This window comes from Equus caballus, chromosome 25, assembly GCF_041296265.1.
Source record: "Equus caballus isolate H_3958 breed thoroughbred chromosome 25, TB-T2T, whole genome shotgun sequence".
Taxonomy (NCBI): domain Eukaryota; kingdom Metazoa; phylum Chordata; class Mammalia; order Perissodactyla; family Equidae; genus Equus; species Equus caballus.
Window position 1 is genome coordinate 11956402 of NC_091708.1, and position 72089 is coordinate 12028490.

Genomic DNA, 72089 nt, shown 5'->3' on the forward strand with positions numbered 1-72089 from the left:
TCTGAAGTCACCTTGAGCAAGTTTGCCTTTTTCTTACATGGCAAAACCTTCAGATATCTGGAGACAGATATCTTCTCATGTCCTGTCTTCTTGTGCCAGACCTTTGCTTCTCCAGGACCATGACCTCCATCTTCTCAGCCATTTCTTACAAGACATGACTCCTGGAATCACCCTTTCAATTTAGTTTTATGGCAGATATTTTGTCCCAGTCTGAAGGCAGGAATGAATGAACCCACTTCAACCATGGGCAGGGCCTAATTTCAGGTGTTGTCTGGGCTCCAAAATGATGAAAATAAGACTTTACAAATTGTATTATTAAGTTCTCCTGCAATTAAACCTCTTACAAAATAAAATAGTGCCCGTTTAACTGTGGGGGATACATTCCAAGTTCCCCAGTAGATGCCTGAGATGGCAGATAGTACCGAGCCCTGTGTTTACTATGTTTTTCCTGTGCACACATACCTACGATAAAGTTTAATTTGTAAATTAGGTACAGTAAGAGATTAACAACAATAGCTAATAATAAAAAGGAACAATTATAGCAACATACTGTAACAAAAATTACTGTAGATCTTAGCAACCTGAGCATATGATTCTTTTTCTTTCCTTATTAAGTGGAGAGCTTTCACCTTTTCACTTAAAGGAAGCACTTTATGGCTTCTCTTTGGTGTATCCAAATTTCCAGCATCACTCCTCTTGTGCTTTGGGGCCATTATTAAGTAAGATAAGGGTGACTTGAACACAAGCACTGCGATACTGCAACAGTTGATCTGATAACGGAGATGGCTACTAAGTGACTACTGAGGCGGTGGGTGGTGGTGGCACATATAGCGTGGACATTTTGGCAAAGGGATGATTCACATCCAGGGCGGGTTGGCATGGGATTTCATCACAATGCTGCAATTTAAAACAAATTGTTTATTTCTGGAATTTTCCATTTAACATTTGTTAACCATAGTTGATCATGGGTAACTGAAACAATGGAAAGCAAAACTGCAGATAAGGGAGGACTATTGTAGATGGGGAAACAAGAGAGACACATGAAAAGTAAAACAGCCCAAAAGCTGCCACTTGATATTCACAAATTATTACCTCCCCTGTGTTTTGTACATCAACAGCCCCTGGCAGAGTGGAGGTTTGCCTTTTGGTTGAAGCCCAGGCTCTGCTTCCCTGCTTCCCTAGGGAGTTGGACATCCAGGTCCTGTGCTTCTATTTCTCTTCCCAAAGTTGGATCTCTCCGATTGAAATACTATTCACACACCTGTACTATGGGGCTCGCACTCTCTACCCTGCAGAGTCAGTGGGAGCTTTTCCAGAAGATGCAGCCTCCAGCCCAAGGCCTCACATTTGCCTGCTCTCCCATTAAGCACTCCACTCACCCTTGGGTCCAGCCTATCTTTCTGCATCTGGATCCCCTGAGTACCTCTGCCTTCACATATTTTATGAATATATACACCCACTCATGCAACCACCACATAGATCAAGATATAGACTATTGATAGGTGCCTAGAAGGACCCTTTGTACCTCCTTCCAGTCGATATCTACCCTCAACACCAACCACTATTCGGGTTTGTTTTGCCGGTGTTTGAACTTCAGAGAGTGGAGTTGTCCTGTACGTACTCTTTTGTGTCTGGCTTCTTCCCTTCACCATTATGTCAGAGTGATTCATCCACGTTTGTGCAGCATGTTTTGTCCTTTTCCACTGTTGTATCCATTGTGATGGAGGATTCCAATGTCATTTCAATTTGAGTCCAATGTGTGGCCAAGATTGAGAACCACGGCTCTAGAGTCAGAAAAAACAGGGTTGAAATCCTACCTTCAAAACTACTTGACTTGAAAATGTTCCTGAAATGTCCACCATCAGGTGGCCTTTGGGATCCACTAGTCATTTGGCCTCCCTCAGTTACCACAGGACTCACTTGGCATCAGATTAACTCACAAGGGTCCAAGGTAAGAAACAGCATGCCAGAAGGACAGCATCTGGTCCTTCTGTTCTGCAGGAATTCTTGTAGGAGTTCAGTGATTACTCTTCTCTGGCCCCCGGGTGACAGCTCAGGTACAGGGAGACAAGATCACATCAGTGAATGTGATGACAACTTTAGTTTAGAAATGCCCTGTCACAAAGAGGAATCAATACGTTACATCTCATAGGCATAGTTTGCAGGTTCCCTGTGAGAGATGAGCCTAGTTACAAGAGTCACTGTGCTCAGGGAGGCCCAAAGCCATGGCTTCCCACCAGGGGCTTACACATCCCAGCCCAGGTGCACTTTACCCATCAGGGGTTATTTTTACCATAAGCAATGCTGCCTAATACCTAGCTGACGCTGCACCTTTATATTAGACTACCGGGGGACAAGGCTGTAAAGTTAACCAAATTTGTCCTCAGAGAAGGAGAAAGGGAAAACTCTTTATTCACACTCCCTCAGCTGACGCACCGACCTTTACAGAGTAGTTAACCAAGAGGATTAGGCCTGAAAACGTCCCTGTTCCTTGAGTCAAAAACAATATTTGGTAAATGAAGATGCTTGATAAATGTTTTTCAATGAGCAAATTAATGACAAATAGTAACATTAAAAGGTTGCATTAACTAAAACAAAAGAAAACTGCTGGGAGCCGTGGCTACATCATTTGATCGGCTGTTTGACAGGGTCCAGCCGATTAACGCCGAGGGGTGCAGGGCCGCCCCTTGGTGAAGAATAACCGGCCAGCCCCTCACACAGTTCTGAAACCTGTGCTGCTTCTATTTGCCCTTCATTCCTCTTCCTATCTTAACCTCGTTTTCACTCCTTTGGGTGGCTGCTTGGGAGGCACTACCTCCCGGGAAAATTAGATATAGTAAGAGAATGTGACCACCTGCAGGTAACTTTCAAGATATTTTTCAGTTAATTAATGGAGGAGCACACAGTCCCATGTGAGACAATCAGAAAGGAATCCTGCCCAGATAAGATGTCGAATTAGGTTTATGGCCTCTATCTGGTTAATGTTTCCTTCTCCCTCCAGTTCTTTGTCTAAATATACATACGCATCGTCCTTCTAAGTTTGTTGGTTAATTGGTTGATCAAGAAGTATCTATATATTATTCTTGACCTTCTGCTTTCTGTTAAAATGTTATAGAGGTTTTCTCCTAAAAGCAATAAATAATAAATAATTGGTGAGTAGAAGGGCCGAGGGGTGCAAGAATGCCCCTCGGTGAAGGATGGCCGGCCAACACCCCCGATATTTTCTGAATTATATGCATGCTTTCTATCAAGGTTATGTGTATACTTATTTCTCTTTTTTATTCTTGAAGATATATAGTTTAGTTTAGCTTTTCAGCCCTTTACTTTACTAACAATATGATACTTTCTCCGGCAGTGTACTTAAGGGACCGTTAGCTCTACAATCTAAAAGACAAAGGAATGCTTCCACCCCCTAAAGGGCGCGAAAAAGTAAAGATGTTTAACTGCCCGCTGAGAATGCAGATAGCCCTGGGGATAAGACACCCTGGAGTCACCTTTTGTTCCCATTAACCATCTACACTAATGACGTAAAATATTGAGGGAGGCAGGGATGGCTCCACCAGGATGTAACCAGACAGACTGCTGTCCTGTCCGGAGGCCTGGACCTTCTCTCTTTGATTTAACTTTACCGTGAATTACAACAGATGCCTAGGTACCTATCTCCTTTAGCTTAGAGACAACAAACACTAGTTAATTGCGGAGAAGACGATCATTAACCTTATGCTCTATAGAATGGAATGCTAATAAATATTCTTGTGCTCGTTTCTTACTTCCTTATCTCTCTGAGAATATTTGTAAAACTATTTCTGTACTAATCCTGAAAAATATATAAACGACACTTGTGCACAGTAAAGTCGGACTTGCTAACACCAACCCAAGTCTCACATCCCCTTTATTTTCCCCCTCCCTCATCGCGCCGACGCCGTCCATCCCTCAGGAACCTGGACTCCGCCGGGGCGGGACCCCGGCAGAAAACCACTTGATTACTCTATTACCTTGGACAAGTCAATTTCTCGAAATCCCTGACGCCTCTTTTGTAAAATGGGAATAATGATAATTCACATCTCATTGGGATTGTTGTAAGGATTAAATGAGGTAATGTAGGTAAAAGATATTACAAAAAGCCGTACATAAACTCTATTATTATAGATGGAGAGAGGAGGCTTAGAGAGAGAAAAGGATTTGCACCAGGTCACATATGGTGGCAGAGCTGTCCAGGTCTCTTGAGTCCCAGCCCAGTGGCTGTCCCCAGTACCATGTGACCTCTTCACACAAGTTGTCTTACCCAGTTAATGGTTAGGAAATCAGAAATTTCAGACCAATCAAGATTTTCGTCCAGGAGAGAAAACTATTGCGAAGGTCCACGTTGCACTATAGACCCCTCACCCGTCCTTCACAGGACACAGTCCATTCAGGTGCACTTCTCCTAGTAGTAAGGGTGAGATCAAAGTTTTCCTCAAGGGCATAAGAAAAAGTGAAACACACATTCTCAGCTTGCTGCTGATTGGCAAATGGAGGGCAAACAGAACCTCTGAGCATTTATTCTTGAAGACTCTGGTTCTGCAGGAAGGGGAATGTGAAAAGCAACATGATCAGAATGTAATGAAAGAACGAATCTCCATCGGAGTCAGATACCATTGTTTAAAAAAATAGTGCCATGGGCACAAGTCACAAAACCAGAGGCTTCCCCCAGTGTTCTTTGACTCCATCTTTTTAAGCTGTTAAAAACACCCTTAAAATAAACCCACCACCTGGGAGGACAAGAAAAGGGTTACTGTTCTTTCCACCACCACCTGCAGGGCTCGCTCTGCTTTAGGCCTCCTTGAGCCACACTCCCCCGACTCCAGCCTGTTCTTCACAACATGTCAGGGTGGGGTTGCTTATAGTCTCTCTCGCCAACTTAGCAAAATTCAGTTACAATTAAAATTTGGAGTGAACTGAGGAGAGACTACAGAGATAGTAGTTTGCTTCACAATGCATTTTATTCTCGTATTTTCACTTTTGCTAATAATAGTTTCTGACATTGTGCTGGGCCTATTTGTGTTTATCAGTGTGAGTTTGGATTGGGTCAGTTTGTGAGTAGGGTCAGGGCTCAGCCTACATCTAGGATGAGAGTTCACTCTGCTACTGGGATCATGGCTTAGACTGTGGTTGGGCTCAGGGTTCACCTTGTAGCTGTGATTAGGGCTCAGTCTGTGGTGGGCTATGAGTATGGTCTGTGACTAGGGTAGAGACCTGTCTGTGATTGGCATTAGGGCCTATGCTGTGATGGAATCAATCTCAGCCTGTAACAGAGATTTGTTCATGGTGAGCACTAGGATTCCATCGGGGCCTCAGGAGAGGGCTGTATTCCAGGAAAGAAGGGCAGGAAGCATTGGTCAGGAGTCCTACATCCTAAGAGTCCTTTGAGTGGCTGTCAGGCCAGAGGACTGAGCAGATGGGAAACTAGAGATCAAAGTGGTGGGGCTCAAGACAGAGTTGGTAACCCCCATCAAAATGGCTTAAATTACAAGGACTGGCAATATCAAGCATGAGTGAGGATGTGGAGCACCTGGAACTTTCTTCTATTGCGGGTAGGAGTATAAATTGTACATCGACACTGGACAACTGCTTGGCAGTCTATATAAAGCTAAGTATATGTATACCCTACAGTTCAGCATTTCTGCTCCTGGAATAAACAAACAATGGCTACACACAGCACAGGTGAATCCCATGAAACAGTGTTAAGAAAAGAACCCAGACACCAAAGAGTAGATACTTTATGATTCCACTTATGTGAAGTTTGAAAACAGGCAAAATTCATCTATGATGATAGAAGTCAGAGTAATGGTTACATTTACAGGGTGCTATGGCCTGGAGGGGGCATGAAGGAGCCTTCTCGAAAAATGGTATACCCTACATTTTGATCTGGATGGTGGTTACACACGTGAACGTATATAAAAATTCATTGAGATGAACACAATATTTGTACACTTCACCACGTGTAAGTTATATCTCAATGAGAAAAAAGAAAGTAGGTGAAAAAATATAGAAGCATGGTTGGCTAAAGACTGGTTGGGGAGTTAATTCCACAGTCGTGACTTTTCTGCCGTGACAGTTGTGATGTTTGGCCATGGCTTGTTGAGCCTGGTTCGGGGGGGGTGGATGACTAGGAGTCAGGAGTCCTGAGTCTGGATCTCAGCCCTCTGCTTAGCATGTAATCCAGTGGGAAGCACTAGTGTGTTGTGATCAGTGAAGAGGCGAGTTACAAATTATTCATTGGTGATTATAAATCACTGAAGCTTTTAATAATTTTCTCTTAATCCATTTGAATTCATAATACACGCATTTGGTTAAAAACAAATTAAATCTTATGCAAGAGTATACAGTCCATTTTCCCCCATCCCTGACTCCAAACACCAGTCCACCAGTCTCCCTCTTGAGAGGCAACCACTGTCATCAGCTTCCTAAATATCCTTCCAGAGATAGTCTGTACATATTCATGAAGGACTTCCCTGAAGAAAATCAGAGCAGACTCAAGGTATGCCTATAATAGTGTTGCTTGCGTACTGAACGCTTTCTTTTATTTTCAGAATGGAACTTTTCATTATAAAAATAATACATGCTTATTTAAAAATTGCATAAAGTAAAAGTGAAAGTTCCCTCCACCCACTCTACCACCGCTCGCTCCTCAGTTCCAGAGTTAACCACGGTTAAGTCTCCTCTGTGGCCTCTCTGACGACTTCATACCTGTGTAAACACACACAGAATACTACTATAAATAGCCAATTTGCAATCTGATTTTTTTCATAACAATACATCAGAGATATCATTCCACATCAATTACGTATAGCTCTAAACACCCTTCTTAATGGCTGCTTAGCATCAAATACTCTTCAGTGGGAGAGAAAGGGATGAAGATATGGCAGGAGTTCCACACGGGAGTGTGTCCCCTGAAAGCGTCATCTATCATATGCATCTCAGAAGAAAAAAATGTTGAAAATAGCTGATTTAACCCATCTGGGTCTCAGTTTCTAATCTGCAAAATGGAGGTAATCATGAGAGCCCTGACTCCCTCCCAAGATTACGTAGATCACCTCACAAGGACACACAGAGAGGAGGAGAGCAGGTGACAGAGTACTTAGCAAACAGGTGCTGCGCAAACGTGAGACACTGTTGTTCCTGGAGGGGAGAAGGGCGGCAGTAGTTCCAGGGTCTGGGGTCTAACAACCGGCACTAATCATAACTGCTTTTCCTGCCCTTCCTGGCTGAATGAGCTGTCCCTCTTTGCATAATAATTGTGAGCATTTGTTGAGTTCTTCCTTTGCCAGGCATTCTTCTAAGATATGTATAAACAAACCTGCATTGAATCCCTCTGACAACCCCATGAGACAGGCACTCTTACTATCCCCATTTGACTGCTGAGGCAACTGAGGCAGACATCGTCGGCACGCGGTGGTCTTCCTTCTGAACTACACCAAACTCTGAGCTGTTCACATTGGAGGCTTTTGCCATGCTTCAGCTCCAGGGTTGGCCTGTTACTTAAACTGATGGTTGGGGTGTATGCATTAGAGAAAGAAGTGGCTCATCCTACTGGTACCAAAAAATAAAGAGCAACCGATGACAAAACCCCTGAGTCTCACAGGTAGTCACACTGCTCTGAGACCCTTCGTGACCCTCCTCTGCCAACTAAAAGCCTAGCTCCTCAGCCTGGTGGTCCAGGCCTTCCTTAGTCTGATCAAATAACCTTTACTGGCCTTTGTGTTATACCACAGGAACTTCTAAAACCATTTTCTCCATCATTTCATACCTGTCTGGGAGCCTGTCATGGTTTGAATTGTGTCCCCTGAAAAAAAGAGTTCTGTTGAAGTCCTAACACCAGATCCTTCAGAGTGTGACATTGCTTGGAAGTAGAGTGGGTACAGATGTAATCAGTTGTGATGAACTCACACTGGAGTAGGGTGGGCCCGGACTCCTATGACTGGTGTCCTTATGGGAAGATGGCCACAGGAAGAGACCCACAGGGAAAGCACCATGTGACCATGAAGGTAGAGACTGCAGTTACGCAGCTGCAAGCCAACGAAGGCCAACGATTGCCATAAGCCCTCAGGAGCCAGGAAGAGGAAGGAAGGATTCCCCTACGGGTTTGGAGGAAGTGTGGTCCTGCCGACACCTTGATTTGGGACCTCTCCTCTCCAGAACTGTGAGACAACACATTTCTGTTATTTTAAGCCACCCAGTTTGTAGTGCTTTGTTACCACAGCCCCAGGACACTAATACGGAGCCTCAGTCATTTAACTCCAGCTCTGCACACCTAGCCCAAGATGCATCAGGCCTTCCTCCCCCATCCCGTTCCTGTTCTCTTAGCTGGCCCAAGCATCCTAGGCAGTTTGCTTGTACAACACTCAAACAGTCACACCCATGACACGCCCAGCAGACAGCACACCAGCAGTCTGTTTACTTCTCCACACGCCCTGTGCTGGGTGGCCAGGTCCCCTGCCCCTGCCTCTTCCCAGCTCAGGGCCAGCCCGGCCCCTCTGAGGAGACAGTAGAGTGAAGCCCCCTTCTGGGTTGCCTAGGCTACAGTGCCATCTGAGTGCCCTTGAGCCAAGCAGCTGTGGCTGCAGGGAAGGGAAAGACCAAGGGAAGGGGGAGGAAAGGAGGGGGGTAGGGGAAAGACCCAAGGAGAGTCCTTAAAAGTGGCTTTAGGGGCCAGCCCTAGAGGCATAGTGGTTAAGTTTGCACACTCTGCTTCAGCAGCCTGGGGTTTGCAGGTTTGGAACCCTGGGCACGGACCTATGTGCTGCTCATCAAGCCATGCTGTGGTGATGTCCCACATACAAAAAATAGAGGAAGATTGTCACAGATGTTAGCTTAGCGACAATCTTCCTCAGGTGGAAAAGAGGAAAATTGGCAACAGATGTTAGCTCAGGGGCAGTCTTCCTTACCCAAGGGGAAAAAAAAAGTGGTTCTAGTACAAAACCAGAAGGTGCAGTTAAAACTGCAGCCTCACCATAACAAGCATTATAAAGCAACATCGCCATCTTGCCACCACATGGAATCCCATATGAAGCCAACATGGTGGTGAGCACAGCTGAGAGATGGAGGAAGACTGGGAGCTGATGACATCGTTGGAGCCCCCAAATTGAGCCGTGCCAGATCCACTCCAGAATTTGGGTTATAGAAGCCAATAAATTCTATGTTTCTTAAAGTGGTTTATGTTACTTCCAATTCAAAATATTCAATAAAAGATACATTAGAAACTCTTTTAACTGATTAATCAGATTAACCAATGTGTTCCATTCTGTATGTAAAATATACTACCAATTTATGCCTCTGTATACTGAACACTCACAGTTAATAGGCTGCTTTCGCTGGTACTTTGTCCCCAAACATGTTTATGTCAGTTGTATTTATCACTGCAATTATATTTTTAATTAAACATTAAGTAAACTGCAGAAACACAAGTACAAAAGGAAAGATAGTTCCTGGCTCTATGAAAACTAAGTTAAATGCTTTCAAAAGACTTGATTAAAAAAATTGCTTTTGGGATAGATATGTACGCATACATAGTTAAAATGCAACAATAAAAACAGGGATGGGTTTTACACTCAGCTTTGGAAGGGTCTTTAGGTTCTTTTTATCCTCTGAAGAAGCCAGTGCTGGAGACAGTGGATGATGCATACTGGGTGAGAAGGAGACTATTAATTGTCTCATAAGAAGGCTTGCAGCTTCCACCTGGGACATCTCGAACGTCTGCTCTGGGGAAGCTGGGCACCAGGTAAGATGTTTGTCTATCCCAAGACTACCACGCTGCTACGAAGCCCAACCTAGCCACACTGTGAGAGAGAGTCACCCTGCTAACCCCCAGCTATTCCAGCCATCTCAGCTTAGGTTCCAGAAAGCGAGGGAGGAAGCCATCTTGGATCTCTAGCCCAATGGAGCTTTCAGATGCCTCCAGCCCTAGCCACCATCTGACTGCAACCTTATAAGAGATTCTGAGTGGGAACCACCCACCTGAGCTCAGTCTACCCACAGAACCATGAGAAATAATAAGAAATTATTGTTTTCAGCCACTTAATATTAATTTTTTAATATTAATAATTTAATAATTAATATTAATTTAGCTTGGTTTGTTGTGCAGCAATGAATAACCAGTCTTTTGTGGATGAAAGAAGAGAGTTACAAGAAAAGGGAGGTGGCCCCTAATGTCAAATATCATAAAGAGATCATGGAGGGTGAGAAAAGGCCACTGTACTTAGCAATTGCAAAGTCACCATTGTCCCTCCAGCACTGCAGTTTTAATAGAATGGTGGCAGCAGAAGGCACATTGGAAGTGTTCTTGGGGCAAGTGAGTGGTAGGAAATAGATACAATGGTAGACTGGTATTTTCTCTTCCTTTCTTTTTTAATAGTTTAACATTTGCTGATGAACCTTGCCTGAATCAATTATGTTATTGGAGATTGCAAAATGGTGACTTCCTAATTCTATCAGTCTTTCTATGTTAATTAGCTGACATTCTTCTGTAAAGAAGAGTTTTCACTCATCAATTGGAGATGAACCTAATTTCTTCCTAAAATGGCAGGTTAAATGCTTCGTTCTTTCTAATCACTAATTTCCTGACAAAGGAGTTAATGTCACAGTATTTCCATTGGTAGCAAATAAGTTTTTTTCCTCCCTTTCTTCTCCCTTTCTCTCTTCAAGCATCATTATGGACTCATGTATCACATTTGTTCAATGTGTTACAATCAATTATAGGCTAAATTACTCTTTAAAAAAGGAACAGAGGATAGGGCTAAGGGTGTGATCATAAAAGGGTGTGATCATAAAATTCCTGGAAGAATATAGTGGTTAAAGAAACACACACATACACCCCCTTATCAGTAACAAAAAATTAAAATTAAAACTATATAGAAGAGAAAAAAACTATAAAATATGCAGTTCTCCTACTGGATATATAACCCAGAGAAATTGTCACATAGGTCCCATAAATTGTGTGTATAAAGATATTCACAGCACCTTTGTTTTTGGTTGTGGGAAGTTGGAGACAATTTGGGTGTCCCTGATTGAAGAAGTCCTTAGGTAAAATGTGGCGGAGTACTAAGCAGTAGTTCAAAGCAATGGGCCAGATCTTAAAAACATGTTGCTGCATGGAAGAAAAAAAAGAAAAAATATATAATTCTAATTATATAAGAAAAAAAATATGTATTTAAAATAGTAATACACATTTAAAATAAACACAAACAAAAGGATATACACTACAGACACTGGAATGATTTCTTATGGTGGGAAACAGGAATGAAATTGGAAAATATGGATAAAAGAGAGTAGTAAATAAATAAAGAAAATCAATCCAGAGGCTTTGCAAGTGAGGAATAGGATGAAGTTAATCCCCCATATTTAAGTAGAAATGAAGAAATGATTAAATAAATAAATTGCTACAATTTTTATGGAAAGTAAAACATTTAAAAACATTGACCTGGCAATTCTAATTTTAGGAATCTAGCCTAAGGAAATAGAAACTCATTAGTGTTACAACAGTGAGAAAAAAGGTCAGTGTGTGTTCTTTTGCCCTTGCCCACACCCCATAATATACATCCCCAGGTGTTTCAGGGAGACCCGAGAGGTGTTTCACAGGTGTTTATGATGTGCTTGAGAACAAGTGTAGTCATGAGGTATTGGTGGTTAAATTCATCACCTCCTGCTCCAGCCCCCTCCATTTGGCATTGCAATTTCCACTGCCTTTGATTGTCATTGAGTTCTACCTCATCTGAAGTCCTTCAGTTGCTAAGGCTGCAGAATATTCTTCTGTGGTGTAGCTGAGACTATCTTGCTCTTGCTTTAGTTTTACATACTATTAGAAGTCTAGTAGGGGGCCAGCCCAATGGCATAATGGTTAAATTTGTGCACTCTGCTTTGGTGGCCGGAGGTTTGTGGGTTCAGATCTACATACCACTCATCAAGCCATGCTGTGGCCACATCCCACATACAAAACAGAGGGAGATTGGCACAGATGTTAGCCTAGGGACAGTCTTCCTCATAAAAAAAAAGTCTATTGTTGTGTAACAATTTTTCAGGAAATAACTCTTTCAATAATTTCTTACAATCTCTCTCCTCTGTCTATCCGCCCCCCCCCCCAAATTTGCAAACCAAGCTGGAAGACAAATGAAAGAAATAGATATGCTGGGTTTGAAAGTGAAATGGGAAATGCAAATCACAACCACAATGAGATATCACTTTACACCCATTAGGAAGGCTAATATACAAGAAAAAAGGAAAATAACAAGTTTTGATAAGAATGTGGAGAATTGGAACACCCTTGTATTGCTGGTAGGAATGTCAAATGGCACAGCCACTATGGAAAACAGTTTGTGGTTACTCAAAAAGTTAAGCATAGGAGGGGAGTGATATCAGCATCATGGTAGAGTGAGGACTGCTGGTGATCTTTCCCCTCCATGATACAATGCAAAGGACAATCATAAACCAACAGAGGACATACACACAACACAAAAGACATCTGAGAGACCCACACAGCCATGCAATGGAGGATGGAGAGGCTGCAGCCCCCCTGGGACGAGGTGGAACAGAGTAAGAGAAAACTTCACTCCCTTCCCAAAAAACTGCGATCCAGGACTGCATGTGGCCTCCAAGAGGGAAGGAAGGGGTGGGAACACCCGTTTGCAGGAACATCGAAGATCCCCAAGGTCCCTTGCAGCCTAGGGGAAAGCCCCCTACTGAGGTGAAATCTATTATGGGGGTGCCTTCACCAGTCAACATCCCAGGAGAGCAGAGTAAGCCTGTGAGAGCACAGAAGAAAGACCCTTCCCCCCAACCCGCCCAGCGCAGGCTCCAGCACCTGGGATCCCAGCAGAATGGAGACAGCTCAGAATATGCAGCTCTTGACCCCCACTCAGTGGCAACAGGTAGTAATACCAGGTGATCAATAATACCAGGATGTGGAAGAACAGAGTGACGCCCTCTAGCAGTATCAAAAATTATATTAAATTGGGGCTGGCCCGGTGGCATAGCAGCTAAGTTTGCGCACTGCGCTTTGGCAGCCTGGGGTTCACAAGTTTGGATCCCAGGCATGGACCTATGCACAGCTTATCAAGCCATGCTGTGGCAGGCATCTCACATATAAAGTAGAGGAAGATGGGCACAGATGTTAGCTCAGGGCCAATCTTCCTCAGCAAAAAGAGGAGGATTGGCAGCGGATGTTAGCTCAGGGCTAATCTTCCTCAAAAAAAAAAAAAAAAGGAAAAAAATTATATTAAAACTTCAGACCAGAGAGAAAAATGACAAGTACCCAGAAATCAGTCCTGAAGACACAGAAATATGTAATCTAAATGACAGAAGAATTCAAAATAGCTATCATAAAAAAACTCAACAAGTTAAAAGAGAATGTAGAGAAACAATTCAACAAGCTCAGGAGCTACTTCACAAAAGAGATTGAAAGTATAAAGAGGAGCCAATCAGAAATATTAGAGATCAAAGACACAATGGGTGAGATAAAACAAATTATGGATTTCCTGAATGCTTGAGTGGATATCATAGAGGAGCAAATCAGCATAATCGAGGATAGACACATTGCAATGCTCCAGATAGAGGAGGAGAGAAAACTAAGACTAAGAAGAAATGAAGAAAATCTCTGAGAAAATAGCTGACTCAGTTAGGAAATGTAACATAAGAATTATAGGTAGCTCAGAGGCAGAAGAGATGGAGAATGGAGTAGAAAGCTTGTTCAAAGAAATAATAGCAGAGAACTTCCAAAACCTGGGGAAAGAGATGGAAATCCATGTGAAAGGGACTCTCAGATCTCCTAAATAAGTCAATGTAAAAAGACCCACTACAAGCCATATAGTAGTGAAACTGGCAAAAATGAATGATAAAGAAAAAATACTAAGGGCAGCAAGGCAGAAAAAAATAACCTATAAAGGAACCCCTATCAGGCTTTTAGCAGATTCCTCTGCAGAAACCTTACAGGCCAGGAGAGACTAGAATGACATATTCAAATCTTTGAAGGTCAAAAACTTTCAGCCAAGAATACTCTATCCAGCGAAAATATCTTTCAGATATAGTGGAGAAATAAAAGCTTTCCCAGATAAACAAAAGCTAGGGGAGTTTGTAGCCACGAGGCCTCCATACAAGAAATCCTCAAGAAGGCACTCATACCTGGAAAAAAAAAAAGGAGAAAGGGGTTACAAAGCATGGAGTAAGGAGATACATAGGTAGACAAAAACAGAAAATTGTAGTTATATATCAGAAGAGGTTAGTGAATATTGAAGTATAACATTAAAGATAAAGGGAAGGAGGGGCCAGCTCAGTGGCACAGCAGTTAAGTGCACATGTTCCACTTTGGCAGCCCAGGGTTCGCTGGTTTGGATCCTGGGTGCAGACATGGCACCACTTGACAAGCCATGCTGTGGTAGGCATACCACATATAAAGTAGAGGAAGGTGGGCACGGATGTGAACTCAGGGCCAGTCTTCCTCAGCAAAAAGAGGAGGATTGGCAGATGTTAGCTCAGGCTAATCTTCCTCAAAAAAAAAAAAAAAAGATAAAGGAAAACATGAAAAACAAAGATAATATTGTCATTTTAACCTCAACTCACAACACAAGATGGAATAACATGTGACAAAAACAACATAGGAGGAGAAGAATAAAGGGACTGAATTGGTTTAGTCTAAGGAAATAAGAGGCCGTCAGAAAATGGACTATCTTATACATGAGATTTTGCATACAAACCTCATTGTAACCACTAAACAAAAAAGCAGAACAGAGACACAAATAATAAATAAGGAGATAACAAAGAAACACAACATAAAAAACTACATAACTCACTTGGTAGACCGAAACACACAGGATGAGAAACCAAGGAAATGCAAGAGAACTGGAAAATGAGTGATAAAATGGCAACATTAAGCCCTCATATATCAATAATCACCCTAAATGTAAATGGATTGAATTCTGCAACAAAAAGACACAGAATGGCCAGATCAAGATTAAAGAGCAAGACCCAACAATATGCTGCCTTCAGGAAACACATCTCAGTTCCAATGACAAACACAGGCTCAGAGTGAAGGGGTGGAAGACAATACTCCAAACTAATGGCAAACAAAAAGAAGCAAGTGTCACAATACTTACATCAGACAAAGTAGACTTCAAGATAAGACAGATAAAGAGAAACAGAGAAAGGCAGTACATAGTGATCAAAGGGACACTCCACCAAGAAGACATAACACTTATAAATATCTATGCACCCAACACAGGAGCACCAAAGTTAATAAAACAACTATTAACAAACCTAAAAGGAGATATTAATAATAACACAATAATAGTAGGGGACCTCAATACTCCACTCACATCAATGGATAGATCACCCAGACAGAAAATCAACAAGGAAACAGCGGAATTAAATGAAAAGCTAGACCAGTTGGACTTAACTAGACATATATGGAATACTCCATTCAAAAACAGCAGAATACACATTATTCTCATGTGTGCACAGAACATTCTCAAGGATAGACTATATATTGGGAAACAAGGCAAGCCTCGAAAAATTTAAGAAGATTGAAATAATAACAATTACCTTTCCAATCACAATGCTATGAAGCTAGAAATTAATTACAAGAAAAAAACTGAGAAAGGGACAAGAATGTGGAGACTAAACAACACGCTATTGAATAACCAATGGATCATTGAAGAAATTAAAGGAGAAACTAAAAAACATCTGGAGGGGCCAGCCCCGTGGTGCAGAGGTTAAGTTCGTACATTCTGCTTCAGTGGCCCAGGGTTCACCGGTTTGGATCCCGGGTGTGGACACGGCACTGCTGGGCAAGCCATGCTGTGGTAGGCGTCCCACATATAAAGTAGAGGAAGATGGGTGCGGATGTTAGCTCAGAGCCAGTCTTCCTCAGCAAAAAGAGGAGGATTGATAGCAGATGTTAGCTCGGGGCTAATCTTCCTCAAAAAAAAATCTAGAGACAAATGGAAATGAAAACATACCACACCAACTCATATGGGATGCAGCAAAAGGCTACTAAGATGGAAATTCATTGCAATACAGGCTTACCTTAACAAACAAGAAAAATCCCAAATAAGCAGTCTCAAACTACACCTAACTGTATTAGAAAAAGAAGAACAAAGCCCAAAGTCAGCAGAAGGAGAGAAATAATAAAAGTCAGAGCAGAAATGAATGCAATTGAAACAAGAAAGGCAGTAGAAAGGATCAATGAAACAAAGAGCTGGTTCTTTGAGAAGATAAATAAAATTGACAAACCCCTAGCCAGACTTACAAAGAAAAAAGAGAGAAAGCTCAGATAAATAAAATTATAAATGAAAGAGGAGAAATTATAATGGATACCACAGAAATACAAAGGATTATAAGAGAATACTATGAAAAGCTATATGCCAACAAAATGAACAATCTAGAAGAAATGCATAAATTATTAGACTCTTACAACCTCCCAAAACTAAATCAATAAGAAATAGATAATCTGAATAGACCAATCACAAGTAAAGAGATTGAAACAGTAACCAAAAGTGTCCCCAAAAATAAAAGCTCAGGACCAGATGGCTTCCCTGGGGAATTCTACCAAATTTGTAAAGAGGATTTAAAACCTATCCTTCTCAAGCTATTCCAAAAAACTGGAGAAGACAGAATGCTTCCTAACACATTCTACGAGGCCAACATCACTCTGATACCAAAGCCTGACAAGGACAACACAGAAAAGGAAAATTACAGGCCAACATCACTGATGAACATAGATGTAAAAATCCTCAACAAAATATTGGCAACAATATTTCAAAATACATCAAAACATCAAACAATACATCAAAAAGATCATACATCATGATCAAATGGGATTTCTACCAGGGACACAGGGATGGTTCAACATCCACAAATCAATCAATGTGATACACCACATTAACAAAATGAGGAATAAAAACCACATGATCATCTCAATAGACAAAGAGAAAGCATTTGACAAGATCCAACAGCCACTTACAATAAAAACTCTTAACAAAATGAGAATAGAAGGAAATTACCTCAACATAATAAAGGCCTAAAATGACAAACCCACAGCCAACATCAAACTAAATGGGGAAAAACTGAACACCAACCCTCTGAGAACAGGAACAAGACAAGGGTGCCCACTCTCACCACTCTTATTCAACATAGTACTGGAGGTTTTGACCAGAGCAATTAGGCAAGAAAAAGGAATAAAAGGAATCCAAATAGGGAGGGAAGAAGTGAAACTCTTGCTGTTTGCAGACAACATCATCTTATATACAGAAAACTCTAAAGAATCCATTCAGAAAACTATGAGAAATAATTTACAACTACAATAAGCTTGCAGGGTACAAAATCAACTTACAAAAATTAGTTGCATTTCTATACTCTAATAATGAACTTACAGACAGAGAACTCAAGAATACAATTCCATTTACAATTGCAACAAAAAGAATAAAATATCAGGGAATAAATTTAACCAAGGAAATGAAGGATTTACACAGTGAAAACTGTAAGACATTATTGAAGGAAATAGATGATGACATAAAGAAATGGAAAGAGATTCCATGCACATGGATCGGGGGAATAAAGATAGTTAAAATGTCCATACTACCCAAAACAATCTAAAGATTCAATGCAATCCCAATCAGAAACCCAATGGTATTCTTCATGGAAATATAACAAAGAATTCTAAAATTCATATGGGGCAACCAAGGACCCTGAATCGCCAAAGCAAGCCTGAGAAAAAAGAACAAAGCTGGAGGCGTTACAATCCCTGACTTCAAAAAGTACCACATAGCCATAGTAATCAAAACAGCATCGCACGGGTACAAAAACAGATTCACAGATCAATGGAAAAGAACTGAAAGCCCAGAAATAAAACTGTAGATCTGTGGACAGTTAATCTTCAACAAAGGTGCCAAGAACATACAATGGAGAAAAGATAGTCTCTTCAATAAACAGTCTTGGGAAATCTCGACAACCACTTGCAAAAGAACAAAAGTAGACCATTATCTCATGCCATACACAAAAATAAACTAAAAATGGATCAAAGACTTGAACACAAGTCCTGCAATCATAAAACTCCTGGAAGATAATGTTGGTAGTACACTCTTTGACATCGAACTTAAAAGGATCTTTTCGAATACCACGTCTTCTCAGACAAGGGAAACAAAAGGAAAAATAAACAAGTGGGAGTTCATCAGACTAAAGAGCTTCTTCAAGGCAAAAGAAACTAAGATCAAAACAAAGAGACAACCCACCAACTTCCCTCTTACAATCGCTTTTAATGTATCCCATAGATTTTGGCATGTTGTATTTTCCTTTTCCATTTGTCTCCAGGAATTTTTTGATTTTTCCTTTTATTTCTTCATTGATCCAATCGTTCAGTAGCATTTTGTTTAATCTCCACATTTTTGTGGCTTTTCTGGTTTTCTTCCTGTAGTTGATTTCTAGCTTCATACTTTTGTGGTCAGAAAAGATGCATGACATTATCTTGGTCTTCTTAAATTTATTGAGACTTGTTTTGTGGCCTAATATGTAAATAATCCTGGAGAATGTTCTATGTGCATCCGAAAAGAACGTGTATTCTGTGGTTTTTGGATAGAACGTTCTCTATATATCTACTAAGTCTATCTGGTCTAATGTGTCATTTAAGGCCAGTGTTTCCTTATTGATATTCTGATCTATCAATTGGTGTAAGTGGAGTGTTAAAGTCCCCTACTATTATTGTGTTACTGTCTATTTCTTCTTTTATGTTTGTTAATAACTGCTTTATATATTTAGGTGCCCCTATGTTGGGTGCATAGATATTTACAAGTGTTACATCTTCTTGTTGGATTATTCCCTTTATCATTTTGTAGTGCTCATCTTTGTCTCGTTACAGCTTGTTGCAGCTTTTGTTTTAAAGTCTATTTTGTCTGATATAAGTATTGCTACCCCCACTTTCTTTTCTTTGCCATTTGCATGGAATATATTTTTCCATCCTTTCACTTTGAGTTTGTGAGTGTCTTTAGGTCTGAAGTGTGTCTCTTGTATGCAGCATATATATGGGTCTTGTTTTTTTATCCAATCAGCCACCCTATGCTTTTTGATTGGAGTATTTAGTCCATTGACATTTAAAGTAGCTATTGATAAATATGTATTTATTGCCATTCTGTTACTTTTTTTTTTCTGGGTGTTTTAGTAGTTCTTCTCTCTTCCTGTCTTTTTCTCTTGCTCTCTTCCCTTGTGGTTTGATGGCCATCTTTAGTAATATGTTTGATTGCTTTTGTCTTATTTTTTTTGCTTACTTATTATAGGTTTCTGATTTGTGATTACCATGAGGATCTTATATAATCTATGTATATAACAGTCTACATTGAGTTGATAGACTCTTTAGCTTGACCTCTTTCTGAAAGCTCTACTTTTTCACTCCCCTCCTCCCAAATTTTGTTTTTGAAATCATATATAATCTCTTGTTTTGTGTGTGTCTATCCATTACCCTCTTATCATTGAAATAGGTAATTTTAGTACTTTTGTCTTTTAACCTTCATATTATCTTCACAGGTAGTTGATCTGCTATCTTTACTATATTTTTACCTTTACCAGTGATTTTATTGCCTATTTTTTTGTTTGTTTTTTCCGGATAATTATTTTATCCCTATTTGTGGTAATCACTTTCCCACTTAAATAAGTCCTTTCAGCATTTCTTGTACAACTAGTTTCCTGGTGATAAACTCCTTTAATTTTTGTTTGCTTGGGAAGCTCTTTATCTCTCCTTCCATTCTGAATGACAACCTTGATGGATAGAGTATTCTTGGCTGTAGGTGTTGTCCTTTGAGCACTTTAATATGTCATGTCATTCTCTTCTCACCTGTAGGGTTTTGGCTGAGAAGTCTGCTGATAGCCTTATGGGCTTTCCTTTGTATGTCACTTGTTGCCCTTCTCTTGATGCTTTTAGGAGTCTCTCTTTATCTTTAATTTTGGGCATTTTAATTATAATGTGTCTTGGTGTCAGCCTCTTTGGGCTTATCTTCTTTGGAGCTCTTTGTGTACTTGGATGTCTGCTTCCTTCCTTAGATTAGGAAAATTTTCATCTGTTATTTCTTCAAATAAATTTTCTGCCCCTTTGTCTCTCTCTTCTCTTTCTGGGACACCTAAAATACAAATGTTAGCATGCTTGATATTGTCCCAGAGTTCCCTTAGACTGTTCTCATTCTGTCTAATTCTTTTTTCTTTTTTCTGTTAAGCTTTGGTGATTTGCTCTAGTCTTTCATCTAGCTTGCTGATCCATTCTTCTGTATCCTCTACTCTGCTATGGAGTCCCTCTAGTGAATTTTTCATTTCCAGTATTGTATTCTTCATTTCTCATTGGTTCTTTTTCATATTTTACAGTTCTTTGTTGATGAGCTCACTGTGTACATCCAGTCTTTTCCCAATATCTGTGAGCATCCTTATGATATTTTGTTTGAACTCTTTGTTGGATAGGTCACTTATTTCTGTTTCATTTAGTCCTTTTTCTGGGGTTTTGTCCTGTTCCCTTGCTTGGAATGTATTCCTTTGTCTCCTCATTATGCCTCTTTCTCTATGCTTATTTCTATGTATTAGGTGAGTCAGATATGTCTTCTGAGCTTGGAGAAGTGGCATTATGTAAGAGATGCCTTATGAGGCCCAGCAGTGTGCTTCCCTCTAGTCACCAGTCCAAATGACCAGGAGTAACCCTTTTGTGGGCTACTTGTGTCCTTCTGCTGTGCCAGGGTTGCTCTTAATGCAGGTACCCAGGGAGTCTAGTCTTTCCTTCCCTAGCCAGCTGTTTGTAAATCCACTTTGGGGAGCCTCAGCACGGTTGGCTACAAAGTCTAACAGCACACTCCTGTTGTAGTTTTCCTGTTAATTGGGCGGGTACACAGTGTAGCTGGTTGCTAGGCTCAGGGGCTTACAGTTGCTATAGGGCCTCAGGCCTACAAGGCTGTTGTCAGTTCTCTTAGGAATGCAGCTGAGTGAGGCTGGCACTAGGCATGGGAACACTTAATTGTTTCAGGCTTTGGAAGGTGGAGTTGATCCTTTTTAAAGCTATTTGTGAAGCACAGGTCTTCTGCCGCTGACAAGCCTCACCCCCCACAGGACCACATACACCGTCAACACAGTCCTGGTCTGTGCACACTTCTCAACCCCCTGAAGTGTACCCTGGTGCCTCACTGCAGAGGCCCCCACCTCTCCACCAATGCCCTCAATGGTTCACCTGGTCCTCACACAGGCTCTGCCCCACAGAGTCAGACACACTCACCTGCCTGTAGAGGATCAAGGCATGCAGTCAATGCAGGGGGAAAAGTAGCCTGAATGCTTACTGTTGGGGGGGGGCAGTCCCTAGGGTGAGCTGCCTACCCTGGCTGAACTGGATTAAATCTGGGTCCTAGTGGGTGTGGCAGACCCCTGGGATAACAGGGCAAGGGAAGAACCTCAATGGCATCTGCCGGCCCAGGTCTGTGTCAGCAGCCTGGAGCAGGTCAGAACAACGGCCCCCACCAACGTCTCAGTCTCTAGAGAGGTTCCTCCTCTCACTGAGATGCCCCCAGAGCCCACCAGGTGAGTCTCTTTTCACCAAAGGACTGTCAGCCTTCTCTCTGGTGATTTTAGGTTGCTGAGAACGGTGAGTTTGTACATGGGCCCTTTAAGACCCAGGTCTTTTTGGCTTTCTTGAAATAGCTTTTCTGGGGGTATCCTTGCTGCAGTTAATAGCCAGCAAAGCCAGACAGTAAGATCCTCGTCTCAGTTGTGCTGAGTCTGAAGGATGCTTATAGCAATATCGGGCCCCGCTCTGGACCTCATTCCTCTAGGGAAGGCTGCGTACCTTAGGGTGGCTCCTGCCTGGCCAGCTGAGAAACTCCGCTGCTCCCGAAGGTGGCTTTTTTCCTCTCCAGCAGGAATTTCTGCCTCTCCTGCCTTAGTCAGGACTGTACCTTGTTGTGGGGGTTCTTTTTATTCAGTTTTCAATCCAGGGTAACTTTTCCAAAAACAGCTGTAACCTGGTTGTGTTCGTGGGAGATGAGTTCAGAGTCTGCGTACACCACCATCTTGACAAGATCCTCCAGATTAGTGCCTTTATAAGAAGAGATACCAGAGAGCTTGCTCGCTCTCTCTCCCCACCACGAGAGGTCACAACAAGAAATTGACCATCTACAAGCCAGGAAGAGAGCTCTCACCAGAAAGTGATCATGTTGGCACCTTGATCTTGGACTTCAGGTCTCCAGAACTGTGAGGAAATCAATTTCTGTTGTTTAAGACACCAGCCTATAGTATTTTTTTTATGGCAGCCCAAGTTAAGTCAGTAATTAATGCCACTGAATTTTATACTTGAAAATGATTACAATGATAAAATTGTTATGTGTATTTTACAATTAAAAAAGATAGAAACAGAAAGTGAAATGGGCAATCTGCTACCTTGCCTCTCCTTGTAAATCCCTAGATGCCAGTCTCAGAATGACATTAGAAGCTGTATAGTAGTGACTCTAGTCCAGCTCCCTCAGCCCTCTGCCTTATATGCATGAGGACAGCGAGGTCAGAGAAATGAACTGATCTAACCAGCACCACAGTTCTCCGTTCCTCCTCCCGTATCTCCTGTCTTCAGGAATGGCACTACTGTCACCCAGTTGCCCAAGAAAAAATCTTTGTCATCCTTGATCCTCTCATCTTCCTCAACAGCTAGGTCGTGGTGATTCTACCACCTTAATAGCTTTCTATTCCTACCATCTCTGCCCCAGTTTGTGCCACTTTCATCCCTTGCCAAAGAGCTTTTTAGCCAGCTTTATTGCTTCTCCTCTTGTTCCTCTCCAATCCATTTTCCATGCAGCAGCCAGAGTCTTTCCAAAATCCAATCTGACCATGTCATTCTCTCACTGAACCCTTCAATAGCTCTCTTTAGTTACCTGCTTTAAGTTCAAATGCTTCAACGTAGCATTCGAGACTCTTCATGGTCTTCTGGCCTCCTCTTAACTCTCCACTCGTCACCCAGGCTGCACTCCAGCCCTATTAAACTTGTGGTTTCCTAAACCCATCATGCTCATTTCTCTTCCTGACGATTGCTGGAGGATGGAAATTTCAGAGATGAAGATGACAGCACACATGGACGTGCTCTGTCCTTTCTTTTGCACCCCTTAACTGGCAAGGTGAGGCGGCCCAGGGCACCGCCTGGCCCTCTCGCCTGTTTCTTCTTGGCCTGCAAGGCAGCCTTGGTTACTGGATTAAACAGCTTGCCTACTCCTTTTCTTCTAGGGCTGTTGGGCAAGGCATTTGACCAAATGGGAGTTGTAAGAGCTGCAACTGGGGTTTGGGCTTTGGGGTGAAAGTAGGTCTGACTTGGCTCAAGGCTGCTGAGCCGTGTCAAAGGAGAGAAGAACGCCATAGTTTAGAGGCAGCGTTTCCGGGCATTCTACGGCGGGCGGGCATTGGGACTGAAGCCCCGGGTAGTAATGCCATGTTATCTACCTCCTCTGTGACTGTAAAATCAAGAATGGAATTCAGGCAATACTAGGTCCCTTGGCCAGTTAGAATCTTCACGTCTTCCCAGTCCAGTTTCCCACAACCTGCTCCACCTGGTAAACTGCTGCTCATTCTTCAGTTCCTAACTTCCAAGAGCATATCTCACCATCCTCCGAGGAGGCCGTCGATCCTTTGAAGGCCTGGACTGTGTCTTCATCACTGTGTCCCCAGTGCCTAACATGGCTGATGACCATGTGCGTGAAAGATCACGCCCCTAGTAAGCGTCAGGGTGGAATCGGAAATCTCTGTTGCCAGATTCCTTCACACTTCTCTCTCATGGGACCAGCCCGCCACCGGAGCACTGGGCCTTGTCAACTGGTCGCCGTCTCTGCTCGGTCCCCAGTCGGCGGCTGCATGGGCGGAAAGGCTGAGGATAACCCTTTATGGAAAGGATCGAGTCAGCAGCTCAGCGGCGCCCTCGCCCACATGGCTGCACTTGGCGGCACCCCCAGCACACGGCTGAGCAATTTTGCTCCTCCACGGCTTTGGTACGGGCGTCAGAGAAACAGAGAAAATGGGTTCGGCGACCAGCATCACATCCAAGAGGGGAGGGCGGCCAGGGGGGCCGCGAACCCGCAGACTACTCTCGGGAAAACTGAGCCCAGCTCAGAAGCCGCTCCTCACCTCGCAGCCTCTCCCTCTTCTGAGACGGGCCCGGCGCGGGGCCGGCTTCCTGCCAGTCCTCCAAGGCCAGGGCGTTTAAGCAGGACGGGAAGAGAATCAGAGAAGGGGGCGCGGGGCCAGGGCTGAGCCGGCGGGCCGCGGCTCCTGACCCAGCTCGGGCGGCGCCTCTCCGTCCGCCCGTCTCGGCCTCAGCCGTCCTCTCCGGGCCGGGGCTGACCCATCGCGGAGACGCAGCCTGAGGACGCAGACAGCTTCCTCCTGAGCGTCGGAACGGAGACCGGGAGGCGGCGGCTGCAGCGCGGGCCAGCGGGGGAGCGAGGCCGAGGCGGCGCAGCCGGGCAGCGGGAGGCAGCTCCCGGGCCGAGCCCCGGCGACCCCGCGGGCGCGAACACCGGCGCCCCGGCAGCCGCGAGCGGAGCCCGAGGCGCAGGCGGGCTTGGGTCGCGGGAGGCCTGGCCCCGGAGGCGGACCCGGGGCGGCGCGCCCCCGAGCAGGCCTCTCCAGCCGGCGGCCCTCAGCCTCCCGGCCCGGGCGAGAGGCCGGGCAGAGGCCGCCCCCCGCCGCCACCGCCCCGGAGCCCAGGAGCCCGGCGCCCATTGGCGGCGGCGGAGCGGAGGCCCCGGCCCCGCCCCCGCCCCCTCCGGGAGCCGCCTCCGCCGGCGCCACAGCCGCTGCAGCTTCTGGCCCGGGCCCAGCCAGCGCCCGCCGCGCCAGAGTCGAGGCGCCGCCGGGGCCGCTGCCCGCGGGCCCGCCATGAGCGGAAGCGCTGCCGCCGCGGTCGCCGCCGCCACCGCCTCAGCAGCCGCGGCCGCCGCGCACTTCCATCCCCCGTCGTCGTCTCCTAGGCCGGGCCCTGCCGAGCTCGGGCCCCCGCGCCGCCCGCGCCCCCCGCCGCCGCCCCGGCCCGAGCCCGCCGCCGCCGACCGCCTCAGCCCTCCGGGCCCCGGGCCTCTCCGGGCGGGCGCGCAGGGTGGTGGCGCCTGCGGCCGAGCGCCGGGAGCAGGTACGGGGGCGGGAGCGGGCCGGGCGGGAGGGCCGTGGGGGGCTCGCGCGGGCGGCGGCCAAGGGCGTGCGGTCCAGCCTCGCGGCCCCGCCAAGGGGTGGAGCGCGGGCGGGGTAGCCTCGTCCGGCCCGGAGCCCTGGGAGTCGGGCGTCCCCCCCCGCGAGCTCTCCCGGTCCCCGCTGGGCAGAGGGGGAAACTGAGGCTGCCGCCGGGCAGTGACTTGCCCAAGGTCACAGAGCCGGTGAGAGTCGTAGCCTGGCTGGGACCCGGGCCCCCTGGGCCGGCGCGGGCCCGCGCAGGGCGCCGGGGCGAGGAGGAGCTCCCAGCCCCCGAGAGCCGGGAGGATCGCTCGGGGAGCGGGGGGCGCCGGTCCCGGTCCGGGCACGCCCACCCAGCGCCGTTCGGGCTGGCTTAGGAGGAAGGCTCTCCTGCGGGGCGGGACGGAGGAGCAGGGCCCGCTTTGGGGGTCGGTGGTGCTCTGGGGAGCCGATCCGGGGAGCCGCAGCGGGGAGACTCGTGTAAGGGGTGTGCTCTGGGGGCGAGGGCCTCCTTGGGCGAGTGGGGCAGAGCCGCGGAAACTTCTTACCGCGGGGACCGTTCGGTCTCTGCCAGGCCCCCTTCCCTACCGCTCCGAGGGCTAAAGCATCCCCACTGGGCGCCAGGAGGGAGGCCTGCCTGCCTGTGTGGAGGTCCCCGGGAGGTGTCTTTTCCACGAAAGGGCCCGAGGTCCCTTCATGCCCCAGACAGGAGTGCGCCTGTGGCCCTGGTAAAGACGCTTCTGCCACCGAAGGCCGAATGAGTTTTTTCCGGGTGGTCTGGACCTGGCACACTTGGAGAACCCCCCGAGACAGGACAGCTGTCCCAAGCGAAGGGGGACAAGTCGCCCGCCTGCCTGGCATGTAACGCAGGGCCGCGGACTGCAGGGGATTCCTGTATTTGGGGTGGGTGATGGGAGGGCTGTTTTTACTGTGGATGCATCTTGGAAAGGGAAGGAAGCGAGGACGTGGAGTTGGAGAGGAGAGGGAGAGGGTCCTGTGGAGCTAGGAACCAGAAGCTGTGGACTGGGGAAAAGGGAGAGGCTATCTCGTCATTGAGGGGGAAGGGAGATGAAAGGGTTGCGGTAGGGAGGGGGGACAGCGTCTGGTCTAGAGAAAAAGGTGGGAACGTTTCAGAGGGAGCCCGATGTGATGAGCTTGAGAGGAGTCTGTTAGTGTGCAGAGTATTTAGAAGGTGGAGTAATGGGTATTGCTCTGCAGTCACTTTATTTTCTTTGCGTAAAGACTGTCGTGGTACTTTTATGTCAGTGTTTTAGTTTTCGCACTCCCCATCCCTGTTCTCTCCCCTGTTCTAAGGCCACAGGCCCATAGTATTGTCTTGGAAGTAAGACTTGACAGAAGAGGGAAGGGAAAGACTAATTAGCAAGTGCGTTAATTAGTGTCCTCTGTCCAAGATGATTCCTTGTTTAACTCAGCTGTTTTCTTGGTGCCCTCCTGCACCTCAGCTTTCCAGCTGTGGTGGCTGTTGGCAGGGTACTTGGGGAAGAAGTGCCCTGAATCAGACAAGATGGGTTAGATTTTCCTAAACACCTATTTGACACGTGCATATAAAAGCAGGAGAATTTCCTTGTCGAAGACTTATAATCAGAGAAATGCAAATTGAAACAGCGGTGAGATGCCATTTCACGCCCATGAGATTGGCAAAAATTAAATGCTGCGATAACCAAGTGTTGGTAAGGTTGTGGTTACATACTGCTAGTGGGAATGTAACTGGACCCAGTCACCTTGGAGAGCAGTATAGTGATGTCCAGTTGAAGGAGGGCAAACATACCTATTTACCCCAAATGTCCATTTCCAGGTATACACTCTAAGAAACTGCTGCACACTTGTCCGAGAGAATAAGTACAGGAATGCTCATTGCAGCTTAAATGTCCACCCACCTGGAATACACAGAATGTTAGATAGTCCCCCACAGTTGATGGTCTAGCATTGTGAAAAATAAACTGTAGCCACATGCATTAAAGTGGTTGACTCTTACAAATCTACTGTGGGGTGGGGGAGCAAGGAACAGAAGAATTCTTACAGACTGTTTCCACTTGTGTAAAATCTGCAAACATGCAAAATTATGTTGTTTGTGGCTGTGTACATACGAAGTAATAGTATAGCAACGTGCAGGGGAACGACTAACACCAAATTCAGAGTAGTGATTATCTCTGGGAAGAGGAGATGAGGAATGGGGTTGGACAGGGGTACAGAGGGCTGTAGTTGTATCTGTAATATTCTAGTACTGAAAACCTCTCAATCAGATCATTGCAATTTAAGATTTGCTTATCTTGGGTGTAGGGTACAGAGATAGTCATTATAGTATTTTAAATATTTTTCAGATGTTAGAAGTATTTCTCACATGCAAAAAATTTTTTTGCTTACAGGGCACAGGGCTTTTTTGCCCAGTAACAGGGAACCTCTAGCTACAGGCTCCTGCCCAGCACAGCCTGTTAGGCTGCAGCTGGCGGTCCTCTTCTCATCCTTTCTGACTTGCACAGCCTCGGTTGGTGATGGCTGCCTTTTATTTTGGAATTGCTGATAGGCGTGGAGGATTTCCCAGTTTCTCTGACCATTCTAGTGGACCTAGGTCAGCAGTTTGAGCTTTGTCAAAATATAAGTGCCCCAGGACGTTCTCACTTATCAGATGTATGGAGGGCCCCAGAAATCTGAGTCTTGAAAAGTTCCCCAGTAGATTCGATGCCCACTAAAGTTCGAGAACCGCTGCCTTAGCCTTCTGACGCTGGGCTGTACTCCATTTCAGCTTTGCCCCAGCTAGCCCGCAGGCTGCCTTCTGTTGCCCCTCCTGCATGACTGGGACTAATGTGGACGCATGTGACACTTAGCTCTTCTGTAGTGCATAAAAGAATGATAGGGTTGGAAGCCATGGAACGTTAAGCCCTTTGTGATCCAGGGTATCTATTCCTCTTATTTCTGTGCAGGAAAGGGGCCCACCACCCACGAGGGGAATTGATCAGGCGTTGCAAATTTAACCACGTGTCACTATATGTGGTTTTATGTAACTATGGAATAGGAGCAAAAAGGAGTCTAAGAAAGAAGGAAAACTATCAGATTTGGAGAAAGTAAACCTGCAGAGGTGAGTGTCCACGCCTTCCTCTGCAGATGATAGTGATTGTTTTGGTGTTTCAGCTTATGGCGTGCATTTGAAGTTCAGCTGTTTAGGCCTGTTGTCCAAGATTATGGTCTTTAGGAAACAACCGATTATCCCTCAAGATGTAAGGGTTGCCTTTTTCCAAAATTTGCTAGTTTTCTTCTTCTATTAGACACTTTTTGCTCTAGTCCTAATATGTTTAGGAATGAATTTATATTAGCAAATGCAGGGATTTCTGGTAATGAAATTTGTGCAGTGCCTGTTTATTTGTCCTTGGTGAGGTGGTTCTTTCTGGAAACCTACTCTGGAGGTGCAGTGTTGCCCCAGGTACATTTTTGCAGCGCAGCTGTGGAGGGTTGTATGCATTGGGCCCAGCAGAAGGACACTTGTTTTGGGTGGCAAGTGGGAGTGGAAGTCCATTCTGTGCTCCCCTTACCAAGATGAGCACCTCGTGTGGAACTGTGTCCCTTCAGAGAGGGCACCCCTTTCTCCTTCTCACGGAGGTGCTTTATGGACCAGTGTGGCCCTGCAGCTCCAGAAGTGTTGGTCCAGCTGTAACTAACTGCTGTCCACCCTCATCAGGGGCTCTGCAAAGAGGGCTGCTGGGGTTTGGGCCTGGGGCTGCACATGAGCTTTGCATGCGAAGGGACCTGCCCCTGGCTTTTCATCACCCTGCTCACGTGAACCAAAGAGGTCAGCTGAAAATTGTAAAATTTGTTATGGGGCTGGAGAAATAGGTACAGAAGAAACGATTTAGAAATACCGTTCTGTATGGAAAGACAGAAGGAGAGAGAAATCATTAAAAAGACGAAAGCACTGGTAAGTGGAGGAGGGACAGTGGCTTTGAACCACGTTTGTCTTTGCATTCTTACAGTGCTCACTTTCAGGGAAACACGATGTTATTTTTCTCTTCCTATTTCCCCCTACTAGCATTCTTGAATTTCTTGAGACCTGAGGCTTTTTAGCCAATTTTGAAAATATTTACCCATTTGTGTTTTCCATTAAGTGGTTGTTTACGCTTTCTGCTGTTTCATTTTTTCTTGGAGAGAGAGGGGGTGGGGGCTGAACCAAGGACGAGACTGGACTTCCTACTGCTGTCGGACAGAGTGGCAGCATGGTTTTCAGAACAGTTGTCAGGGCAGAGAGCTGTCCTGTGGGCTCAAGGAAGCGGGACATTTGAAGTGGTTCCTGTTGTCTTTTTAATTATTTTTAAACACGATTGAGAGTGATGGATAGAGAGTTTCCTGGTGCTTTTGCTGCTGTCTTGAAGGAACTTTTTTGAAGGAAATGTGTGCAAATAAAACTAAAAATGTTTAACGCAAGTAGTGTTATGCCCACACAAGGAGGAGAAACAGTCCTCACCTGCAGGCCTTACCCACAGCGGGCAGTTTGGTTTTTCCTGTTCGGCTTTAGTGGATCTTAGTGCTGTGCTAGGGCTGCTCAGAACACTCGCTGGAGTGATGCTGGGCAGGTGGAGGAGGAGAAGGATGGGATTGTTCCAGGGTTTATCAGTAGTTCTCTCGAGTCGCCATGTGGAAAGCCGTTACTGCATTGTCTGCTTTTGTGATAAAGCGTGTGTAGAAATAAGGGAGAGATTGTCACTTTTGAGGTATGCAGTCATCTGACCCTGTTGAAGGAAGAAACGGAGGGAAGAATTGGTAAAAGAGGAAAACTGCATCCCTGGAAGAGAGTAGCTGGCATTCAAGTGGTAGGACATTTTGTAGTGCTTTTGGGATGTCCCCTGAGTTGAAAGTTCCCTGTCCGCGTCCCTTCTGCTCCAGCACGGCTGATTTCAGTGTGTGCAGATGGGGCTCACTGATCTTCGGTTGAAACCTGTTTGATGGTCACAGAGCTAGAAAGTAGCAGTTTTGAAGAGGAGACTGAGGTAGGTGGGTAGGCTGAAAGTAAAACACGTATTCATTTCATCATCGCTTTTGCAAATAGGAGTTGGGACTCTCATAATGAACAAAAATTATTTTTCATTTGGCTTTTAGGCTGTTAAATTTATTTAGAATTTTTTTTTAATTCTTCTCCCCAAAGCCCTCCAGTACATAGGTGTGCATTCTAATTGTGAGTACCTCTTCTGGTTGTGCCATGTGGGACGCCACCTCAGCATGGCCTTGTCCACGATGAGCGGTGCCATGTCCGCACTGGCAAAAACCCTGGGCTGCTGAAGCGGAGTGTGCGAACTTAACTGCAGGCCTTGGGGCCGGCCCCTTGTTTAGAATTTTTAATAAATTTGTCTTCCTGTGTAGGTTTTTGTTGCTGCCTTAGTGCATATTTGAGCACCTGCTGGGGGGCGGGTAATCCCAGTAGAAGGCCGATTCCCTGGGGTGATAGCCTTGACTGTCAGAGACTTCATTCCCTGAGGCCCTGACAGCAGCGCAGAGGGTGTGCTTCAGCCACTGCCTGCTTTTCTCCCTTTCTTCGTGCTTTCCTTCTGCTTTCTGGCCTTCTGGGCTTGGTGGTGATCTGGCCATCTGTTAGGACAGGCCCCGTCCCTTCCTTCCCCCACGGGAAGGGTGCAGAGGCTTCACAGAGCCTTTTGACTGGGCACCCACCAGTAAACCCCTCCAACAGTATTGAGCAGGACCGAGGCCCACCACAGTGCTCCAGCTCCTCTTCCTTCCTTGCTGCCTGTGTTGCCACCGCCCACTCTTTGCTGTGGAGCCTGGAAGGCACCCCCGTCACCCCTCGTCGTACAAAGAGGCTTTGTGCTCTGAGGATGTTCTAAAGGCGGGATCGCTGTAATTATAATTCCCGAAGCACAACCAAGCAATGGGGGCAGGCAGGGTAAAGATGGTATCCCAGGACTTGCTGGTAGGGAGAAGCCAGCGGGATGAGAAATCATCTGGAGACAGTACCAGAATGGATAGTGGAGTGTTGCTGCTCATGCTGATGGGAACGTGTTGAAGTGAATGCATTTCAGGGTTTCAGATTCGAATACTTGCAAGATGCTTAAAGCTTCAGACAGCCGGAACTTTTTTTGTTTGTTTGTTTGTTTTGGTCTAAAATTGTAAATGAAAGTACTTTAGAAGAAGGTATGTAGAAATCTGGGCCTACTTTGCTTTATGTTTATGTTGCCAGAATGATTGATTGCCCAAGAAAGCCAAATACATAACTTGCTTACTGTCCAAAGGGTGCTCTCACTAATGCTTTTTTTTTTAAGTTTCTAAAAGTAGGCACTAACTGACATGTTTGGGAATCTGATTCTCCCCTACCACCGCCAGAAAAAAAGCCCAATAATCTGGAGATATGTGCTTAGGAAACTCTTATATCAACCCTCCTATGTCATGATGTGCTTCCAAGCTCTGTGGGCAATCTTTCGAACACCTTTTTTCTTGCTATGTTAATTATTATATATTGTTCTTATTGGTGTCTCAAACAAACTTTTTTTTTAAAGAAATGCACTGAACAGTTGACTTGAAGGGTTATCTGTAGGATAGTGGACTCTAGTCATTCTTACTCAAGGCGAAGGGAAGGGGTCCTTTTTGTTGTCATTAGCGCTGACTCCTGTGGTGAGTGAAGCAGCCAGGTGGATAGTGTGTAGGTTTCCATGGAAACCCACAGCTCCTGTGAGCTGACCTTTCCTCTAATTACTTGTTGGAGGCAGATCAGGAGTTAGACCTTTATTTTTACTGTCTAGCATGATTTTGTCCTGTTTGAGGAAATCTACCTTTTTTATTGACAAATAAAATTGTATATAAAGTGTGCAACATGATGATTTGATATATGTATACGTTGTGAAATGATTACCATAATCAGATTAGTTAATATATCCATCACCTAACATACTTAGGTTCTTTTTGGTGAGAATGCTTAAGATCTACTCTCTTAGTAAATTTCAAGTATACAATACAGTATTATTCACTGTAGTCACCATGCTGTACATTAGATCCTCAGAACTTATTCATCTTATTACTGAAGGCTGATGCCCTTTGACCAGCATCTCCCCATTTCCCCTACTTTCTAGCCCCTGATATCCACCATTCTCCTCTTTGTTTCTATGAGTTTGACTTTTTAAATTAAAAAAAAATTTTTTTTAGATTCCACATACAACTGAGGTCATATGGTATTTGTCTTTCTCTTTTTGGCTTATTTCACTTAGCATTATGTCCTCCACTTTCATCCATGTGGTCACAAATGGCAGGATTTCCTTCTTGCTCATGGCTGAGTAATATTCCATAGTCTGTATATACCATATCTTCATCCGTCAGACACTTAGCTATTGTGATTAATGCTGCAGGGAACAGGGGAGTCCAAGTATCTTGAGGAAATCTTCCTTAAATTGTTTCCCCACAAGACTACGGGGTAGTCCATTACAAAGATATCGCTCAAATAATCCTTTGAAGAGACCGTACCAATTTGACAGCTAAATTTTATGAGATTTAAAAATACATGGGGATCCATTTTATCTGGTTTTAATGAAAAGTAAGATTAATCCCTACCTCCCACCCCCACTGTTTTGGGCAAGTATATTGATCAGCAGTGACTTATGTTTTAGCTTAATTGTAAACTCTCATTAAGCTACTTCATTTGCTTCATTTATAATATATATTTCCTTCAGGGATTAACCTCTTTCTCTGCTTACTTCACTGCTGTCTGGTGGCCACTAAAAGTAATGATACGACATTTATAGAATGCCTATTGTGTGCCAGGTGCAGTGAGGATCTCAGATGATTCAGATATGCCACAGTACAGTGACAGATTCTGACAGTGTGTTAGCAGAACAAATGCATCTTTGGGTCTGCTAACCCTTAATAAGAGGCAGAGAACATCAGAATTGCGTTGATAGTACTGACCGGCGGAGTCCAGGTTCCTGAGGGATGGACGGCGTCGGCACAATGAGGGGAAAATAAAGGGGGCGTGAGACTTGGGTTGGTGTTAGCAAGTCCGACTTTACTGTGCACAAGTGTCGTTTATATATTTTTCAGGATTAGTACAGAAATAGTTCTACAAATATTCTCAGAGAGATAAGGAAGTAAAAAACGAGCACAAGAATATTTATTAGCATTCCATTCTATATAGCATAAGGTTAATGGTAGTCTTCTCTGCAATTAACTAGTGTTTGTTGTCTCTAAAGGAGATAGGTACCTAGGCGTCTGTTGTAATTCATGGTAAAGTTAAATCAAAGAGAGAAGGTCCAGGCCTCCGGACAGGACAGCAGTCCGTCTGGTTACATCCTGGTGGAGCCATCCCTGCCTCCCTCAATCATTTACACCATTAGTGTAGATGGTTAATGGGAACAAAAGGCGACTCCAGGGTATCTTATCCCCAGGGCTATCTGCATTCTCAGCGGGCAGTTAAACATCTTTACATTTTCGCACCCTTTAGGGGGTGAAAGCATTCCTTTGTCTTTTAGATTGTGGAGCTAACAGTCCCTTAAGCACACTGCCGGAGAAAGTATCATTTTGTTAGTAAAGTAAAGGGCTGAAAAACTAAGCTAAACTGTATATCTTCAAGAATAAAAACCAGAAATAAGTATAGACATAACCTTGCTAGAAAGCATGCATATAATTCAGAAAATATCAGGGGTGTCGGCTGGCCATTCTTCACCGAGGGGCATCCTTGCACCCCTCGGCCCTTCTACTCATCAATTATTTATTATTTATTGCTTTTAGGAGAAAACCTCTATAACATTTTAACAGAAAGCAGAAGGTCAAGAATAATATATAGATACTTCTTGATCATCCAATTAACCAACAAACTTAGAAGGATGATGCATATATATTTAGACAAAGAACTGGAGGGAGAAGGAAACATTAACCAGATAGAGGCCATAAACCTAATTTGACATCTTATCTGGACAGGATTCCTTTCTGCTTGTCTCAAATGGGACTGTGTGCTCCTCCGTTAATTAACTGAAAAATATCTTGAAAGTTACCTGCAGGTGGTCACATTCCCTTACTATATTTAATTTTGGCGGGAGGTAGTGCCTCCCAAGCAGCCACCCAAAGGAGTGAAAACTGGAGGTTAAGAAAGGAAAAGGAATGAAGGGCAATTAGAAGCAGCACAGGTTTCAGAACTATGTGAGGGGCTGGCCGGTTATTCTTCACCAAGGGGCGACCCTGCACCCCTCAGCGTTAATCGGCTGGACCCTGTCAAACAGCCGATCAAATGATGTAGCCACGGCTCCCAGCAGATACGATATAGCCTTGTAATTAATGTTGCTAAAGCACAGATCTAATCAGATCGAAAATTTAAGTGGCTGCCTTCTAAGTAAAAGAACTATTTTTTGGTCTGGCATTCAAGGCCAGCATAATTGGGTCTTCATTATTCCCAATTTCTATGATTCTTCCTCATGAATATTATTCTCCGGGGAAATAGAATGCCCTTTAGTCCATATGTATGTCTCTTTCTCACCTTCGTGCTTTGATTGTTACTTCAGCTCTTGGAATGCCTATCCTCCTTCAGCTTTTCCAAATCGTACTTATTTCTTAATATCTAGAGAATATCGTCACTTACTGTGTGCTTATTACGTGCAAGGCTCTATTCTTTGTGCTTTACCTGGATTAATTCATTTAATTTTCACTACAGTCCTCTGTGGTTGACGCTGTTGTTGTCCTTATTGTGCAGATGAAGAAACTGGAGCACAGAGAGGTTAAATAACTTGCTAGAGATGCTGCAGCTCTTAGGAGTGATCTGGGATGTGAACCCAAGCCGTCTTGTTCCAGCGTCTGTGTTTTCAGTCATGATGCTTTACTGCGTGTCACTGTATAGATAGCCTAAGCAAATTTAGCAGTTTTGGTAACAAAGGATTGAGTATAAGCAAAAGTGATCAGTGTTTTAGCCACTAAAGAGAATTTGAAGTCTTATTTTTACCTTTGCTCCTCCTGAGAAAATATGCTTTTTTTTAATAATTCTGAATTATTGTGTTAGGATTATTTAATTCATTTTTCTTAGTCATTCACGAATTTTTCACGTAAGGAGTAGGAGTACCTGCATTGGAGTGGGTTCACTTTAGATCGGGCATATTTAAATTGCTTCTTAGAAAACCTCCCGTGTTCTATGATTCTAACCTTAGGGTCTTAACTGAGGGCTTATTTGGGCACTTAAGCAGATACAAAACTTCTCAAGGAAAAATTTGGCCCTACTCAGAGGAACTTCTGAATCCCACCTTTTTGTGGCTATGAGTACCCCTCCCCCGGAAAGCAGTGCAAGAATGGATGTTAAACTTCTTTTTAGCCTCTTTAATTTTCAGGATAAACTCTGGCTTGTCACAAGCTAAAGCATAAACATGTCCCTTTATTCAGTAGCGTGGAAGATGAGCATTTCAGGCGCCGGTTGGAGAGCCTGCTGTAGGGCTGATGCCTGAGACAGTGGATTGTTTGAGGATAATGTAGCACAGCGCTTCCCAAATGAGCTACTTCAGAGTTGGTTGGAATGCGTGTTAAAAATTCTCTGTCTTTATGTGGCCTAAAGTTGGAATCTGAGATTGAGTAAATTTTCTCATAAGCTGTTATAGATGGTGTTTCTAAGATTATTTCATCTATATTATGGGCTTAATAGGCATTGATGGGCCATCTATTTCGGAAATGTTCTATAGGAAAATGGAATTCAGAGGTCAAAAGTAGGTACAGTACTTAGAAACGTTTGGAACGTGGCCTGTTTTTGAGTCGAACTCTGCCAAGTCAATCTTTTCCTCCTACTTTGCTTACAGATACCTAGAAAGGAAAAATGAATTCTCCACCTTTCACGTTACTAAGCAATATATGGAATTAATTCATAGAAGGAAGATATTCTTTCTATTCAGGCAGGATAAAAACTGAGTAATCCAGATAATTGAGGAATTTCCATCCATTTACTGGTTTGAGTTTCTTTAAGAACATTAGACTCAGAACACATCTAGAGTTACAGTATGTTTGGGGGCTTTAGTGGAAGAAATTATTCTTGACTTTCCTTGCTGTATATCAGCATGAGTCATGAACTCTTGTGATCTAGTTATCCAATATATCTGTTAAAAACTGTGCTTATATTGTTGAAAAGAGAAATATTCCATGATAGTTTTGAGCTGTAACTTTATTTTTTTAATTAAAAAAAATTTTTTTATTGAGTTAATGATAGGTTACAATCTTGTGAAATTTCAGTTGTACATTAATGTTTGTCATTCGTGTTGTAGGTGGACCACTTCACCCTTTGTGCCCACCCCCAACCCCACCTTTCCCCTGGTATCCACTAAACTGTTCTTAGTCCACATTTTTAAATTCTTTTGAGCTCTAACTTTAAATAGAAGCTACATTGTGTGTTTAAAAAAACAATAAATACACCCAAAAAACCAACATAGGTAACAAGTCAAAAGATTTGCCTTCTTAAAATGAATTTGTGTGCAAGTCATGAAGTTGTTAATTCCTACGTTGACATCAAAACTAAAGTCAGAATTTGATTCTAGAATGTTTAGATAATACCGTATATATTGTGAGTCTAACTTTTGGTAGAACAAATTCTTTGAAAAAATGGACTCTGTCTCAATTGAAATGAGTGATTTAACATAAACAATTCTGTGGGGTAGGGGTAGAAATCAAACTAGTTTTACCATACCCAAATCTTTTTATAAGCACATTCGAGATGTCAACATGTTTGCTTTAGAAATAAAATTGTTTGATAGAATAGTTGTATTATTTTTCCCGATACTCTGTAATGAAAAACCCACGGCCCAAATTTATTTTAAGGCTCGATTAAAAGTCTTTGCTTCTATGGAAGAAAAATTATCAAATTGAAAAGGGGCTTTAGAAATTTTGACTCCGAGATTGCTTTAAGAAGGGAGAAAGGCAAGTCAGATTGGGTCTGGGCCCCACAGAATTGACCCTCCTACTTCCTGGGTTAGGAAAGCTCACAGAGGGGGCTGTGTTGCGCTGGCGGGGCCACAGCCTGGGAGGAACTAGAAATGAAACTGGAAGTGCCTTAAAGAAGCAGATGGCAGTATCAGGCTGCGTGGGGCCGGGTTGAGCAGGGAGAGACTGATTCTCAGCACAAAGCTTACGTGGTTCACCTGGCAGACTTCCTGGGAAGGTCAACATGCTCGTAGTCGACAGACCTGAGACTCAGTGGAGGAAAATGAGAGAAGAGCAAAGCGAGAGGTAGAAGCAGGGGCCTTGGGGTGCAGGATTTCAAAGAAAATTTCTGAGTCCTCAAGGGAGGCTGCGGGAAGTTAAAGGTGGAATTCTGGGGACGTTTTCCCCTCCCCACAAGCTGTGGAAGTTGAGGGTAGATGCACTTGTTAAGGTGAAGGCACCCTTATTAGAACAGAAAAGGTTTATCCCCTTGGTTTGTTTTAGCATGATAGATTTGAAGGCGTGTACCTGAGGGGTACTGTACATATTAAACCAATTTGCTGTTTTTCCTGTTTAACTTGAGGGGTGACTGAGGAGTCTCGAGGATTTGTGAGCTTGTTGTGCAGAAGAAGGAGAATGTCTTTGGGGAGGTTGCCCAGGGGTTTACCGGAGGTGACCCCTTCATTTCCCTGAAGCTCCTCCTGCAAGCCCCATAGCTCACCACCTCCACTCCCCCTAACCCCTGCCACCCCTGCTTTCTGTTCTTGGGGAGGCAGATTTGATTTGAAGGAAACCAGGCTGTCACCTATTCATTTTGGTCAATTTGAATAAATCTGTCTCCATCTCCAAGCACCAATGCCTTAGTGTTTGGTTTGCTGTGCACTGGGCACACGAATTTGAGGTTTCGAGGTTGGATATCAAGATTCCCACTACAATATTGGTGATACAAACAAAGGTTAGATAGTCTTATGTAATTTTATTATGCCTGGGGTTAAAATTGAAATTCAGGTATTTTTTTAAAAAAATGAAAACTTACGAAATAACATTGACACCTAAGAGCAACACATTTCCAGGGTGGTTTAATGGCAGTTATGTGCTGTCTGTCACAAAGAAAGGATGACACTGCTAACATGCTCTGCGTAACTAGGGCATGCAGTGCTGATGTTTTCCCCCTGGGAGTGATAGGTTCAAATTCAGAGAGATTAAAAACTCCTGCTCTTTCTGCTGGCCTCCCCCTTCCCATCCCCAGAAGCCACTCATAGATCCTCTGTGTGCAGGTGGTGGGGGTTATATGGATTGGGGTTGGGTTCATGGCTCTGAGGTGGACCAGCGCTTCTCACACTTTACTTATACATCACTTGGTTCTTGTTAAAATGCAGATTTCCAGCAAGGGCACAGGGGATGGTGAGGTAGTTTTGAGTAGCCAGTGGAGCAGTGGCTCTCCAACTCCAGCCTGCAGAATCTTCACGCGGAGGGCTGGCCAAAAGGGAGTTTACTGGGCCCACCTCCTGAGCTTCTGATTCACCTCACTAGGGTGGGGCCTGATACTCTGCATTTTAAACAAATTCCTGGGAGATGCTCATCTCCCAGCTGGGGAGAGGGGCATATTTTGAGAGCCACTGAGCTAGAGTATAAATAACCTGAGGAGAATCAAACCATCCATCTTGGCTTCTTGAGCACTCTTTTTATAATTCAACTGAAAATAGTGGAAAAACCGTTGCAGAAAGTAATAATCAATACTGTTCATGTTAACCAAATAACACCTCATAAAACAATTCTGCCAGCCTAGTGGTTTAGTGGTTAATGATACTGGTTCAATACAAAGTTGACATAAGGGAAGCCATATTGCAGAAAATAAACCATATTGTAACTTTGAATGACCTCTAATTAACTAACCCAGACATGCTCTTTACAGAGCTTCTATAGCCCCTTCCAGTTGCTATAAGTTGATAACTTTGTTCTTTTGAGTTCCTCAGGAATGTGATGACCCCCAGGCAGAGTCTATGCTGCTAGCCATCATCAATGACAACTGAAAGATCAGGGGATAGGGTGTTGCTCTGGTCTCGGATGCATATCCAGTAAACGAAAAGACTAGAGGCCTCACTGGGATTAGGTCTATTTTTCAGGGACTGTTAAAATTTGGTTGTCTGTACTACTTATCCTTCTGGTCCAATACTTGGTTATAAAATGTACTTTAGATGTTGTTCCAAAACTGTTGTGCAAGGTGCAAAATTCTAATAATGCAAAATGTCAACCTGAAGCCAGGAATGAAGGAATATTTCCAAATGAATACTAAACAGTTTCACTCCTGTAACTCAGATCTATGCCCTAATTCAGCAGAAAGTAGCTAGATGGGTCATTGCCCCGAATGCCTCAAGAATGAATAATGACCAAAGAATAGGGGGGATTGAAATTGGCAAACAGCTAGCCATTGATTAAGTAGCTAGGAGCCAAAAGAGTTTTTTCCTTTTTGCAATTACTGATTATAGCTTTTAGCTGTTTAACCCACCCGATTGTTAACTGTGCTGTTTAGACAATATGCTGTCTGACTCCCACTACGTTCCTATAAATAACATCTCTCCAGAGCCTGGGTCACCATAATAATGGATGTGCAAGCTGTTTTTCAGGAATTAGAACTCCTTGTCCGCTTCAGGCCTCTTGAGACAAACCAGCTCATCAACTGGATCTGTGCAGATGTCCAATAAATGACCTTTTGACGTTGAAAGGCTAAAAAATACACCCTCAGATCGTGCTTAACGCTGCCATTTTGTGAACGTGCATCCTATGAAGAGTCATGAAGTCTGACTACACTTGGCAGATCATCAATTACCTCACCTCTCCTCACCTCCAATCATCCATCTCCACGTTTCAGACTATCTTGCCCCCCTACCCATAAATATCCCTGAGTCCCCATTTTCAGGGAAGTGGATTTGAGACTCATTCTCTCGCTTCCTCGCTTGGCTGCCTTGTGATTAGACCGTCTGTTGCAGTGTTGGTGTCTCAGTGTTTGGCTTTCCCAGCGGTGGGCAGAAACGAACCTGCTGCAGTAACATTAAGGTTCAGTGCTATCACCTCCTGTTGCCCTGGGTTTCTTTCCCACTTAAGAGAACCACAACACCCATCTGGTTGTCATACTGCTGTGGCTGCATGTGGCTGTGATGCTGAAAGCTATGCCACCAGGATTTCAAATACCAGCAGGGTCACCATGGTGGACAGGTTTTAGTGGAGCTTCCAGACTAAGACAGATTAGAAAGAAGGACCTGGCCACCCAGTGCCAAGAAAAGTTGGCCATGAAGACCTTATGAATAGCAGCGGAGGATTATCTGGTTTAGCGCCAAAAGGTGAGAGGATCATGCAAAAGACCGGGCAGGGTTCCGCTCTACTGTCCACAGGGTCGCTAGGAGTCTGAATCCACTTGAGGGCACTAACAACAATATGGCAGGTAGCGTTTATTGAACATTTGCTATGAACCAAACACTGTGCTAACACTCTCTAGTCGTTTTCTCATTTAAACTCTTAACAACCTATGAAGCAGGTACTGTTATTGCTATCTCACACCTGAGGAAACTGAGGTTTAGAGAGTCTGGGCAACGTGTCCAAGTCCACACTTGATGGGGAGAGCTGACCCACTGCAGCCCCCAGTGTTTGACAATTAGAGCCTTGGAAATATGCAGAGGACGTCCCAGTTTGCCTAGGAACTGACGTAATCAGGGCTTTAGAGGCCCTCCCATTGCCACTCACTGGATGCTAACTCTGGTATCCCTGCTCCAGGGAGTGGCTTCTACCTCGCCTCTATTTTTTTTTTGAAGAAGAAGATTAGCCATGAGCTGACATCCGCCACCCATGCTCCTCTTTTTGCTAAGGAAGAGTGGCCCTGAGCTAACATCCGTGCCCATCTTCCTCTATTTTATATGTGGGACGCCTGCCACAGCATGGCTTGCCAAGTGGTGCGTATGGCTGTGCCTGGCATCCGAACCGGCAAACCCTGGGCCACTGAAGCAGAGTGCACAAATTTAACTGCTGTACCACTGGGCAGGCCCCTCTCCCCTATTTTAAAAAAGAGTGGTATCTGTGGCCACAAAGGTCAGAAGCCAAAGAACAGAGCCTTTCTTCTCTGATGGCCAGAACGTTGGCAGAGAAAGGTACTTCCAGGCCTGAGAATCAGAGACTGGGGAAAGCTGAGTAGTGAGGAGCTTCCTGGAAGGGTGGAAAGAGTACTAAGTTCCAGAAGGCTTGGGTTCCAGGCCCTGCTCTACTTCCAACTGGCTATGTGATCTTGGGAAAGTCCCTTCTCTTGTCTCGGCCTCACTTTCCCTCCTGTACAATGGGTGGATTTTTCTGCTAATAATCTCTTTCCTTCCCCCAGCCTCCCCTTATCCCTCCTTGCACCAACCCCCTGCCCAGCCTGGCTCTGATGTTCCAGAAGCAGCCTTGAACTGAGGTTTGAAGGCCCCAGGTGGGAGTTGCCACCCATGTCTGAGTTTTCTCCTGGGCTCTGGGCCCTGTGCCCTAGGTCCTAGGTCCTAGTAGGGTATCTGGCCTTGGCAGGTTGGAGCCATCACAGGGGAGAAAGACCCTGACCCTCTGAGAAAGGTCTCTAGAGGGCCTGCATTGTGATGACCACGTCAACTATGACATCATCCTCTCTCCCACCGTTCACTCTTCCCCAGTCAGCTGCTCTGCAAACAATCATCAGTCTAAATCCTAAAGGCCTGAAAAAGTCTGTTTTGCCGTGCCTGCCGCTGATCTTTTGCCAAAGCTGGCAAGAAGTACCATGAAATTGATATTCACTGAGAAAAACTACAACAGCTTCGTGCTGCAGAAACTGAACAAACAGAGGAAACGCAAAGAATTTTGGGATATGGCCCTGACTGTGGACCACCATGTCTTTTATGCACATCGTGTTGTGCTGGCTGCCGTCTCTTCAGTAGTGAAGAACATCATCTCTGGCAATGATGTGAAGACCACTGATGAGCTGTTTATCACCATTGACCCCAGCTACCTGAGTCCGGCCACGGTGGACCAGCTCCTGGACTACTTCTACAGCGGCAAGGTGGTGATCTCGGAGCAGAACGTGGAGGAGCTCCTTCGTGGGGCCCAGTATTTCAACATACCACACCTTCAAATCCACTGCAGTGACTACCTGATTAAGTCCATCCGCCATGCCAACTGCTTGCGCTACCTCCTCTTGGCTGAGTTGTTTGGGCTCCAAGAGGTATCGGACTTGGCCTACACTGGGATCTGCGACAACTTCCACTACTGGGCCAGTCCTGAGGGCTCCGTGCAGCCTGAGGGCTTCATGTGCTGTCCACCTGTCATCTTTGGTCGCCTGCTTCAAGATGAAAACTTGCATGTGCTCAATGAGGACCAGGCTCTCAGCGCACTTATAGATTGGGTGTACTTCCGGAAGGAGGAGCGGGAGAAGTATTTCAAGAAGTTCTTCTCTTACATCAATCTCAATGCCGTCTCCAACAAGACACTGATGTTTGCCAGCAACAAGTTGATGGGCATGAAGAACAGCTCAGCCCACACATCCCTGATTGAGAGTGTCCTTGTGGAACGACAGCAGGAGAGGCCATCCAGCCTGCTGAGCTACCAGCGGAAAGGGGCCCTGCTTGATTCGGTGGTCATCCTTGGTGGCCAAAAGGCCCAGGGCAAGTTTAACAATGGAGTGTTTGCCTACGTCATCCAGGAGAACCTGTGGTTGAAGCTCTCAGAGATGCCCTATCGAGCAGCAGCACTTAGTGCCACCTCTGCTGGTCACTACATCTACATCTCTGGTGGCACCAATGAGCAGATTACAGGGCTGAAGACGGCTTGGCGATATAACATAAATGACAATTCCTGGACCAAGTTGCCTGACCTGCCACTTGGTCTTGTCTTCCATACCATGGTGACCTGTAGGGGGACAGTGTACTCAGTGGGTGGGAGCATTGCCCCAAGGCAGTATGTCTCTAGCATCTATCGTTATGATGAGCGCAAGGAGGCCTGGTGCCCGGCAGGGAAGATGAGCATCCCTATGGATGCCACAGCTGTGGTTACCAAGGGTGACCAGAGCCTGTACATTGTCACTGGGCGGTGCTTGGTGAAGGGCTATGTCTCCCGAGTTGGGGTGGTGGACTGCTTTGACACCAATACTGAGGAGGTTGTCCAGAGTATCACCTTCCCCATTGAGTTCAGCCACCGGCCCCTGCTCTCTTTCAATCAGGACAACATCCTCTGTGTGCACAGCCACCAGCAGAGCATGGAAATCAACCTGCAGAAGACAAAGGCCAACAAGATGAGTACGTTACTGCCTCTCTTGCCCAACAGCTGCCCCCTGGATGTGTCCCATGCTATATGCGCCATTGGAGACGGCAGGGTGTTTGTATGTGGGGGTGTCACCACAGCCACTGATGTTCAGAAAAGGGACTACACCATCAATCCAAACGCCTACTTGCTGGACCCGAAGACAGGCGAGTGGAAGACCCTGGCCCCCCCACCAGAGGCACTGGACTGTCCCGCCTGCTGTCTAGCCAAGCTACCTTGCAAGATTCTTCAAAGGAATTAAACCACTTCTTTTTTGGGAGAATAATTAGATGCATTATTATCCACAATTTAATGAGAGAGAGAAGGAGAGGAAGATGGCCTGTAGGTTCCTTCTTAGTGTTCCTGTCTGTGTTTGGCCCTGAAGGTAGAGATCCTGGGCTAGGGCTGCTCTCACTGGAGAGATCCAAGCTGAGGTGGAATGGAGTTCCTGGTGGGTGGGACTGAGGCATCTCCCGGGCACTGGCCATGGTGGTGTCTGGAAACCCCCTGATCTGTCCCCTGTAGTCACTTGGCAGCATGTGCTAGACTGACAGGTGAAGCAGTTGCTTAGAGCTGTGAGGCCTCAGGCTCCTCCAACACTCACTTCCCTCGAGTCTGCCCGGGAAGGCAGGTGGGCCAAGGCCAGGTCTGGGAGAGGAGCCTCCTGGCTGGGAAGGGAGAAGGCGGTGTGGGCCAGGCTCAGGGATGAGGCAGAGGGAATGGGGGAGGCAGGGTCACTTGGCTGTTGTATTCGACCATGCAGCTGTGGTGTATTTGTGGGGCACTTGGGGGGTTACTTAACAGTTGTTTCCAGAGAGCAAGTTTCATGGAGAACTTTCTCCAGGAATATGAGTCTGAGGGACTGGAGGTGATCGAGAGGTCATCAAGGGAGAGAAAAGAAACCTGTGTCTCTCTTGGAGAGCAGCTTGGGGATGAGGCGAGATGACAGGATAAGAGAGACAGGGTGGTGTAGTAGTTAGGGGTTGGATGCTGGGGACAGATGGCCTGGCTGAATACCAGTTCCACACTTACTGGGTCATCCTGGGTGAGTTACTGACCATCTCTGTGCCTTTGTTTACTTATCTCTCAAAGGGGGACAATAAGAGTGCCTACCTCACAGGGTGACATGAAGTTTAAATGAGTTAATACATGCAAAATGCCAAGGACAGTCCCTGACATGTATTAAAGGGCTGCAGGAGTACTTTTTCAGAAGGAAAAAAAAGAGAGGCGAGGGAAAGGACCAGGTTCTTGGGCCCTTATGTTAAGTGAGGTCCCATCAAATGCTCTTTGAGACCCCTTCCCTCAAAGCCTCAGTGAGCTTTCCTCAGTTCTAACTCCCTCTGTTTCCCTTTCTGTCATGTGTGTACTCAGACATAATCCTCAGCAATTTAGAAGGAACTGACCGTGTCCTGCAACAGCTGTAGAATCCTCATTCATTCCGTCTCTCATTCATCCATGAATTTAGTTTCTCCTCCACTGCTCACTTCACACACACTCCATCATTGAGGCCTCTCTGTGCAGGTCCCTGTTCCAGGTGCTGGGGCCACAGGCGTGATAGAGACGATCCATGTCCCTGGGAGGGAGTATCTGTGCCAGTGCTTTGCAAAGAGAATATTATGCAAACCACATGAGTAATTTAAATATATCTAGTAGTCATGTTAAAAAGGTGTAAGGAAGCAGGTAAAATTAATTTTAATAATATATTGTATTTAATCCAATGTTTTCTAAATATTATCATTTAAATGAGTATTCAATGTAAACATTTATTAATGCTATATTTAACATTCTTTTTTGCATGCTAAGTCTTCAGAATCCAGTGTGTATTATACACTTAGAGCACAGCTCAGTTTGGACTAGCCACAGGCACAGTGCCCCAGGAGGCTAGTGGCTCTTATCAGACAATGCTGGATACTTTATGTATCCTGATGGTTCAAATCTGCTCTATCTCCTTCCTTTTCCCACTCCGCCCTCCTCCACCTGCTCAGAATCGTCTTCTTGACCTCTCTCTTGGCTGGCCTCTCTCTTCAAAGCCTACCCTCTGCCCAGACCTTACTTTCCTCCTTCCAGGCCAGGACCTTGGACTTCACAGCTGACCCTCTCTACCCTGGAACTTCTCCCACATTTCTCACTTCTCCAACCCTGGGCAGCCCCCTCCTCTGCTCACCTCTCTGCCATCCACCAGCTGGAAGAGCAGGGTCTTACAGATCCATGCAGCTAAGCCCAGCTGCCCCTTCCGCACCCCACCAGGCTTAGCTGACTACTGAGTCACCTCTCACTGACTCCAGAGGCCCACTCCCCAGAGCTGATTCTCCAGCCCTTTCTGGGGTCCTGGGGCCCCGCCCTTCCCCTGTCTTCTTTCTCGGCCACCTACCTCTCATTCTGGCACTAGAGCTCGAGAGAAATAGAGTCAGATGATCTGAGCTCCACAAACAGTCCCGTGTCCACCAAAACTCTCCCCAGAGCTCCTGCTATTGAGCACCTCGGAGGAAGAGGTGTCCTTCCGCGATTCAAAGCTCGTGCCTCCCCTGTGTCTTCACTCTGTCCCTTCACAACTTCTCATGCTCCTCAGTTCCCTCTCTCTCCACATCCCCTTCCCAATTCTTCTCTTCATCCCACACATATTCTCAAGTTTGCCCTATCCTGAAAGCAAACCCTCCTCAGCTCTGAGGTCTGCCTCTTGCTGTCTGCCCATCTCTTTCCTCAGTTGAGCTTCCTGAATGTTGTCTGTGCTCTCGGGTTCCAGATCAGTCTGTAACCCACTCAGCCTGGCTTCTGTTTCCACCATGCCACTCAAGTGTCTCCTGACGACACTGTCCTCTTTGTCCTTTGCTCCGCATTCTTCTTTTCCTTGCAGTACTGGGCAGTATTGACCACTCCCCCCCCCCCCCCCCCCCCCCGCAGCAGAATCGCTAGGGCGCTTGGTAGAAGGGGATCATTAGCATAGAGGGATGATAATCTGATATATTAACCAGCGTGGGCCTCCCTTCTTCCTTCCTGAGCTCTTCCCACGTGAAAATTAGACCATGAGGCTGAAGCATTCAGGGCTCATTGCTGGAGGAGGCCGGCACAGCTCAGTGTAGGAATCAGAGTCAAATTCTTGGCATTTGCTGCTAGGGAAGGTTTGTCAATTCATAGCAGAGATTATGGTCTTGAAAGACGAGGCTTTTGAACTACAGCTCAGATCTGCAAACTGGGTACCTGAAGGCCTTCCATGGGAAGTTCAGACGTGCATGGCTTTAAGGGAATCAGTTTCCAGATCCTCACGTTTTTTCCTAGAACTGATCCACCTGAGAATATGCCTAGAGATTTCATTCTAGTTCTCTTTCCCCACCTACCCTTTGAAAATTACCTTGCAAGCACTTTACACACACACACAGTAACGTTTACCCATCCCAAATCTTCCTGGATGCACTGCCCCAGGATGCCACATGAGTGTAACCGTGTCAGTGAGGCGTCAAGCACTTTACACACACACACAGTGACCTTTACCCATCCCACATCTTCCTGGATGCACTGCCCCAGGAAGCCACATGAGTGTACCGTGTCAGTGAAGCATCAGTGAAGCCTCCTTTCACCAAGACAGCAACATGCATAGAAGAGTTTCTTGTAGTTTTCTGTCTTATCAATGCAGTGTTTCAAGTCTGGTATTAAAAAATGGAGTATTTTGATCCAAGTTGGGTTGTTCAGAAATGTTAAATACCACGATGGAATGATGACATATTTTCAAAAGCTTTATTGAGATAATTCACATACCATAGAATTCACCCACTTAAAGTGTACAATTCAGTGGCTTTTAGTATATTCACCCAGTTGTATAGTCATTACCACAATCAATTTTAGAACATTTTCTTTACCCCATAAAAGAAATCTTGTACCCCTTTGCTGTCACCCTCTAACCCCCTCATCTTCCCAGCCTTACATAGCCACTAATCTGCTCTCCATCTCTCTGGATTAGACCGTTCTAGGCATTTCATATAAATGAAATCATATAAGATGTGTCCTTTTATCTGGCTTCCTTCACTTAGCATAATGCTTTCAAGGCTCATCCATGTCATAGCATGTGCACATAGATAAGGAGAACAGATTGGTGGTTACCAGAGGGGGTGGGATGGGGGAAGAGCAAAAGGAATAAAGGGTCACTCATGTATAGTGACGGATGAAAACAATGCAGTCTATACAGAAACTGACATATAATAATGCACACCTGAAATTTACACAATGTTATAAGCCAGTATGACCTCAATAAAAAAAAAATATTACCATACAGGGGTAAATCTGGCAAAAGAGCTCCAAGATCTTTATGGATAAAATTATAAATTCTAAAATATTTTTAATGATATTAAAATGAAAAGAAATATTTCCCATTCATCGGTTGGAGAACTCAGTATTAGTCCTCCTCAAATTGATCTATAGAGTCATTGTAATCCCAATTGTTAAATCCCAAAAAGAATTATTGTAGCATTTAAGAAGCTGGTTCCATAACTTATATGGAAGAACAAAGGATCAAGAACAGCCATGACACATTTGAAGAAGTATTGGGTGGGGAAAAAGGGATTTACCCTATAAGAAATCAGAACATACTATAAAGCAACATCAATTAAGGCAGTGTGGCATTGACACAGGAATAGACAAACCAACAGAGAAGAATAGAGATCTGAGAACCAGACCCATTCAGGTCTGGAGATTTCATATATGACAGAGATCGTAATGCAGATCGTGGAGAAAGGATGAGTTGTAAACACAACTAGGACAATTGGGAATACACATATGTGTTAGGAGAAATGTATAAAATATTTATAACAGCATTCAGTCGGGAAGCAACCCAATCATTCATCAAAGTAGAATGTGTGAATAAACTGTGCTGCATTCATATAGTGGAATCAATGAACTCAGTTACAGTCATCAACGTGAACGAATCTCTCAAACAGTATTGAATAAAGAAACAGGTCACAAAGAACAGCTCCAAATGGTTCAATTCATACAGAGTTTACAAAGAGGGAAATCTAAACTGTGCTGTTAGGGATGCATCATAGGTGATAAAATTCAAGAAAAGCAAGGAAATGATTACAACTTAAATCAGGAGTGGGGTTATCTCTGGGAGGAGAGAGGACCAGGAGGGGGAAGGGATAGCCAGGGAGCTTCTAACACACTGGCAATGCTGTATTTCTTAAATTAGGTGATGATTCCTTTATTGTTCTTTAAATTTAAAATATGTATTTTACATACTTTTATATGCATTTATATACGCGAATCTGTTTCACATTTTAAATTATTTTCAAAAACCAAAAGTTTAAAATACAACAATGCAATGTCACTTCTCACCTGTCAGATTGACAAAGACCAGAAAGTCCAGAGCAAGATGCGATGTTGGCAGAGTGTGGGAAACAGACATCCTCACACACTGATGACAGGAATGTGTAAACCTGGCAATATCTATCAAAATTACAAATTACATAAAACAGATATATTTGACCACATGTGCTAAATTATAAATATGCAAGGGTATTTATTTTAGCGCTGACTATAGCATAAGATTTGAAAATCTAAATGTCCATCAACATGCAACTGGCTAATTAAATCGTGGTACATCCTTACAATGAATAAATGCAGCCAATTAAAAGAATGAGGCAGCCCTATGTATGTTTTTTTTTTTCAGGAAAACTCTCCAAGGTATATTGTTAAGTGACAAATCGAGATATTAAGACAGTGTATTTGTGCTAAATTTGTCTTCAAAATACTTACTAGTATATGCCTAGAATACCTCTAAAAAAAAATACAAGAAATTGCCTTGAGGGAGAATTACCGGGTGACTGGAGACAAAGACTGAATTTTTATTATATATTCTTCTATATCTTTTAAATTCTATTTCAAGTACAAGTGATACTCACTAATCATGATGACTAATGGTTAATGGTGATGATGCTGCTGCTGCTATCAATGATGATAAAGAGACTGAGATGTATTGACATTGAAATCCCAGCTCTGCCATTCACAAGACATGTGGTCTTTGGTGAATTGCTTAACTTTTAAAAGTCTGTTCCTTCATATAAAAAAATGGGATAATAATACAATCTCCAGGGAAGACTAGAAGGAGATACTACACACGTATCGCTGGATTTTATGGAATTTATATAATGTGTGTAAAGTGTCACAGTGGCTGGCACATGGGGCCAGCTCAATGAATGTAGCTAATTCTGCTGCTGGTTTTTGTTAAGCATCTGTCCTAGCACCCCCGCCCCCCCATTCTGAATGTCTAGGACTTCAACATGGGGACGTTTGCTCTGTCCCTGATGCGAGTGCTGGCTTCTCTGAGACCTGGAGAAAGCTCAGGAGGAAGCCTGCCTCTGCTGCGCCCTCCTCTCCACATCCAGTTGGCCGCGTCCCAGTCACTGCCTCTGACTGGGACGGGGAGGTGTGGTCCCTGGACCCCCCAGGTATGCTGAGGGCCTGCACCCTGGGCACACTTGACGTTCCAGACTTTAAATTGCTTCTGGAATTAGCAGGATTCCTGTTGGCACCCACGGCTGCTGCTTGAGGTCTCCCTTCACTGCTGGGGAACGTGTACCCTTGGGACTTCTGGGCCTCAGACCAGGATGACATGTCCTCTACATGAAGAGTCTGCAGCTGAGGCCCAGTCGGCCTGCACAGCTGGGAGGAAGGAGGGAGAGAAACACCCACCAGAGGCTCAAGTTCCCACAAGGCGCTGGGAGGAAAAGGAAGAAGGAGGGTCTCAGAGTAAAGGACGTTGGACAGGGGAGGGTCTGGGGTCCTTCTCTGGCATCCAGGGTCTGGCCCGGAGCGGTGTGAGGAGTTGAGAATCTGGGATCGGGAGACTCAGAGGAGTGGCCACAAGCAGGATGCAGGCGCGAGAGCTGGGCTGCGGCGAGGACAGAGGTGGCGGCCATGCTCTCTGCAGGGAGTTCCCGAAGACGGACTGTCCTCCTCGCCCCACTTCTGCCCCAGGAATCCTTCCTGAAGCTGGCGCTGGAGCAGGGAGGAGCAGCCGAGAGGAAGGCCAGACAGTCCTTCGTGCTCTCTGGTCTCACCACTGCCCAGCCCCTGCCCTGCCCTTGCCGCTCCATCCTCTTATGAAGCCGGAGCTGGGAGGGAGGTGGGCAGGATTCCCACCCCACCCTGCAGAGACCCTCAGAGGAAAGGGCCCTCCTCGGAGTCAGAGGGTGAGTGGACAGGCGAGCAGAGACCCAAACCATGTTCAACTGACTCCCAGTCTGTGGCTACTTCTTTCCTTTTTCCTCACTTTCCTTTTATAATGCTGAGATTCTTCCCCTGAATGCAGAGTAACTTGCGCCCACTGTATGAATAGAAAATTTGGTGATGCTGAAGAGGTTCAAAGAGGAGCCCTCCCCTATTGATCTTGCTATAGTTTCTCCAGTCACTTTTATCCACACGTCATTTACCTGATTGAGATTGTAACAGTATATACAATTTTGTATTCTCTATTAATTTATCATTGTAATGTAATAATATTACAGTGTACAAATAGAAACTTGACTTTAACGTCTGCCTAATATTCCCTTACATGAAATGGCATAATTTCCTTAGGCGTCTGTTGGTGGACGGTTATTTTGTTCCCTACCTTGACTCACAAATATTGCTGTGACGGACGCCTTTGTTGAGAGATGTTGGCCCTCCACTCTCATTGGTTCTCCGGGCTTATTTCCCGGAGGTGGGCTTGCTGAGGCGACGGGTGTGCAGGTTTTTCAGGTTTCTCCTTTTTCTAGGCCAAGGCTCTCCAGAAAGTCTGTATGAGAGGCTATGCGGCTCTTTTGGCCACACTGCACTGCCTCCCATTTCTCTGTTTCCTGCTGGCTCCCGGGACAGGTAGGGATGTAGGGATGAGACCACAGCAAGACCAGGTCCCTGGGACATGTGGAGGGACCACACCTGCAGGATGCAGCCGCAGAGGTCAAAGCTTCCTTCCTCCTCACTCTCCCCGCCAGCCTCCCCGCCCTCCTCTCATCAGGCTGTGGGTGTCAGAGCTCTTTGTTTGCCTCCATCCCCAGTCCCTCCAGAGCCTGACACAGCTCTGTTTCCTGCTGACCATTTCTTGATGGGAAACCAAGCACTCAGATCTCCCCTTAACACACACCCGCCCCCACAAAGGAGTGGGCAGCCGCCTTCACCAAGGACCGCTCCCTGCCTGCCGAGCACAGCACCGGGCAGTCCACGACAGAGCTGGGAGGCCCTGGGAAGCCCCTGATTCAGCCTTCTCATGATGCATGTGGGGAAGCTGAGGCCTTGGGAGGAGAAGGGACTTGCTCAAGCTAAACAGAATATCCATGTCACGGGTGGGGCAGGCCCCACAGCTCTGGTCTCAGTGTGCAAGGTCTTCCTAGCTGTTCACTTCATTCCAATTGAACCAGCTTTCATTCGGCAACTTTTGCACAACAGGCACGAAGACCTGCATGGATGCAGCTCTCACACAGGTCAAGTCCTGGGCATCACTCAGGCCCACACGCATTGTTTGTGGGCAGGAGCTTCTGTGGGCAAAGATTTGTCTGACAGGAGTGGACAGGATGGCTGCTCTAACAGAAGCCACTTTGCTCGGGCTCTGTGGCCACAGCCTGTCCTTGTCACTGTTGAATCTTGTTTGTGACACTGACTGTAGTGTTGACTTCTGAGTTTCTGGAGGGGCTGGGAGAGCTAGTGGGAGGAAGGTGAGGCAAGTTGGGCGCCCAGCAGGGCCTGCACTGAGCAAACGTCCCCCATGCGCTGCGGGCTGGGGGAAAGGCCGGAGGCTTCGCAGGGAGTACGGTGAGGCCTCTGACTGCAGACAAGGAGACCTCTCCAGGATTAGTTCTCTGCTGGCCACAGTCCTGCACTTCCCTCTCCTCCGGAAACATTTGGCAATGTCAGGAGACATTTTCAGTTGTCACGACTCAGGGAACAGATGATACTGGCGACTGGTGGGCAGAGGCCAGGGATGCTGTTAAACATCCTGCGGTGCACAGGACAGCCCCCTCCAACAAAGGGTTCTCCAGCCCAAAATGTCAGTAGTGCCGAGGTTGGGAAACCCTGGGTTCAATTCAGGCGGGAGCTGCGCTGCCTGACAACACGTCTGACATAAACTCACTGACTGAGAAGGGAGCGTGCTGGACAATGAGATATCAGAGGATACGGAGAGTGGGTTTGGAGAGACGGACTCTTTCAAAACTCTGCACCAAGAGATAGAGACAGCTGCCTGGTGGAAGGAACTCCGAGTTGGGGCCTGCGACCCAACCCCAGCTCTGCATTCAACCCCACGTAGCAAAATCTTGAGTGTCTCTGAGCTTTGGTTACTTCATCAATAAAACTTGAGTAACAATATCTTCCCCATAGTGTGTTCCAAAGACTGTGGCACAGAGTAGATGCTCATTAACACTAACCACTCATCTCCCATCGTCCACCCACTCCTACACATACACACCATTGCAGTTAAGAAGGAGCTATAGAAATACCATCAATGAGGTTTTTGAATTTACAGTCTGGGCAATTGCAGCTAGGAGACCAGAAATCCTCCACACAAGGGCATACGGGCCTTCCTATAAGCTAGCTGCCTGTGTGGAACACAAGAATGGCGTCAGAGAGCCAGAATATTACACGAGAATATAATAAAAACATAAAAGGACAGAGGAAGAACATTCCTTGGTCACCCCTGGCTAAGAATTTCACCAGTATGCTAATGGAATGGGATTAGAAGTCACTGTCCTAAACCCTAGTATCTGACGAGTGTAGGCAGTGTGGTTATTAATAACTGAGCTGACTGGTCATTGAGCTGCCCAGTTGTCATGCCATCATGTGGGCTCAGCCACTTCATGAAGTGTTGACTTCATAAAGTTCTTCCCCTTGTGGGAACCACCCCATGTATTGCCATCAATCCGTATCTAAAATAAGCAAATCCCAAGGCAGACGACAGTCAGGTCTGTGTCGCGGATGGCGGACAGTCTGAAGCAGTAATCCTCCTGATGGCTGAGCCTTCACCCAGGCGTGTCTGTCTGGATGTGGATTAACACTTTTATACAAGCTCCTTCCAACTGTAATCAAAGTTTAAAGAGCCTTGAAAATTTGATAGTTCTAAGTTTGGGGGTTTTCCTGAGAATCTAAGAAAGATTAAATGAAATTTCTATCCATTTACATTAAAGAGAAAGAATTCACAGCATTGTCCAGCCATTCATCATAATGCAGAGGGAAAGCCCTTCCTGACTGGAGATTAGCTCTGCTGGGTTCAAGTCCTGTCTCTGGCACCGGCTGGCTCAGAAGGCTCAGATGGGCCACTTCTCCTCCCTAGCCCTCAGTTGCTTTTATGGGCCACGAGAGGATGCAGCAGCGTTGGAGAATTCCTCGCACATGGGTGGAATATTTGAGGTCCTCACCCAGTGCCGCTCCCTTGTAAGCTCTGTTCCAGCTCTGACCTCCTTCCATCTGGGAACTGAGGACTCCCCTGCTGCCTCCCTTGGTTATTTTTCTCTTACACACATATGCTCTGCTGTTATGCAGCACGGACTTGACCACATACCGGATGCCTGGGACTCTTCTCTGGAAAACCTGACGTTCTGCTTTTGTACTTTGCTGATGACAGAGGGGATATCACATGGAAGAAGCCAGCTGGACCTCCCTGGTGGTGGGGTTCATTCTCCTGGGCCTCTCAGCCCACCCAACGCTGGAGAAAATGTTGTCTGTGATCATCCTGCTGATGTACCTGGTGGTCCTGCTGGGCAACGGGGTCCTCATGCTGGTGACCACCCCTGACTCCCACCTGCACACGCCCATGTACTTCTTCTTGGGGAACCTCTCCTTCCTGGACATCTGCTACACCACCTCTTGCACCCGTCTGGTCCTGGTTGGCCTCCTGACTCCCCTAGGCAACCATCTCCCTCTTAGGCTGTGCCATGCAGATGTTTCTCTCCCTTGCCAGGGGAGCCACAGAGTGTGTGCTGCTGGGCTTGATGGCATTTGATTGCTGCGTACGTGCCCATGGCTGCCAGCTCCTGGGCTATCGATGGTGCTGCTTCTATGGTACACACATCCTTGGCAACTCAGCTGGCCTTCTGTGGGAACAATGTCATCGACCACTTCACTTGTGAGATCCTGGCTATCCTGAAGTTGGCCTGTGATGACAACTCCATCAAAGTGATCAGCATGGGGGTAGCAAATGTGATCTTCCTGGGGGTCCCAGTCCCGTTCATTTTTGTCTCTCAGGTATTCATCATTGCTACCATCCTGCGGATCTCCTCAGCTGAGGGGAGGCAAAAGACCTCCACCTGCTGTGCCCACTTCACAGTCATGGTTGTCTTCTGTGGGACCAACCTCTTCATGTATGGAAAGCCCAAGTCTAAGGGCCTTGTGAGGGCAGACAAAGAGGACCTCTCCGATGAGCTCATCCCCCTCGTCTATGGAGTGCTGGCTCCCATGCTCAACCCCATCATCTATACCCTGAGGACAAGGACGTGAAGGCCACTGTGAGGAACCTGGTGGCTCAGAAATACTTCAGCCAGTGATGTAGGGGGTCGTCTGTGGTTCTCATTGATGTGTAACATAGGACTTCCAGTCATGGCTGCCATTCAAAAGCCAAGTCAAGATAACTGGAATGGTTTCTCGCCCGTAAGTCCCTTTTCAGGGAATGTTTAACTTTTCAGAGTGTATCTCCTGAGTTTTGGCTATATGTCTAAGAGCTTCAACAGATGCCAGGCCATAAATACTCTAATTGAACATATGAAGGCGTCCTGAACACATGCTAAACCAAGGAGACGGCACATCAGAGCAAGCCAGATGGCCCTTAGTGTCTAAGCTGCGGAGTTAGTCCAGGGGAGGGGATGGCTCTCCCAGCCACGTTGCCGCCCCTCCTGCATTCACCAGGAGAGTAAGAGGTACAAGGAGGAAGTGGAACTTTCACTTGGGGCTTTCGTCTACTGGATTCAGTTTGCCTGAAGTGCTAAGAAGAGACAAAGACGAGTTCACATAGAGAGCTTTTGGGTGGGAATAATCTATTTTGATAAACTGAATTTCTTTCTAGCTCTGAGAAAACTGAGGGGATTTTCCTTGATGCACTGCACATTATGAAACACTGCTAGTAAATTAAATTCAAGAAAGTGTACAGAGCTTGAATTTGATATTTTTCACTTATAGCAATTCACAATAAAAAAACTAGTATTCTGATAGATAATTCACATTTTGAAAAAACTAGATGATATGTAGGTAGGTAGGTAGGTATATAGACGGTAAGAAAGAAAGGAAGGGAAAGAGGAAGGAAAGAAGCGAGGGTGGAAGGGAGGGAGGAAGAAAGGAGGGAGAGAAGGAAGGAAGGAGAGAGGAAGTAGGGAGGAAGGGAGGAAGGAAGGGTAAATACCTTTGAAGACTTTGGGGCTGCAGTGTGACAGGTTTCTCTGCTCCAGAACTCTCAGAGCCTGCACTATGGTAGAACACACTGTGAACGTCCCAGAGATGGAAAGTCTGCAGCGTTTCCTGAATCCCCATAGTTCAGCACAATGAGAACTGGGAAGCATGTTCGAAGCAAGCGCGACCTTGGCAGGTTGCTCAGCTCCTCTCAGCTGTTTCTTCATATTTTAAAACCTAACCACTCGATCTTACTTGGATTAGATAAGATACTAGAAATGAGTGCTTTGTAAACGGTAATTATTAGCAGTAGTATTATGAAGGCTGCACGGTGCTATGTGCCATCTAGAAAAGAGCAAGACATAGTTCCTCCCTAGAACAACAGACACAGAAGACAGGTGAACGATTCAGAGATGGAAGTGGATGGATAGAAGCAGTTTTATGGCAACTTATATTAAATTTTGAGAACATTGGAAGACATTTAAAAAGAGAATTTAGAAAGTGAATCCAATTTTGAGAATAGATGTTGGAAATTTTTGCTTCAAGCGATATTTAAGTTTTCTTACACTTATTAAAAATGCATAAGCTAAGGACGCACATTTAGTTATTAAAATTCCACTGTCTTTGCTTAGTCATGTTCCCGAGTTCCACTTTGCACTGGTAGAGAAAGAATCTTGCTATTGCAGATACACAAGAGTGACATCTAGCGGCCACTCAAGCGAACTTCAGACACTTGCCCAGCCATGCAGGAGCATCGTTTCTGACGAAGGCTTCAGAGGTCTGCTCGTTCAGTCCTACCTACATGGTGCATGGAGTTCCTCTCCACGGCCCCTGGCCCCGGTCGCCAGCATCTGCTTGGACACCTCCAGTGACAAAGAACTCAGTACTTCTAGATTCGAGCTGTCACATTCAGCCCTACTAGCGAATTCTTCCTTGCCTTGTGCTAAAATATCCTCTCCAGGAGCTGCTCCCAGTCCTGATCCAGCTTCATGCCTTCACATGAAATGCGTCTAATCTGTCTCCTTCTGACGTGTGACGATAGTTCTTCTGGTCCCTGAGTCTATTTCCCTCCAGCCTAGACAGCCCCAGTTCTTCGTCCTGTGCCCAGAGCGCCCAGCATTACCCAGCTGGCGGGTACTAAACTATGTTGAGAGCATCATCTAGTCTATTCCAGCAATAGGAAGAATGTGATATTTCTGAAAATACCTTGGGAATAATGATGACACTGCTAAGCTAATTGTATTTCCCTAGGGTGCCTGACATCAGTCTGGTGCAGAGAAACAGTTGAAAAAGGACCCCTTCATGTTAGCTGTCCTCTACTCACTTCCTTTCCCCCTGAGTAATGATGGCCATGTCCTTTTCTATTACAAATTACATGATCCTGAGGTAACTGTTAAGTTAGAAATTGCATGATTTGTTTTCTCTAGGAACAGTGGCTACCTCTGCTCCCACCCTCCAACTTCACATTCCTTGCCTTTCAAAGTCAGTCACCCTTCTCCTGGCCCATGCTTTCAAAAAGAACAAGATGCATTAACAGCAAGAAGAGACAAGATGGGAACTTTCTCATTGACCTAGGTCATCAGTCTTTCTGAACAATTATTGCTATGGCGCTATATCATATAGGAACCCATTCCTAAAATCCCCCAAATGAAAATGATCAGAATGGATAAACTCCTTTGGGGGCCAGGCATAATCTCATGTTGTTATATGTATATATTATTTCAAATATATTTGAAATATATTATTTCAACTTCATAGTTCTAGATCAGTGATTTTTCAGGCTTTTATTCTAGTGACCGAATTCCCAGTGAAATCTTTAAGCTGAAACTCCAAATGTAAAGTGGGTCTGCTTCCGTGGACGCGGGGCAGCGGCCGGAGTGGAATGGAGGTGGGAGAGAGTGGAGGGGGGAGGGCTCCACCTGCTCAGCCCGCCCTTCCTCTCCATCCCCCAGGACTGCCCCAATCCAGAGGCACCACCCAACTCAAAAATGATGCATACAGCTGTTGCCAAGAAAATGAGAAATTCTATAAGAATAGTTTTTTCCACTCTCAGAAAATAATTGAGAATTTAGGGAAAAAGTTATTTTCTAAGAAAAAATAAATTACCCAATTAAGCACTAAAGAGATAGACCACCTAAAAACACCGATTACCTAAGAAAAAAATTGAGAAATTTCCAGTTACCATCTTAAGATGTTCCAGGCCCAGAGAGATGAATGTTATGAAGTATTTGGGGAACGAAAGCCTTTAACACTAAGTTATTTCAGAGCATACAGTGAGAAAGACATATTCCAAATTTCTTCAACCAATCCAGCATAACATTGATGGCGAAACATGAGAAACAGGACAGAGAAGGTACAGTGGAGAAAACCAGAGCCCCACCTCGCTCGTGTGAATGTGTGTGTGTGTGTCTGTGTATATATGTACATAATAGAATTCAGCAACACATTAAAAGAATAACAAACCATATCCAGGTGGATTTATTTCAAAAATGTAAAAGTGAAGCAATTTAAGAATATCTACGGGAATAATTCACCACATTCATAGGTCAAGGGAGGAAAAACGTGATCATTTCAATAGATTCCTCAAAGTTATTTGAAAAGTTAAAAATCAATTTCTGGGTTCTATAAAACTTCTAATAAAATAGGAAAGCGTGTGTTCTTTAACAAAATTAAATCTATGTCTCTAACAAAAACGTCTGCACCGCGCGAATGAAGAGTGAGATCAACCCATTACGATAGCAGCCACTGAATCAGAGAACAGAAAGAAAATAGTGAAAATAGAAGAGAGGAGGGAATAATTTTATTATTATTGATAACATATACCGTTAATTTTATACCTGGACAAAACAGGAAAATCAATTGAAAGGCAATTCAAGAAAAAATACAACTTGGGGGCCAGCCCGGTGGTGCAGTGGTTAAGTGCACACCTTCCACTTCTCCGCGGCCTGGATTTTGCTGGTTCGGATTCAGGGTGCGGACATGGCACCGCTTGGCAAAAGCCATGCTGTGATAGGCGTCCCACGTATAAAGTAGAGGAAGCTGGGCACAGCTGTTAGCTCAGGCCCAGTCTTCCTCAGCAAAAAGAGGAGGCTTGGCAGTAGTTAGCTCAGGGCTAATCTTTCTCAAAAAAAAAAAAAAAAAAATAGAATTCAATAAAGAAGCTGGTTATGAAATTAACATGCAAAAATCAAGTTTTTCATACAAATAGTAACCAGGAGAAAATATAATGAGGGAAAATAGAATTTATATATTAGCAATGAATTGGAGGGGAAATACGTAAGAATAAAGTTAAGAATCCACAATACGGGGCCGGCTCTGTGGCCGAGTGGTTAAGTTCGCGCGCTCCAATGCGGCGGCCCAGGGTTCGGATCCTGGGTGCAGACATGGCACTGCTCGTCAGGCCACGTTGAGGTGGCATCCCACATCCCACAACTAGAAGGACCTGCAACTAAGATATACAACTATGTACGGGGTGGGGGGGTGTGTGAAATAAAGCAGGAAAAAAAAAAAAGACAAGAACAAAAAGATTGGCAACAGTTGTTAGCCCAGGTGCCAATCCTTAAAAAAGAAGATTGGCAACAGTTGTTAGCCTAGGTGCCAATCTTTAAAAAAAAAAAAAAAGAATCCACAATACTTACATGAATAAAAGCATAATACTCTATTGAGAGAACTCAAAAGAATATTTGCATAAATTGAAAGATAAAAGTTGGATAAGAAATCTCATTAGTGTAAACTTCTCAAGTCCCCTAAATTAACATAGAAATTCAATGAGATTCCAGTCACTGAGAAGTTAATTCTAATTCACATAGAAATATAGCTATATATTACATATAATATAATAATATAGAAACACGTGTCAGAATAGCCAGGAATTTTGGGGGAAAAACCAAGGAGGAACTAGTCCTACCAGATGCCAAAATGTACAAAAGTACAGTAATAAAATAAAGTTTAGTGTTGGTGGAGAAATAGGTCATTGGAACAGAGTCTAGAAATAGGCCCAAATACATACGTCATTTAATATGTGAGGGTCCACGTGCGGATCCCTAGGCTACTGTCTCAGCTTCGGAGCCGTCCTGCGCTCGCTCGGCGACGCTGGGCTGGGACGCCGAGCGCGTCTGTCTCGGCCGGCCGGCTGCCCGCCGGTGCTGCCCGTGGGGGCGCTGGGGGAGAGCGGAGCGGGAGGAGAACGGGCGCCGGCTCCTCCGGGCTGCCTCCTGCGGCCGCCGCTGCTGCCCGCGAGCCCTCTGCCCCGGCGGCAAGTGGCCGCTGTTTCCCACGACAGCGAGTTCCAGCGACCTGCGTCTCTCCACGTTCTCAGAACCAGGCTCGCGTTCTGGGTCTGGGCTCCGTAAGGCCCTCGCCAAACACCGAGAGAAATTCTAGAGGAATCAAAGATTAGCATATAAAAAAATCTGAAAGGTTGCAGATGAGAGGAAGGGGTGAGGAGGATTCTGAAAAAGTGGCAGTTTATTGTGCAGAAGCCGTGGCGCTTCCCGACCCAGCCCCAGTCCCGCTGCTCTTCTCCTAAAACAAGCCGCCGCTGAGGCTCCACGGGCCAGGCAGCGCCCCGGCTCAGTCAGCGGCCGAGGATGGAGCTGGGGTGGGAGTTCCTCCCTGTGCCGGAGGAGATCCCGGCGACCAGAATCAGAGTCCTGGGGCAGCAGAGCGGCCAGCGTGGTACCTACAGTCAGGTCGGGCAGTCCGTGGGCCGCAGGGCAGGGCGGGGGCCCCAGGTCACGGCCCGGAGGAGCCGGGGTCTCTCTGGCCTCCGGGTCGAGCTGACTCCTCGCTGTCCCTGAGCAGCGGACGCTCAGGCTTCACTAGCCTTGGCAGCACGGGGCCCGTTGGAGGACTCATAACTCGCGGGCGCTCACGCCGCAGTCCACAGGCCGACTGCGGAGTCGGCCCTCCTCCCGGGACGGTGACGACGGGACGGTGAGAGCGCCAGCAGCAGGGAGCCAGCGCGAGAGCCAGAGAAAGAGTCTCCTAGAGTACCCGAACCGCTGGAGGGACAGACACGTGCCGGGAGCGCTCCAGGGTTCAAGTCCAGCCCTGGAAAGTCTTCCCGATGAGACGCGGATGAACGCTGGCGCCTGGTGACGTCAGCTAAGAGAGAACGTGCGTGATGCGATCCGAGGAGGACTCGAGGGCGGAGGAAGGTTGCGGGAGGTGGCGGCAGGGGAGGGAAAACTTGAATGTGGTCAGGGGAGGAAGTGCGGGAGCCGAGTGCCCTTCTGGCCAGCTCCGAAGCCCGTGCCCTTTGGCCCTGGCTGCCCCTAGCTGGGCTTCCAGCGGGCCCAGGGGAATAAGAACAGATGCGGCATGCAGGAGATTTCAGAAGAACCGGGGACACAGCAGCGGGCACAGGTGAAGCGTCCTGTTCTTTCTCCCAGGGGGTTTTCACTGCCCAACGCGACTCGATTCCTCCCTGAACGGAGTCAGCCCTTCAGCTGACTCTGGCCGTCAGAGCGGGCCTCAGGCCTGTTTCTTTAAGAGTCACCAAGCGAACGCCAACTGGGGACATCCACAGCAGCTTGGTGGAAGCCCTAACACTTTCAGCCCAGACACACCCGAGTCCCTCAAATCCGGCTGAAGGGGAACACAGGAGGGAGTTTCAGCTCCGGTCCCTGCCCGGGAGGCGGGTGTGCAGAGGCTCGTCTGCAGTCCGGGCTCCCCCGCGGCCGGAAGGACTCCGCTCACTGTTACCCAGTGAGACCCTGTAAGGAGGTCTGGGTGCTGCCTCTTCCTGCCCCCGCCCCTCAGCTACACCCGCAGCCCGCACACAGACGTTCGCTAATGACCTGCTGCCATTAGGGCTTTGAACGGTTCCACGCTTTTCAGACAGTGGCTTCTTTTTTTTCAGTATGACCATGTTTTCACCCAATGCCATATGCTGCAAGAAGTAATATTTTGACTTTATGGTTTCAGGCAAAGACACAGTCACCAGCTTACTACTCGGCACAGCAGTTTCTAGTCGGAGAACATCACATGGAAGGAAGAGGAGTCGCTGCCGCGTGGGGATGAACCCGAAGCACACTGCGCAGTGGAGGAAGGAGGAGGAAGCATGTCCCGTGACTCGTCAGTGGGCTGTGCGCGCGCACTGGTTTTACACCTTTTGAACGACTCACGTATTTACTTTTATTTTGCCCTCAACGTATTTTCTGCGATATAACTTTATTTGTAGTGAAGTTTGGATGCAAGATCACCGTGAACCCCTTAAATGTTGAGAAATGGTTGAATGGTGCGGAAAGAAGGCTGTGCCTTCCGAAGAACCCCTTCTGCGCCAGCACCCCCACTATCAAGTCTTTCTTCCTCCTTCCTTCCTCCTTCTGTCAGTGCTGTAAACTTCTTTACATTTTACCTACAGACTCAACTTATTTACTTTCTAATTGCTGTTTGTTACATAAACTTATTTTTGTTCAATTAATATATTTTTCTATCTATGGGTACTGTTTAGGGCATTTTAGATAGGATGAAATGCATATCTTGGATCAGGATGAAATGCATCAAAATTTTTCCCATTAAAATCAATGGAGGGGCCAGCCTGGTGGCGCAGCGGTTAAGTTGGCACATTCTGCTTCGCTGGCCCGGGGTTTGCTGGTTAGGATCCTGGGTGCAGATCTACTCACAGCTTGTCAAGCCGTGCTGTGGCAAGTGTCCCACATATAAAGTGGAGGAAGATGGGCATGGATGTTAGCTCAGGGCTAATCTTCCTCAAAAAAATAAATAAATAAAAATAAATAAAATAAAATCAACGGAAAATTTTTTCACCTAATTTTTTTCCCCCTTAGCAGCAAGGTTTTCAGGAGAGAACTGACATCTTTAAGGGAAAGATAGGTGTATTTTTTGGATTAGCAATGCTGTCTGCAGAGTACAAATGAAGTCACATTGCCTCATGGAGCTCGTGGCTACTATCTTGGGAACCAACTGAAGCAGCTGGAGAATTGAAGTCGTTGGCATTCATTGGACCGTCTCCATTCCTTGCTGTAGACAGAAAGACATCATTCTCAACATGTTGAGTTTGTGATCCTAGGGACCAAGGTTTGACCTTTTACCACTATGATGAAATGACTACAGACCCATTGACTAAGGACCATGAAGGCTCAAGTAAACATAAGGAAAAGGGTGTGTATCACTAAGGATTAGGTTTAACTAAAAGGCAGACCTCCATGGTAACACTGCTGACTTAAGACAGTGGTATATTTCTCTGTCTTGTGTAAAGGTCTGTAAGGTAAGTAATCCAGGGATGTTGTAGGATCTCTATTCCTCTAAGTCTCCAGGGACTCAAACTCCTTCTGGTTTACTGCTTTACCATCCCACTGGTGTGGTCCTTATCCTCATAGTCCAAGAAGGCAGCTAGAGCTCCAGCTCTCTCACCACATTACAAGCAGTAGGATAGAAAGAGTGACAGAGACAAAGGGGAGTATGATGGTTGAGTTTATGTGTCGACTTGACTGGCCATGGGCTGCCCAGATTAAACATTATTTCTAGGTGTGTCTGTAAGGGTGTTTCTGAATGAGATTGGCATTTGAATCTGTGAACTCAGTAAAGTAAATTGCCCTCCCCAAAGTGGGTGGGCATCATCCATTCTGCTGAGGGCCTGAATAGAACAAAAGATGGAGGAAAGAGGAGTTCGCTGGGACATCTCCTCTCGTCTCCTGCCTCAGACTAGGACTGACACTATTGGCTCCCCTGGTCCTCAGGCCTTTGGACTCAGACTGAATTATATCACCGGCTTTCCTGCGTCTCCAGGATCTGCAGACAGCAGATTGTGGGGCTTCCTCGCCTCTGTAATCGTGGGAGCCAATTCCTCATAATAAATCACCTTTGATATCTATGTATCCTGTTGATTCTGTTTCTCTGGAGAATTCTAACTAATACAGGGAGCAAAGGGCATATGTCAGGTGTCCTTTAAGAAAGGTTTCTAGAAGCTGTCATACTACAATTCTGCTTGCAGCCCATTAGCTATTACTTAGTTATGTGGCCATAGTTAATTGCAGTAGGTGCTGAGAAATACAGCCTTAATTCTGGGCAACCATGTGACCTGGTTAAAAATTGTGGATTCTTTGGTTGTGGAAGAAAGGGCAACCAGATATTGGGGAGCAATTAGTTTCTCCCACAAAGCCCTCCATAGTTCTAATTCTGCATTGTATTGTTTTTAATATAAGAACTGCCAGTTACTCCTAGAAAGCTCCATTGCCTGTTGAAACTTACTCAGCTACATTGGGAGAAAATAAAAGTTAACAAAATAGTTTCTTAAAATTTTTGTCTTCCTATGTATCTGTTTCCCAGCCTGTCTCATGACAGCCAGGGCAATCTTCTCGAACAACTGCTAGCTCAATGAAAGAGCTATCATAGGACTTTGAACTATGGGCAATAAAGGTCAAGTTTAGATCATGTGGCATTATGAATTTTTTTGATAAAATGATCACATTCCTCTCCTTTAATTTCTCACTCAGGTTCATTCCTGATGAAACGGGCTGCAAAATTGTAATTTGGATTATGGATACTAGTTTGTCATGTACATAAAATAATGACATGTTTGTGTACAGAATCAGATCTTTTGACTGGATCCAGATAACCGAAATGTCTTTCATCTTTTGGGACAGAGTCCCAACAAGTATGACAGTAAAGCTTCACTTTTGTGTTTCTCAGAGAAAAAGATGTATTTATAACAGTTAGCATGATCCCCTATCCCAGCATCCAGGCCTCCTAAGATCTCATCATGTGTTGTACCACATCAAACATGCGGCCAGGTGATCCACGCCTTACAGCAAAGGCAGCATGCTGGCCTCATTCCTCTTTCTGTAAGCTAGGGATCAATAGCCATGACGTATATATACGTTTATGTTTCAGTTTGGGTCCAAAAGCATCATCAGGGAATTCATTATTATTCATTCCCCATAGAAATTCCAGTGAGGGAAACAATGCAGGTAGCAACGGAAGGACACTGGCTGCTATGACACAGACAGGGACACATGCCGAATGCTCTATAGCTGGTATCACAAGGATTCTCTGGCCTGAGGAGACATGGTATTCAAAAAGATACTGCTAAGAACAATGTTAAAGAGCATACTGTTTATGTTTTTTTCTTGGATTTTTATGGTTTTGGGTCTTACATTCAAGTCTTTAATCCATTTTGTGTTAATTTTTGTGTATGGTGTCAGATAATGATGGTCTAAATGTTCTGTACAGCAAAGGAAACCATCAACAAAACGAAAAGACAACCTACCAATTGGGAGAAGATATTTGCAAATCATTTACCTGATAAGAGGTTAATATCCAAAATACATAAAGAATTCATACAAGTCAACAACAACAACAAAAAACCCAATTCAAAAATGGGCAGAGGATCTGAACAGACATTTCTCCAAAGAAGACTTACACGTGGCCAACAGGCACATGAAAATATGTTCAACATCACTAATTATTAGGGAAATGGAAATCAAAACTACAATGAGATATCACCTCACACCCATCAGAATGGCTATAGTTAACAAGATCAGAAGTAACAAGTGTTGGAGAGGATGTGGAGAAAAGGAAACCCTCATACACTGTCGGTGGGAGTGCAAACTGGTGCAGCCACTATGGAAAACAGTATGGAGATTCCTCAAAAAATTAAGAATACAACTACCATATGATCCATCTATCCCACTACTGGCTATTTATCCAAAGAACATGAAAGCACAGATGTGTAAAGATATATGCACCACTATGCTTATCGCGGTATTATTGACAATAGCTAAGACTTAGAAACAACCGAAATGCCCATCAGTGGATGCGTGGATAAAGAAGATGTGGTCTATAAATACAATAGAATACTACTCAGCCATAAAAAGATGAAATCTTGCCATTTTTGACAACATGGATGGACCCTGAGGGCATTACGCTAAGTGAAATAAGTCAGACAAAGACAAATACCATATGATTTCATTCATACGTGGAAGATAAAAACAACAATAACAAACACACAGACACAGAATAGATTGGTGGTTACCAGAGGGGGAGGGGAGAGGAAGAAGGGGTACAGAGGCACACTTGTACGGTGACGGATGGTAATTAGACTTTGGGTGGTAACACGAAATATAATGATGTATACCTGAAATTTACTTCAATTAAAAAAATTAGGGTTTCTCAAAAGTAGCTATATATGGAAAAAGTGAATACTTTGTCAGTAGAGTTTAATTTACTGCAAAGCACGTGGATCCCCTTTCTGGTTTCTCTGTTTGCGCCACCAAATGCTCCAGCTCCTGTGAGTGCAGAAGAGTGGCATCTAGTGGCCCCTCGAATAAACTATGGCTCCTTGAAAGGTCAAGTCAGAGAGACAACTGAGGGTCATGTCCTGTGGTTACCAACTTCCTGATTTCATAGACGTATAAATCTTCTCTAAATGGAGACTTATATGGAGTTGTCAAGAGTTTGTTTTGTCGAGTTAGGATGTTAAACAACAATAACAAATAACACCTGCTATCTAACAACAACAAAAAAACATTTTAACATGCCCGCGAATAGAAAGAACATAATCTCAGAATATAGGAAACGTACTTCAAATTGCAAATGTTTAGCTTTATAAAAATGAGTCACATTTTCTTTTCTTTCCTCAATAGGAAAGTGAGACCTGGCAAACATTATGGACAGGTGCCAATGTGCAGACTGGCTTTTGGGAATGGTGCTCGCTTGATGAATCCTTTCTGCACCATCCTCTGGTAAATACCCCCTCAGACACCTCCTTCCAGCCCTGAGAGACAGGAGGGTTCTCTTTAACTCAGGGTTAAATTGGCAGCTCCACTCACTGTCCTGGTTTTGGCCTCGGGAAGAAGCCTAAACCCTTTTTTATTCTGATGTGTGAAAGCAGCTCTCAGATCCCCAGTGCCCACCACCCAGAATTTCTTCTTGAGGCCGAATCGCCCAGGTCCTTCAACCAGTACTTACACTCTCACCTGGCTGTGCCTTCCAGGGGTCTAGTGGCTACACAGATAAGATCATAGACATTTGTGAAAAGATCCTGTTAAGGGTTAGAAGTATGTGTTGACAAAACTAATCCATAACCAATATATAATGAAAATTTGGGAGAGTTTATTCTGAGCTAAAATCTGAGGACCATGGCCCGGGAGAGTCTTTCCACAAAGGAACAGAGCGCTCCAAAGAAGTAGGGGTATACAGGTGGTTATATACCCTCAAACAGGATGTTTCACATATGATTGAAATGTCCCTTTTACAATAGTCACGAGACTGCTCTGTCGGCACAGTGATTGATGGAAACAGCAGGTAGGTCTGCTGTCTTGGTGGACACAGCAGGATGGCAGGTCTGTTGTCTCAAGCTGGGTGGTCACAGGTGAGTGCTGCAATCAGTTCCCAGCCTAAGGAAAGATGCTTAATCTTTAAGGAAATGCCAACGTTGGGAGGGGGAGGGAAGTTGCACCTTTATCTCAAGGGCCTTTGTTCTTGCCATAGGAATTGTCTAAGCAGATATACAATGCATGCTCAACGGCCATAGTCAGGCCCTTTTGGAAAAAACAAAGTCAGGCTGAATTAGGTTTATACCAAATGGCTTCCTCATATACTCCAATATATCCTATTGCTTGCCATTTCAATTTGTCATATGAAAACTTCTCTCTTCAGGCTAACCAACTCAGGGCCGCAGAGAAGTTTACTTATTTATCGACCTTCTTGGCAGACGGGCAGCACGCACCCAGGCAGCCACAGTCTGCGATATTGCAGATTATGTCATCCATGCCTCGAGGTAAAATCTCCTCCCCACACCGCCTGATCACTGAATAGTGCTGAGGTCTTTCATCCATCACACTCTGTTGCTGACCTTTCTAAGTTTCTTGCTAAGTGGTCTGTGCTTTCGGTGGGAACAAAATGGGTTAGTATGCTGTTTAATTTGTTTCAGCTGTGAGTCATCGAAAACCTCCAACAGTGGTTTAAATACAACAGTTTCCTTCTCTTTGGGGTGAGCGCCTGGAAGCAGGCAGTCTGGGGCTGGCGTGTTGCCCCGCAGTGTCAGGAACCCAGGCTCCTTCTGCCTTGCTGTTCCACCTGCACGGTTTCCATTCCCAAGGTCACTTCATGGTCCAATGTGACTTCTGTAGCTCGAGCCATTGCATCCACCTTCTGGCCAGATGGAAGGAGGAAAGGCAAAGAGCAGGACTCCCTCCCTATTTAAGGACATTGCCCAGAAGTTGCACACCACTTCCACTGGGCACTCCTGGCTCCAGGGGGGGCTGTGTTGTTGTTGCTTTTTTACTAATAAGGAAGAAAGGGGAAACTGAGGTTAGGAGACAATCAGCTATGTTGACAACTAGCTTGTACTCCACGAGCACAAGTTCAGACATAAGGTCCAATGATCGCTGATGCATCGTGTAGAACCACGCACGGAAAATCTCCTAAAATAGGATCAGTGACAACGACCAGGGGGCAAAACTGAGACCAATGAAATTGTATCCAGTAGGATCATGATCATTCAAGCAAATGGGTTGTTTTAACTCGGATCTTCTGGATTAGCGTGTCATGCAAGAATTCCTTCCCAGCATTCCTCAGAAATGTTATTTTTTCCCAAAACCTGAATCCTAATAAAAATAAGTAGAGAAATCTAGAAACCTGGGAAAAGTATTCTGTGAGAATTAAAACTTAACAATCGGGGCCAGTTGGTAGTGTAGTGGTTAAGTTCATGTGCTCTGCTCTGGCAGCCCGGGGTTCACCAGTATGGATCCTGGGTGTGGACCTATACACTGCTCAGCAAGCCATGCTGTGGTGGCATCCCACATAGAAGACCTAGAAAGACTTATAGCTAGGATATACAGCTATGTACTGGGGCTTTGGGATGAAAAAAAAAGAGGAAGATTGGCAACAGATGTTAGCTCGGGGCCAATCTTCCTCACCAAAAAGTAGAAAAAAAACCCCTTAATGATCAACATAGAGATGTCACTAGTTTAAAGGAATCCACTGATCTCAAATCAAAAGCAAGAGTAGAAAATGCTGAAACATGCACCAGAAAATTAAGGTGGACAGTTCTTGAGTGGGGTGGAGCACGAAGGAGAGAAGTGGTCACCACCTTGTCAGTCTTGCCCGTAGCTGTTGCGACATTACAGGCAGTGGCCTGCTGGAGCTGGCTCACAGGCTCGAGAGAGCCAGTTGTGTGCATCTCTTTCCAGCTCTCAGTGACATCACATTGGTAGCTTCAAATTGACCATAGGGGGAGTGTTTATATCTTCCCTCAGAAACTTGGCAAACGCTACATATCAGGGCTTTTTTATTCTCCTGGAGAGTCAGTTTACCAGGACACACTAGTGATATGTGTGTGTTTGTGGCCCAGTCAGCTTGTAATGGTAAGTCATTTTTACAAATAAAATAAATATTAGTTTATGCACATAGGATACTTATACAAATCCTATGAGTGGTATTAGAAAAAGATAAATTTTGGAAGCAAAATAAGTCTTTATATTGGCAATTTCAACAAGTGATTGCGTGTAGTGCTATTAACCTTGCTAGTGGGTCTGAACATTAACGTCATTTGAAAACTTCCTGGTAATGATTGCTGGCGTTTCCAAGTGTCTGAGTATTCGCCATAGGCTACAGTTCATTATAAATACTTCACAGAAGAGCTGCAAAAAGCCGTGATTGTTGTAGAACACTCCGAAACGAAATGAGAAACTGCTCTAAGATCTGAGTCGGTCAGAGCAGCATTGAATCAACGCAAAATCAAGAGGAGGGCAAGCAGACAAAAAGTGTTTATCATTAAAAAGGGGATGAGCTTCTCCGAAGCAACATGCACCCCCAACATCCAACTTGAAGGTGTTTGGGACGTGCTCTTAATTCAGCCAACATCAATGCAAAATGAGTGACAGTTCTCTACGTCTGGAATATTTGTCACAAAGCAAAAATCGAGACGTCACATGGAGCAATTAATGCTTTGTGTTTTTAAAGTTCATTTTAAAAACAATAACTTTTTTTTTAAGATTCGCACCTGAGCTAACATTTGTTGCCAATCTTCTTTGTATTGTTTCCTTCTCCCCAAAGCCCTCCAGTACATAGTTGTATATTCGAGTTGTAGGTCCTTCTGGTTCCACTACGTGGGACACTGCCTCAGCACGGCTTGATGAGTGGTGCTAGGTCTGCGCCCAGCATCCGAACCAGCGAAACCCTGGGCCGCCAAAGCGGAACACGTGAACTTAACCACTTGGCCACGGAGCTTGCCCATAAAAACAATAACTTTTAAATATCAAATATTTATAGTATTCTCTTTCAATTTTTAAGTGATTTTATTTGGCATTTATTTTGTGTTAATGTTCCCTTCTTTTATTTATTTATTTATTTATTGCTTGAGGAAGATTCGTCCTGAGCTGTCATCTATGCCAGTCTTCCTCTATTTTGTATGTGGGTCACTGCCACAGCATGGCTGCCCACAGGTGGTGTACCCAGGACCTGAACCTGGGTCCCTGAAGCGTAGTGTGCTGAACTTAATGACTAGGCCATGGGGTGGCCCCAATGTTCCCTTCTTTTTAAAGTTTTCTATATTTGGTATCTAAATAAGATGGAGATAATTTTTACATGTTATTGAAATAATCTTGTCACAATATATTGGTTCATAATAATAAACTATAAAACCATATTTTTTACTGAAAAATGTCTGAAACTTAGCATCATATTATCATAGAAAATTATTCACTGTTTGTTATTATGGTCATTCATTATTTCAAAGCATGTAAATAAAGTGTTATGAAAAATACTGAATAATGTATGATTTCAGGAATTCCTAAGAATTCCCACAAATTCCCACAAATCCCAGTTTGTCATTCCTGATAGACTGTTTCCCTATCTTGCTTATTGCAAATAATGATGCAGTGAACATGGGAGTGCAGATATCTCTACAAGATCCTGATTTCAATTCATTTGGATATACTCAGGAGTGGGATTGCTGGGTCATATGGTAGTTCAGTTTTTAGGTTTTTGAGGAACTGCCATACTGTTTTCCATTACGGCTGTGCCAATTTACATTCCCACCAACGGTGTCTAAGGGTTCTCTTATTTCCACCTCCTGGCCAACATTTGTCATCTCTTCTTTTTGATAAAAGTCATCCTAACAGGAGTGAAGTGATGTCTCATTGGGGGTTTGATTTGCATTTCCCTGATACTTAGTGATGTGGAGCATCCTTTCATATACTTACTGGCCAATTACATATCTTCTTTGGAAAAATGTATATTAGGTCCTCTGCCCGTTTTTAAATTGGATTATTTGCTTTTTTTTGGCTATGGAATTGCTATCATCCTTTATATGTTTTGGATATTAACTCCTTATCAGATATATGGTTTGAGAATATTCTTTCCATTTTGTAGGTTGCCTTTTCAATTTATTGATTGTTTCTTTTGCTGTGCAGAAGCTCTTTAATGTAGTCCCACTTGTTTCCTGTGCTTTTGGTATCTTATCCAAGAAATCATTGCCTAGACCAATGTCAAGGATTTTTTCCTTATGTTTTCTTCTAGGACTTTTATAATTTCAGGTCTTACATCTAAATCTTTCATCCATTTCAAGTGAGCTTTTGTGAGGTTGTAAGATAGGGGGGTCCAATTTCATTCTTTTACATGTGAATATGCAGTTTTCCCAGCACCATTTTATTGAAGAGACTGTCCTTTTCTCATTGTGTGTAATTGGAATGCATATCAAAAATTAGTTGACAGTGGGAGTTTATGTCTGGGGTTTCTATGCTGTTCCACTGTTCTGTGCTCCTGTTTTTATGCCAGAACCATACTGATTTAATTACTATAGCTTTGTAACATAGCTTGAAATCAGGTATTGTGATGCATCCAGCTTTGTTATTCTTTCTCAGGATTCCTTTTGATATTCAAGGTCTTTTGCGGTTTAAAAAAATTTTAGTGGAATTTTTAGGGTTTCTATACATACAACCATGTCATCTGTGACTGAATAGAAATGGTGAGAGCAGACAATTCTGTTCTGTTCCTGATATGAGAGAAAGGGATTCTAATTTGTCACCGTTGAATATGATGTTAGCTGTGGGCTTCTTGTATATGGCCTTTATTATGCTCAGGAACATGACTTCTGTACCCAATTTATTGAGCATTTTTATCATGAAAAGATGTTGTATTTTGTCAAATGCTTTTTCTGCATCTATTGAGATGATGATATGATTTTTATCTTTCATGCTATTAATGTAGTGTATCACATTTATTGATTTGTATATGTTGAACTATCTCTGTACCACAGGGGTAAATCCCACTTGATCATGGTGAATGATCCTTTCAATTGAATACTGTCTGCTAATATTTTGTTGAGGATTTTTGCATCTATATTCATCAAGAATATTGACCTATAGTTTTCTTTTCTTGTAATGTCTTTGTCTGGCTTTGGTATCAGGGTAATTCTGGCCTCATCAAATGAATTTAGAAGT

General features: G+C 45.0%; 1 protein-coding gene, 1 long non-coding RNA gene and 1 pseudogene across 4 annotated transcripts; 2 read left to right on the plus strand and 1 right to left on the minus strand.

Annotated features, from left to right (window-relative positions):
• Window positions 1-6251: 6251 nt before the first annotated feature.
• On the minus strand, window positions 6252-24686 carry LOC111770650 (uncharacterized). Of its 3 annotated transcripts, none has more exons than XR_002804021.2 (3): window positions 19847-24686; window positions 10999-11125; window positions 6252-6729 (listed from the first exon to the last, which is right to left on the minus strand). It is a non-coding gene; the product is annotated as an uncharacterized lncRNA (long non-coding RNA). The 3 variants fall into 3 exon arrangements; XR_002804022.2 differs by having other exon boundaries at window positions 18270-24686; XR_002804020.2 differs by having other exon boundaries at window positions 18255-24686.
• Window positions 24687-25189: 503 nt separating this feature from the next.
• LOC100065605 (calicin) lies at window positions 25190-43630 on the plus strand. The gene is made up of 2 exons (XM_001496141.5): window positions 25190-40400; window positions 41426-43630. Exon 2 carries the CDS (start codon window positions 41834-41836, stop codon window positions 43607-43609), a length of 1776 nt encoding a protein of 591 aa, XP_001496191.1. The 5' UTR covers window positions 25190-40400; window positions 41426-41833; the 3' UTR covers window positions 43610-43630.
• On the plus strand, window positions 53939-54845 carry OR13C34P (olfactory receptor family 13 subfamily C member 34, pseudogene; annotated as a pseudogene).

Coding starts and splice junctions, on each gene's coding strand:
- LOC100065605 (XM_001496141.5), top strand. CDS start 41,834: ATGAAATTGATATTCACTGAGAAAAACTACAACAGCTTCGTGCTGCAG.